At 30.6% G+C, this 63,205-nt stretch overlaps 3 protein-coding genes across 3 annotated transcripts; 2 read left to right on the forward strand and 1 right to left on the reverse strand.

The window, feature by feature from the left end:
* Positions 1-33,003: 33,003 nt before the first annotated feature.
* On the forward strand, positions 33,004-35,838 carry LOC125842022 (abscisic acid 8'-hydroxylase CYP707A2). The gene is made up of 7 exons (XM_049521215.1): positions 33,004-33,279; positions 33,386-33,704; positions 33,847-34,233; positions 34,402-34,576; positions 34,697-34,803; positions 34,888-35,006; positions 35,121-35,838. The coding sequence occupies exons 1-7, from the start codon at positions 33,080-33,082 to the stop codon at positions 35,221-35,223; spliced, it is 1,410 nt and encodes a 469-aa protein (XP_049377172.1). The 5' UTR covers positions 33,004-33,079; the 3' UTR covers positions 35,224-35,838.
* Positions 35,839-45,963: 10,125 nt separating this feature from the next.
* On the forward strand, positions 45,964-47,089 carry LOC125842036 (peamaclein-like). The gene is made up of 2 exons (XM_049521232.1): positions 45,964-46,103; positions 46,553-47,089. Exons 1-2 carry the CDS (start codon positions 46,019-46,021, stop codon positions 46,735-46,737), a joined length of 270 nt encoding a protein of 89 aa, XP_049377189.1. The 5' UTR covers positions 45,964-46,018; the 3' UTR covers positions 46,738-47,089.
* Positions 47,090-47,562: 473 nt separating this feature from the next.
* Positions 47,563-57,245, reverse strand: LOC125842017 (long-chain-alcohol oxidase FAO4A-like). The gene is made up of 4 exons (XM_049521207.1): positions 56,818-57,245; positions 56,047-56,316; positions 48,659-50,083; positions 47,563-47,967 (listed from the first exon to the last, which is right to left on the reverse strand). Exons 1-4 carry the CDS (start codon positions 57,034-57,036, stop codon positions 47,575-47,577), a joined length of 2,307 nt encoding a protein of 768 aa, XP_049377164.1. The 5' UTR covers positions 57,037-57,245; the 3' UTR covers positions 47,563-47,574.
* Between the last annotated feature and the right edge of the window lie 5,960 nt (positions 57,246-63,205).

Below are 63,205 nucleotides of genomic sequence, written 5' to 3' on the forward strand. Positions count from 1 at the left end.
CATATCGTGAACCAAAACTCTTGAATTCATAATTCACATTCAAGAGAGAGTTATGAGTAAAGTTCAAGTAAGCCTTTGAGTTCAATTGTGAATCATTTGAGATCAACTATCGATTTGAACTAAGTTTTGAGAAAGTAAGTAAGAGAATAAAAAGAGTCGTATACATGAGTCCATGTTGTTATGTAGATCATCGAGTCGAGTTGTTTCATGTGCATAATTCCTCATAAACTTCGTAAGTTGAGCATCTTTCAGAGAAGTGGTATCTTCAAGTTTTAAGCCTTTAAGTGTTGAGTTCCTAAGCCCTTTTGAGAAGTATCTTTGAGTTCTTGAGTTAAGAAGTTCATGCTTATAATTTCGCATGAACCCTTTGAGTTGAGCATTCTTTAAATGAGTAGTATCGTTGAAGTTCTTAAGTTCCAAGTATTGAGTTCTATCTATGGTTATTGAAAACCTTACATTGATTCATTTATGTCCCTAATTCGGCATGAATCATATTTTAAGGAGTCTTTTACAAATGTTTTAACTTTGTTTTAAGACTTGAGCTTTTAAGTTAAGTAAAGAGTAAGAGTAAAGTCTTTTATAAACGTTTTAACTTCGTTATAAGACTGAAAGGTTCAAGTTAAACAAAGAGTAAAGAGTTGAGTTCATTTATCAAAAGTTATAAGGGAACTAAGTATTCCCTAAGAGTTTATAAATGTTTTTACACATTTGAGCAAGAAAAGGGAACATGATTCCAAGAGAGCCTTTGGTCTAAGCTTTGAGTAATTATCTCAAACTAAAGAAAGAAGTTGCTTTAAAAGCATGAGCTAAAGTATATTTTGGGAGTAGTATTGAGCACCGATGTGGGGATGCGAGTTCATATTAACTCAAGTCTCCATGAAAACCATGTAGCCATCATGGGTATTAACGGGTCATACTTCTTAAATGATCACGTAAGTTAAGTTAGTGGATCCACTAAGTTAAGTAAGGTCTTATACCGATGGAAAGGTATAGGATGGTCCTTGGCAGCGCAAGGTAAAGTGTTGTATCATCACTATGGCTCTTAAGTGATGGTTGTCGGTTAGAGAAACTCCCACAAAAGTTATTGTATTTTTATATACACAGTTATTTGTATTTCTACATACATTTCAGAGTTATGTTGTATCCTTGCATACACATAGAGTTGACATCATGTTTTTAAATAACTTTTCTTTATATTGCATTTACTTTAAAAATTGCTTTATATTGAAATGAGTCCAGTTATGTTAAGTATTTCAAGTTGAGTACCTTAAGTTGAGTATTTTGAGTTGATTTGTGCTTCATTGAGTCGAGTATCATATCTTTGAAGTTGAGTATCTAATCCTTGAGTTGAGTATCTTATTCTTAAGTTGAGTTGACTTCAGTGAGTTTGAAAAGAGGTAAGTATGTTTCCTTTTTATCAAGTTCAAGCTTATGTTATGTTTTAGAATTCCCCTTACATGCTCGTACATTCCACGTACTGAGCCATTTGTCTGGCATCTTCTCATCATGCAGACACAGGTATTCAGGATCATCAACAGGAGCTTCGTTGATACATCTGAGAGTTCGAGTTAGCTATGGTGAGCCTTCTTGCTTTCGGAGGATTTCATTTACCTTTCAGTTATATCAATTGTTAGTATGTCGTAAGTCTTGTCCCGACTTCCGTCTTTATCAGTTAGAGGCTTTATAAATGGTCAGTATAGTTGAAAAGTCTGTATTATTCATTTATTTTGTTAAATGTTTTAAAGACTAAAGTTGCCTTTTTATGGCAAGTTGTATATATTTTGTTATACAGAGGTTTCTTTGGACTTAAAGTTTGTATTTAATTTTTATGAACTTTTATTTCAGTTTTAAGCTTTTGCATGCTTAAGTTAGTCTTCCGCTTGTAGTCAGCCAGGATGAGGGTTCGCTTAGGGACAAGCAATGGTTCTTGAGTGCTGGCCACGTCCAGGGTGTAGACTCGGGTCGTGACAAAAAGAATATATCGACCACAATGTACGAAGATAATGCTATATGTATAGCTCAATTGAAAGAAGGATATTTCAAAGGAGGTTGAACAAAACACATTTCACCAAAAAAAAAAATGCACACATGATCTTCAACAAAATGGTGAGATAGAACTTCAACAGATTCGTTCAAGTGATAATCTTGCCGATTTATTCACTAAGGCATTGCCAACATCAATGTTTGAGAAGTTGAGATACAAGATTGAAATGCGTCGTCTCCGAGATATCAAGTAAAGCTTTCATCAGGGGGAGTAAGATACGCGTTGTACTCTTTTTCTTAATCATGGTTTTGTCCAAAGTTGGATTTCCTGGTAAGGTTTCTAATGAGACAACATTTAAAGCGTATTATGAGATGTGTACTCTTTTTCCTTCACTAGACTTTTTCCCATTGGATTTTTCCTAGTAAGGTTTTAATGAGGTACATTATCTATGGACATCCAAGGGGAGTGTTATAAATCTATTGTATTGTCCATTGTATTGTGTGGATTATCCATTAGATTTATCTAACAATTAATTGAATTCATGTATGGGTGCTTCCAAAGTGATAAGTACATTTAGGGATAACTATGNCTTTAATATTTTTGGAATACATTTTTAATGTAAATTTAATTCAGTTTGCAATTTATTATGTCTCTTCATTTGTTACGATTAGATTACTTGCCTAATTAATACAAATTTTATTTAGTCTACGAATCATTAACTACTCTACAAAAGAAAATAGAGAAAGAAAAAAGGAAAAAAAGTAAGAGAAAGAGCAACAAAAAAAAAGCAGCAAAAAGAAAAAGAAAAACAAAAGAGAAAGAACAACATAAAGAAAAAAAAGGGAGAAAGAGCGAGAGAGAAAAGGGAGAAAGAGGCAAGAGAGAGAGACAAATCTAATAAAATATATAGTATTGTTATATATTGCTATAAATGGTAATAATTAAAGAGTATATTTAAAATAAGTAATTATTTTTTAAAAGGGATCCACTCAAGTAATTATCTTTTATATAAATTGAGATAAAAACGGTAGAAATTACTCAAAGAAAAAGTCTCTTTAGACAATAAAGTCACTAAATAATTTTTGGTTACCAAAGTTGATTGACTTTTTTTGTTTCACAAAGATTCGCTTAGTGTGATTTTAAAGAAAAATTTCATGATTCTGTTGGAGAATTTTCAGTAAAGTACAAATTTCTAACTTACATTTCAAAAATATAGTCCAAGACTCACCTTACAAATCTTTAACCTAAAACTTAATTCAATATATAATAATATACATCCAATATTCAATAACACACAAAATTTTATATGTTATTTTTTATGAAAATATTTTAAAATTTGATATACAATATGATATACTCAATATACAGTATTATACAAAATTATAAGAGATATTAATGCACTCATATACAATAATTTAGAATCTTCTACACTATTATACAAAAATCTGATTACTTCATCTTTTTTCTTGAATCCAAGCACCAAATTCATCCAAGAATATCTCCAAAAACCACATCAAATCATCCAAAATTTAGATTTCGGCTCCTCGATATGTGATCAATCTTTTGTATCAATATCCACTTGAAACAAAGCTTATTTGCATAAATTTAATTGTCAAACTTTGAAACTTAGAACTTTAGCAATAATTGAACACCAATCCTTTGTTGGATTTATGAATATGAAAAAAAAATAAGAAGAAAATATTGTTAGCAATAGTGGAGTTACATTATTAAGTAAGGCGAAAATAAATATTTTTGGTAAGTCAATTGCGATGAAGATCGAAGATAAATTTTGAGATAATTCAAAAAGAAATTTAGTATAACACCCCAGATTAAGATTAGAAGTCTCATATTGACAAAATATAGGAGAAATGTTAGGTATATATGTAGACCTTACCAACTAGTGACATGTTTTAAAGTCGTGCAAGCCTAGGCTCAGAACATATAATATCACTAGCAGATTGGACCGTTATAAATGGTATCAGACTTCTATTATTAAAAAAAAAAAAGTCAACTTTCCATAAATATTGCAGAAAATCATCATAAGAAAGCAAAAAAGACATTATATATATGATACTCATGCAAAGTTGGCGGACTTTTTTTGTTTCAAATAAATTTGCTTAGTGACTTCTTGTGATTCTTAGACAAAATTAAATTATGTATTTTGCTATATAAAATAGTTTAACCATTTTTTTGTGATACTTAAGCAAAATTAATTATTTTTTGTGTCAAAGAAAATAATGCAATGACTTTGATGCAATAAAATAAAAAATTATGAATGATCATTAAATCAACCCAAAAGGTCAAGAAAGTAGTCAAACTTATTTAATAACAAAATCTGATTAATTAATATCTTGTTAGTTTAGCATTACATTACTTATCCAAATTAAATTCATACTTCAATGCCAAATATATATATATATATAAGGTGAGGAAACCAACTTTATTTTTTTATTCTTAAAATGGTTTATTATCCTTATACCAAAGTTCAACTTTCATTACTAATTTCATTTGTCATCAACATTGTGATGATGACATATGCTGTGGAGTTCAATCCAACCATTACTGAAATTTTTATCAATGGTCTCCCAAATGATACTCCACTACTCGATGTTGGTTGTAAATCTAAAGATGACGATCTTGGAGTTCACACACTTAAAGTGGGTGAAAGATTTGATTTCTCATTTCATCAAAATTTTTGGGGAAATACTCATTTTTATTGTAACTTTACGTGGGGTCCAAAACATAATGATTTTGATGTTTTCTATAAAGGTAAGAGTCCTTGTCGGTTTCAGTTTTTCAAGTCTGATATCTTTTGTTATTGGTTGATGAAGGATTCTGGTATATATTTTGCTCGTACTAAAACTCCAAATCCTTCACCTGATAACTTCAGATTTGTCTATCCATGGTTGTAAATGATAGGAATTTAATAAATTTAAGTGTTAAATTCCAATATCTTCATAAATTATAAGTAATGTATTACTTAATTTATGTTATATTTGTTTTCAATTTTTTTTTTAATCTAGTCAAGAGATGCGCACACACTTTCTATTGGGATTCTAAGAAAAAATGTATATTATTATTTAATGTGAAATTGAGATTGATGAATTGGTCTTTTCACCTTATTGCAAATATTAATAGGTGAAAAGACCAATTCTATTTTTGAAAGATTAATGACAGAAAATTGGTAGTTTAATATCAAGGTGGCTACCCAAGTGGTTTGGTCAGTATGAACGATTTTTAAAAAAATAAAACTAAACCACCAAGTATGATATTTTGCGTTTTGACTAATCGAATTGAAACTCGAATTAAACTGCAAATTTAATCAAATAAAAAAGTAATTCTAATAAATTTCAAATTAAAATCAAATCAATATTAATACTAATAAAAGAAAATTTCTAACACTAAGAATGACAATAATGTTGAAAATATTTGTTTGTTTAATATTGATTTAGATATTTAAAATACATAGCCTAATTTTTTTCTTTAATGTTTAATCATGTAACTAATACTCATTTTAGCATGATTTAATACTTAAATTATGATCATTTTCATTATGCCTTATTAATTTGCTATATTTATTTTATGTGATTTAATTATGATTTTTTGTTGAATATTTTAGCATCATCACTCATACCATATTATGTGCTATTTTCCTAAGAAACACCTTAGATAGTTATATTTTGGTAGGACTAAAAAATATTTGAAACACAAATTAATTATTTGTTTGTTTAAATACTTCACCAAAAGAAATTGAAAAAATCCAAGAATCAAAAAATTTAAATTTTATTAGTTTGATTTGATTCATAAATCTCTAAAAGAAAAATTGTCAAAATAAATTCCTTTCTTGAATTACAAAATGAAATTCAAGTCATTCATTTTACTAGTCAAAGTAGCCTTACATTGCACTTATCTTTCTTTATGAATGGAAGGATGCAAATTAACTCAACTTTCGAAAGGATCCAAAATAAATTCAATGGCAAAGAAAATTAACTTCAATGCAAAACCATTTTATTATCATCTTATAAATTGAAAATTTGTTCTCTCGTGAAATATTATAATTTCTCAAAATGGCTTATTATCCTTACACCAAAATTCACTATTCGTTATTTATTTTATCACTCATCAATATGATGCAAATAACAAATGCCTTCGATTTAAATCCAAAAGTCATCCTTACTTTTAGGAGTGACCTCCCAAAAGATTCAAATTTATTCAAAGTTCACTGTCAATCTAAAGATGATGATATTGGAGTTCGTACACTTAAACCGGATGACCAATTTGGTTTCTCATTTCGTATGAATATATTTGGAACCACTCTTTTTCACTATAACTTATTATGGGGTTCAAAGCATAATCATTTTGATGTCTTTAATCAAAAAAGTTCCTATTGCAGTGGTCGTAAGCTTTTCAAGAATATTTATTGCACGTGGTTGATGAAGGATTCTGGTATTTTCTTGGCTCTTGGGCCTAATCCTTCACCGAGTGATTTCTATTTTCTCTATCCTTGGTTGTACAAAAAACAAGAGATGTATTACATTTTGTTTGTTATTACATCTTTATATATGAGAAGTAATTTATTTTATAGTATACTTGTTCACCATGTAAAATCAAGGTATGGGTCTTATTCGCATTTCAAAAGCAAACTCAAAGAAGTGAGGTCGCTCGTATCTTATAAAAATTCAAGATTCCCTTCATTCATCGATATGTACATTCCATTTATTACCCCCACACAACGTAAAAGAAATGAAAAAAGTTATCGAGATTAAATGAGTCTCCATGAAAAGCTAACATATGCTTTATAATAAATATACATAGAACATACAAATATACATACATAATTACATATACATTCAAAGTGTATAGATAGTATACACTTCGGTCACATTGGTAAACTAGATGACGATGAGTACATTTACATTAGTTCCCCTTGTTTTAATTTATAGGAGTTGAAATTTTGTTTTTTTTTTTCATCCCAATAAGTTTGTATTATGATTGCATGTTGGGCCAAGGTTGATTTTGAAAAACTCAATTTTGGGCCAATATCAAAGAAGGCTCAAAGCTTCTGATTTCAATTTTGATTATCAACAGTGCATAAATTGCCTAATTGTCTTATTATTAGTCCTTATGAAAGTCACACCAATGTTCTTACCCTTGTGTATTTTTGGGAAAATTGTATGAAATAACAAACTATTAATTCAAATTAAATGTTATAGACATAGTTTATTTTAATTGTAATTCGCAGCAAACATTCCCTTTTAATTGCGCAATTATACAAACTATAGCTATAACATACAAATATGAATTTTATGTTTACTATATGTGAAAGTTGCTCTATTAAAAATGTGTGGGGGGGGCAGACGTGGGGGGAGCGTTTAAATTTATGAATTATATTTTGATGTTGTGTTTGATGTTTACACATTCCCTTTTCTTTCTTTCTTCTTCTTTTTTATACATTTTTCGGTCGATGTTTGGTATTTATATTAGGGCTCTAATAAGCCAGATTTACAATAAGTAAAATTATTAAGGAAAAAATACATTTTAAGGAAAAAAAAATTTCATACTCAAGATTTGAATGAAAAATATGTAGTTAAAAATATAGAGAGAGATTATATTCATTCCACAATTTATATCATAATTTTTTTATACTTAGAATTTGTACCCGAGAAAACCTCTAGTAAAAAATGTAGAAATCATATTCATCCCACAGTTTCTACCATTACTGTTTTATATATAGTATTTGAATTCCACAAACTTGTAATTCTAACACAATATTCATTGTACCAGAAGGTTTAATTAAGGCCTTTGACCTATATTGAGAAAGGACCTACCTACATAATGTATGTTCCCAAATATAAGAAAAAGTTTATTATTAGAAAATTTATTTAATTTATGTTATCCTATAAGTCAATGCTTAAATTAATTGATAAGTAAATTAATTATTCATAAAAAAAATAAAAGTTGAATTTTTTTTATGATATCTCTGCAATGAATTTTAATGCGATAGAAAATGAATTGTAATCACAAATAAAATATAAAGAAACATAGCTTTATTATTAAATATTGTGGGTACAAATTTATTTATTCATTGATTTTTTTCTCCTAAGATTTCTTCGTGATTCGAAGGTCATTAGTAGTGTATTTCTCGAATTAGGATGATGTGAACCATCTTGTGATTTATTTGATCTTTATTTATTAATCTTTGTAAATATTTCACGAATTTATGAAATTTTCGAGATGTCTCTTCAAAGGAATATATTATCCTTTATATATGTATAAAGTAGGGTTTAGAATGAAATGACGTTCAAGAACCATAACTGGCATTGAACGCGAATTGTAAAATCTAAAATGAAATTGAACATATCGTGTAGAGTCCCATCAAATTTGGATGTGTTCAATGTGGCACCTGATCCCATTAAACTCTTCATTGACTACCAAATAAGTAACATAAATTTAGTTGTTAAGCAATCACATTAATAACCTCATGGATCAAGAATTTTTAAAATAATTTCTACATTTGAATAAATTTGACTCTTTAAATTAATTATATATAAAAAAAAACACTCTAGCTTCTCAACTCCTCTATAGCCACATTAGATCTCTAATTGACTTTAATTGAGTCAAATTGAACACTGAGCATGTTTAGAATCAATTAATGTTTAGTGATATATTGAATATTATTGAAAATTAATTATTAATTAATTAAATTAATAAGCATGGTTAGCTATGACTTCATTAAGTCATTAGCCAACACCAAGTGGCATTTGTTGGCTTTGACTCATCTCCAATAATAATTTACTAACTTATTTGTTGTTTATTGGCAACTTATAACAACAACAACAACAATAATAATAATATCAATAATAGTAATAATAATAATGATTTTTATTTTTATTATTATTATTATTATTTTGTTTTATTATACTATGTTGTAGACGTGTACAAGTGGCTTTTGTTGGTTAAATTAAGAGTTTGACCCTAAGGTTCTTTAATATGTATTTTTAATCTATTTATTTTAAGCTGTCCCCCCCACCCACCCACCCCCACCTTTTTTTTTTTTGGTTTTGACTTTTCAAGAATAGACAAATCTAGTTAAGGAGATTACTACTAACACGCAATATTGTATTAAGTATGATATTATATTATAATCTTTACTCAAATTACAAATAAGCTAGTTGGCATTAATTGATTAATCGTATACGTATTACGTACATGCATGAGTACTCGAAACACGAGCACGTGTCCACGGGTGAATTAATTCAGCAGCCTAATTAAATAATTAAATTGACTAATCCATGTACTAATCATATATTTTAAAATAAACAACCTCAAGCATGACAGAATTAACATAAATAAGTTAGATTAGACATTGTAGAGTTCAATGAGACACTATAAAACAGCCACACCTTATCTGTAAAGTATACAAATGACTTGTTTTGAAAGTGATGGGCATAAATATATGACCCTAACCTCCAACTNCCCCCCCCCAAACAAACAAACCACCCACCCACCACCAAAGCATATATATACATATATGATTATTTATGCTAATATATAGCTAGAGTCAAAAGTATAGAAAAGTGGACTCTTGAGAGTCACTTATGGACAAGTTCCTAGTAAACTCAATTATGAAAGAATATAAAAATCACTCTGTTTAATTGGATTTGATAAACATCATATTAATGAGTGGTTTCCACTTCACAAGTTGTAGGAAGAAAAAAATAGTACAAAAAGGGAGAAAAAAAGTATATAATTATGTCAATGTGGGACCTCTAGGATAAAAGAAACTTTTATTTGGTTTTTGCTTTTATTTATTTTCTTTATACATGGTGCATGGAATTTTCAAATCACATCCCATCTTTCATTGTCTGATTTTTCAATGGTTTAAAAATATCAAATTCTTGTATATAAAATCAATAAATGGTTTTTGCTTTTATTTATTTTCTTTATATTGATGCAAACTAGACAACCATTAAAATTATCAAAGATGTGTGTAAATTTCTAAATATTACCTTCACTAAAATATTTTTAAAAAAATTCCTTTCACTTCGTATTATTTTGTTTTTTTTTTTTTATAATTCTAGTTCAAAACAAAGGTGTTTACCTGATCAAGAATATATTACTAATTTTGTTTTTTCCAAATTTAACCTTATTTACACCTCAAATCCGTATTGTCTTTATATAATTATCATCTTTTAAAAAAATACAAATTTAATTGTGGAATATTTAATAAAAAATCACTTTTATTTGATTTTTGGGGTGTATAGGGGGGTGAGGGGGGGGGGGGGGGGGGGATTAATGATTGTTAAGTAGTTGAGGTACAAATTTATAAACGTGTGAGGTGACTAAGTTGTGGCAAGGTGAGGACCACCACCCTCCTATTTTATTTTCATTTGGTTCAAAATTATTTTATGGACCCATACCATATGAAAACAACAAAAAGAAGGAAAAATATTGCATCATAACTTTTAATCAACTTGCAAATAATTAAGAATGGTTTTCTAAGAAAACAAGGACACAACCCTGGTTTTGTGTCTAGCACATTGATTAAAATATACATAGTTTTGAGGGGGCATATTCCTAATTCTACATATGCATATACATGGAATTGAATTCCAATCTTGATTTTTCTTAATAATAGGGTTAAGTACATCTGAATTGGTTAATTAATTAATTAATTAATTATCTCAACATGCATCAAAGCAATTTGATTTGCCACATTCATCCATAGGCTCTCCCATTTTATAATACCAAATTAAATTAGTTTATATAAGCTTTTGCATTTAACTTATTAAAGCAAAATGGATTTGACTACACACTTGTTATGCTCAATATATCATAAAACAGGCTTAGATAATATTCTTATAACTCAATAATACCATGTTATAGTCATGAGAAAATATATCATAGAGTAATAGCTCAAAATACGCATTCTCCCCCATAACATATAAGGTAGTTTCAAAGAAATCATCAAGTTTCCAAATCATGCTTCTAAAAAAATATACGCAAGTTTTATGAAGGTTAAAGTCTTCATTACCTTGAAATCGACAAGCTTCCTAAACTCGAAATGTGCAAGACTTTACTAAATTAATAAAGGAGGCTTGTGTGTCAGGTGTTCACTTTTTTTGACCGTAGGATTTGGGTGACTTGCTGGGTGAGAATGATAGAAAGAAAGGGTGGGAGACAACCATGCATGGTACTTCTTGATCATGTCTCCAATGGGACAGTTGAGTTAGCGACTCAAGAATATTGTTGAGTTGGACGAGTCAATAACTTGAAGGCGTTCAGTCTGTTTCTTGAACAAGAATCACAACCTGATCACGTTACCTTCACCATGTTATAGACTCCAAGTTTTTATGACTGAGCATGTAGAGATTTATCATCAATATGATGATTGAAATGGAAACCAAAAGCATGATTGGGATCATTGTTGTTCAAGATAATCAAATCATCAATAATAGTAACGTAAGCATGAGAATATTTGGTAGTATCGATAAACCAGATGGCCGCAATGATGAAATCTGGAATAGAGGACTTGTAGTATTTCTCTAAATCTGGCAAAAGCAAAATACCCCATAACATAATTCGAATGGAGGTTGAATGTTGAGCCCACGATGGCTTCGCGGAGGAGGGGGGGTTGTGGTTGCGAGATGGATTTGCCATAGCTTACGGCTATATAGCAATGAGAGGGTCCCAACAAAGAGAAAAGTAAGGATAACAAGCACTCTACAGATAATGAGCGCTCCACCTACCAAACAGGTGGCAAGAGCATTAGGAAAGTTCTTGGTAAGCCAACAACCCAGTGTACCGGGCGGCACACTCAAAGAAAGGGAGCATTTGAGCAAGTACAAGAAATTGGTCCCACTCCGCTTTTTTACTACGAGAGGTCAAATCAATAATCAATGGAAGTGGGGGTTCTTCTCTGGTCAATATTAGATTAAACAATATGAGGTCATAGCACAAACCTCTTATTTTTATTAATTTGATATAACAAAGGAAAAGATTGTATATATAGTTCCCTACCAAGACAAACTGTCACGACCCAAGTCTACACCCTGGACGTGGCCGGCACTCAAGAACCATTGCTGGTCCCCAAGCGAACCCTCATCCTGGCTGACTACAAGCGGAAGACTTACTTAAGCATTCAAAAGCTTAAAACTGAAATAAAAGTTCATAAAACTTAAATCCAAACTTTAAATCCAAAGAAAACTCTGTATAATAAAATATATACAACTCGCCATAAAAAGGCAACTTTAGTCTTTAAAACATTTAATAAAATAAATAAATAATACAGACTTCTCAACTATATTGACTATCTATGAAGCCTCTAACTGATAAAGATGGAAGTCGGGACAAGACCCATAACATCCTGACTAAACTGAAAGGTAAATGAAATCCTCCGAAAGCAAGGAGGCTCACCATAGCTAACTTGAACTCTCGGATGTATCAACGAAGCTCCTGTTGATGATCCTGAATACCTGTGTTTGTATCATGAGAAGATGCAGGCCAAATGGCTCAGTACGTGGAATGTACGAGCATGTAAGGGAAATTCTAAAGCATAACTTAAGCTTGAAACTTGATAAAAAGGAAACATACTTACCTCTTCTCAAACTTACTCAACTCAAGGAATACTCAAGGATATTCAAAACTACTCAAACTTACTAAACTCAGAAGTACTCAAGGATAAGATACTCAACTCAGAGATTAGATACTCAACTCAAAGATATGGTATTCAACTCTAGGTACTCAACTCAATATAAAGAAACAATACACATGCAATATATGGAAAGCTTTATAAAACAGTAAAAACAACTTAGTTCGTTAAAGAAAATGCAATAACAAACTCAACTTTACTTATATAATAAAGTAATATAGTTTCTGTGGGAGATTCTCTAACCGACAACCACCACTATGAGCCTAAGGGGTGATACATCGTCTTGCTCACGCTACCAGAACTGTCCTATACTTTGCCGTCATATAGAACATTTTAACTTAGTGGATCCACTAGCTTAACTTATGTGATCATCTAAAAAGTATGACCCATTAATACCCATGATGCAGTGGCGGATTCAGGATTTAAGATCATGGGTGCTCACTTTTTAATATAAATGTATAATTATTTTAATTATCGTGAAAATAAAAGGCTTATTATTAGAAATAAGACTTTTAGTCATAAGTTACCGAGCGAACTATGATTAGTATACATTTAAAAAAAAGAAAAAAGCTTCTAGTAGTACGATTCTCGACGAACTTTCATATTTTGACGATATTGAATAATTGTATCATATCATTGCATGTTGACGACTACAAATATTTACACTCTTGAGTTTTAAAAAACTTAAGTATTTTGTTGTAATAAATGAGATATAGGAAATTCAAAAAGTGAAAAAATAAACTAAAAAAAAGAAGTTAAGATTGAAATGTTAGCGGAAAAATGGGCGAAGATTGAAAAAAAGAAAAAAGAAGAGAAAATGTTTAGTAATATATGAAAGGAGTTAAGTAACAAACCTAAAAAGAATTGCTTCCCCCGAGATTCGAACTCTCGTTATCTCGAGTGCTGAGCACTGTATATTCAGCTTCAGAACTAAAGCGGCTAAAGCACTTTAGTGTTTGTGGGTGCTCAACTGTTTAATATATTAATTTTTAAATATTTTATGTATAACTTTATACATTACGCGTTGAGATTAGTGGGTGCTCGAGCACCCAAAACCTACAACGTAGGTCCGCCCCTGCCATGATGGCTACATGGTTTATGGAGACTTGAGTTATCTGAATTTGTATCCCCATATCAGTGCTCAATACTACTCCCAAAATGTACTTAGCTCATATGTTTGTAAAAACAAAACTCTTTCTTTGGTTTGAGATAAATACTCAAAACTTAGCTTAAAAGCTCTCTTGGAAATCATTGTTTCCTCTTTACTGAAAAACTAGCTCAAAGGTTCTTTTGAAATCTCAGTTTCCTTTCTTGTTTAAATGTGAAAACATTTACTCTTTGGGAATACATAGTCCCGATGTACTCTTTTGAAGAAATGAACTCAACTCTTTACTCTTTACTCTTTGCTTAACTCAAAACTTAAGTCTTAAAACAAAGTTAAAACGTTTGTAAAAGACTTCTTAAAATATGGTTCACACCGAATTATGGACGTGAACGACTCAATGCAAGGTTTTCAATAACCATAGATAGAACTCAANTGTAATCTCAAATGGGTTAGAAACTCAATACTTAAGACTTAGGATCTGAAGATATTTCTCTTCTCATAGATACTCAGCTTCTGGAGTTCATGCGGAATTTAATGGCATGAACGACCTGACTCGTAGGTCTACATAACATTATGGAACTCATGATACAACTCTTCTCATTCTCTGAATTACTTCCTCAAAACCTAGTTCAAATCGATAGTTAATCTCAAAGGATTCACAATTGAACTCAAAGGCTTTCTTAAACTTTACTCTTAACTCTCTCTTGAATGTGAATTATGAATTCAAGGTTATGATCATGTTAGGAATGGTTTTAGGTGTTTAGAAGTAGCTTAGAGTAGTTAGAATCGAAAAGGAGTGAAGGTGCACTTTAAACGAACTCAAACGAGGCAACCGACGACAAACTGGGTGGGGCAGGCGACCCTGGCGCTATGGGTGGCGTGGGGCGCCAGCCCCTAAAATTCAGAGGTGGGCTTGGGGTTCTCTGGCAGACGCATCACGCCAGGCCCCAACCTAGAAAATTCAGCAAGTTTATTTTCTCATTTTCTCACCCTATTTCGCCTAGAATCGAATGGTTTCTTCCCCAATCACTTAGAATTGATTACTTAACATAAATACACTCTAATCTACTCAGTACATCCCTTAAAACACTCACTTTGATCTCAAGAAATCATCCAAAACCCAACACAACAAGATTTAGAATGAACTTCAAGAACACCTATCAAGAACTCAAATCTTTCAACTTCAAGAATGAAATTTGCGCTGAAAATAACATGTTTGGCGTGTGGGTGAACAAAACCAACACTATGGAAGCTTACATACCTCTTAGGGATTAAACCCATGGTGAAAATCCGCAACAAGAAGCAAGAAGCTCGACGAACGCTTGACCCTTTCCTCTTTTCTCCTCTTTTCTCTTCTTTTCTCTTCTTGAACTCTCAACTAAAACCCTAGGCTAATTTTAGAATTATAAAACTGAACCTAATAGGATTAGACCCTTAAAATATTACTAAAAACGAATTAAATTTGATTGGGTAAGGAAAAGACCAAACTACCCCTCACTATTTCCGGCTAACTTTCCTTAACTGGACAACCTAACTTCAAAAGGCCATATCTCACTCATACAAACTCAAAAACTTAGAAAACTTGGCGGCGTTGGAAAGATAATTCAAAGATCTTTGCTACGGTATCTGGTAGCACACCTAAATCATCCTGAGCAAGGAGTTATGGTCGTTTGAAGTCGACCCAAAACTCATACTTAATCATAACTTGCAAAATTTCAGATTTTGCTATTTCTAATTTAATTCTTTTTGAAACTCAAGGTGCTACATAGTGACCTTAACACTAAAGAAATTTTAAATTCCTTCGTAAAATCTCACTCACTACGAAGAACGGTTCGAGTCTTGGTTCGAAAATTTTTCTGGGGTGTGTCACAAACTCTCAGCAGATCCTCCGCGTGCTTGGAATACCTCCAGGAGTTCAGAGATAAATTGTGTGTGCTAGATTAGAATTACGTGTATACCTAGTGTATAATCTCATCATTATCTTCCACCAAAATCCAAAATCGACAACAAATATGTCCTTTAGACTTTGCTAGAAATGACCGAACACTAAAAAAAGTCAGTTGTAACACCCCAGAAATTTTTTTTGAACTAAGACTCGAACCGTTCATCGTAGTGAGTGAGATTTTACCGAGGAATTAAAATTTCTTAAGTGTTAAGGTCATTAGATGTAGCACCTTGAGTTCCAAAAAGAATTAAATTGGAATTTTGCAAGTTAAGCTAAGTATGAGTTTTGGGTCGACTTCAAATGACCATAATTCCTATATCAAGATGAATTAGGTGTGCTACCACATACCGTAGCGAAGATATTTAAATTATCTTTCCAACGCCGCTGAGTTTGCTAAGTTTAGAGGTCGGATGAGTGAGATATGACCTTTTGAAGATAGGCTGACCAGTTAAGGAAGGTTAGCCGAAAATAGAGAGGGGTATTTTGGTCTTTTCCTTACCAAATCAGGTTTAATTCATTTTTAGTAAGTCTTAAGGGTCTAATCCTATTAGGTTCAGTTTTATAATCCTATTTTACACCTAGGGTTTTAGTTGAGAGTTCAAGAAGAGAAAAGAAGAAGAGAAAAGAGGAGAAAAGAGAAAGGATCGAAGCGTTCGTCAAGATGCTTGAGAGTTGTTGCGGATTGTCACCATGGGATTAAGCCCTAAGAGGTATGTAAGCTTCCATAGTGTTGGGTTCTTTCACCCACACGCCAATCATGATTTATTCAGCGTAATTTCGTTCTTGAAATTTATGGATTTAAGTTCTTGATGAGTTCTTGAAGTTTATTAAGTTTTGAAGTAAGATTCTGCTTAGGTCAACTTTAAACGACCATATCTCTTAGAATATTAAGAGTTACGTGAGCCATAACCTATCCAATTAAAGGTAATTGAATCTACTTTCCAACCCCACCANGTCTTCGAGTGCCGGCCACGTCCAGGGTGTAGGCTCGGGTCGTGACATCAGTGAACAACCAACTTAAGTGGGTTGTGCTTTTAAGTTCATTCAACTTCAATCAAAAGGAGATTCGAGTATCAGAGTTGAGCAATTCACACAAGTAGGGTGATTGAGGTGTGTGCTTCAATAGCTAGGTTTTACACAAGGAACCTCCTACTCTTAAGGATAAACTACGATATTTGATGGATTGGCGGCTCAACCATGTAATTTATCTCTCAAGCTGAATGAACTTGACCCGCTCCTTTAGTTTAGAGTTATAGAATTACTTGCTTCTTATTAACGACGGAATCATTAGTTTCATCGTTCGACTCTAAACCAAATTAAAAGCACCCAACTATAGGTTGACAATCCTTCAGAAGGGTAGGTTAATTGTCATATTTATACCTAACAACTAACTCAACGCGATTACGCCCACTTACATTGATCGACATAATTCATTATGTGATAGCGCTAGCCTCAATTAGTTTGAAACACAAATATACTAAAAAGTGTAATGTAATAATATACATGCATTAAACTTGAGTGTGTTCTTTTTTATGATTTATTATTTATATGCTATATGTATTTATAGCATAAGGGACGCGCAAGAATGCACTAGAATTTAGATTAAAAAAAGAAGACCTTTTGGTCATAGAAAAAGGAAAAAATTCATAAAGATGTAGTCAAATTGATATACACTATCAAATTGACATTCTTTAATTAGAAAGCAATGATTATCTTATACCTATGTGCCTCATCTTCTAGGAAACTTTGTTGCTCTTTAATAAATATGGGGTATGGGGCTATGGGCTTTGAAATTTTGTCCAAAAAATATATATTATATGATTGGATATACTAAAGCCATCCCTATCAAAATAAATAAAAATAAAATAAAATTGCAGATGAGGACAATTATATTGCTTATTTTGTTTTATAAGACATAAAAGTGACCAAGTATCTCCTTCCAATAAAAGGAATTGCCTTTCTGTTGTTTGAAAGAAAGAATCTTGAAATAATATTTACTAAATCCTCTAAAAGGGATTGCCTTGTCATTTCCAATATGGAATAGGAAGGATCTTGTTTGTTTCTATCACAAATCCTTCACTCCATTTAGTTCCAAAAAATACTATATAATATACTTTGCAAATTGATAATGTCCCTTTCAACATCACTCTAAATAAATTACCTGCACATGGAGGTGGTGCAGCGGATGAGACTGTTTTCTTAATCAGATATCTTGTATTTGAATCTAAATATGGAAAAGTCTTTGGTAAGGAGCGCTTCCCCCCGAATGGGGTCTACACGGTGCGAATTTGAAATAATCGAACTCCAATATGGACACTAAACATCGAGGAGAAAATAAAAAAAAAATCACTCTAAATAAATTGCTTTAACCATAGTTTAATGAAAAGGCGGTTGAAACATTTGGCTCCACTAGACTCTACTTCACTAGTACTACAATATGTGTTCATTGTTTTCATCCTTGTTGTATCTCTTATACTCTATTAGCTACTAATTAAATAATTAGCATTGCATAAAGCTAGAGTTAATAGCCATCTAATTAAGTAAGTATGTTAATTGCTAACAACTAATCAACTTGCTATTATATTATAAACTAAAGTATTAAGTCAGAGGGGGACCTAGAACTTGAGCAGTATGATATTATAATCTACGTGTACACCTTTAGCCTCCAAATATCTTCATAAGAATAAAAATTAGCGATAAATTATCAAAAAATTATATTAATTACAAGCAAATTAGCGACAAATTTCATGAAAATTCCAATGTAGTGAACTTTATAAATGACCCCACACAACCATACCCCTAGCATTGAAAGACAAAAGCTACTTTTAGGTGTAGGGTCTTCACGCGTGATTGAATATTAAGAGTGTGAAGTGAATGATTGAGTAAACAAATAAAGTTAAAACTATAGAATTAACATGCATGCACTTATGTTTTCAAGTTGTAGCAAGCTAACTGTTTCAATTTTTTAATTATTATTTATAGTATGACTTTTGTGATAAAAGGATATGGTTTTGTATTGAAGGAGTTTATTTTATTATTATAGCTATTGTCAAATTTATTATTGAATAAAATTATGGAGTCCTCCAAAAATAATTTGTTTTACTAAATAACTAAATAGTATTACTAAAGAGGAGAAGGTAGAAGGAGGCTAGTCCTCTGACTCTTTCATATAAAGTGCACTAATCTTCTATCTTATACCTTCACCTTCATATATATCTTTCTATCGAAGATCATGTTTTCATTCAATAGAAGTTATATCTTGTCTTGTCTTGTCTAATCATTTTTTTGTAAATTATGGCTTTAGTCAACTGAAATTACGTCATATCCTATTTAATCACGTCTTTTAAATTATGTCCTCAATTAGTTGAAATTATGTCATATTCTATTTAATCATCTTTTTCAAATTTATCCTTAATCAATTGAAATTATGTCATACCATGTTCAATCATCTTTTCAATTTTTTCGTGCCAAATTACTGATAGCAAATGTAACCCAAATAATAGATCTAATTTTTAGATTTTCTAATAAAATTTGCGTTGAATTACTATTCATCAATTGACGGTTGTATAATTTAATACTACTAATATTTAATTGTTTCATGCAATACCTATCTAAAGGATTTGTGGGGCGCAATTGAAAACTAGAAAGTTGTTTGTTGACTCTTACAACAATTTATGAACTTTTGATTGAGATGTATTGTACCATGGACCATGTTTGTAACTTTTCAATAGTTTGACTTCATATAAATCTATCTATACATTATATCAATTTTAAACAATATGGTTATGGAGGCCCCTTGATTTTATTATCATTGACTTTTTCCCAATAGAATATTAATTAATATTTGTTGTTGTTGACTTCAACAAGACAAATACTTTTTTTTGGTGTGCCAAGCACATATAGGAGATATACAAAAAGTGATCTAAGTTCTAAAAAAAGCTCTAGGACCAAGTCAAATTCGAAACTAACGATAAATTAAAGTTTCAAACAAGCGATACATAATTTAACTTCAAAGAGTCCAAATTTCTAAATGAATTAGGCTATGGATAATTTATTAGATTACATATCTTTTGAGTTTGATTTCAAAACACAAGATACTATGTTCATTTAGATATTCAGACTAAAGTTATGAACATTTTACTGAACAATGTGTTAGAGCAAAGCATGTGGCCAAGAACATTTCACAACTCACTAACAAGAATTATTCCTATCGATGTACTTTATATATTCCACAACTTCGACATATCGCATCTATGTATAAACGAGATATCCAACAACAAGAAAAATTGAATAGAGGAATTTCTTAGTATTGACTTTTCTTTATTTATTTATTTTATTTGCATTCTTTAAATTGTGGAATTATTTGACGTAATCAAAAGAAGGGATGATGCTATAAATATTTTATTTCAAATGTGTCCTAGACGTGTGTATTTATGACAAATAATTAATGAAACAAATTGGTTTGCAGACACGTATCTTTCTCACATCAAAACTTTATGAGTAGTACTATTTTCTTTAACTTCCTAGAACCACTTATGACCCTCAAGTTGATGCTAGATTGGGAAATGAATTATGGGGTTTTGTTGTTTTTTTGTCAAGGGCCAGAAAACCCACTTTTAGCCGTGTGGAATAATGGTATATAGTGACTTCTTTTAAAGTTCAAGTTGACAATCCAACGTGTGATTTTATCTCGTGATTTAAAATTATGAGATGAAATTAATGTTTGTAATTTCATATCATGAGATAAAATTTCAATTTTTAAGAAACTTGATTTAGAAATTTTATATCATGATTTCATATATTTCAAATATAAGAATTAACTCACAAGTTTATATTTTGTAAAAACAAATCATCATACTAATTACTATATCTACATATTTTTTGTAAGAATATCATAGGAGTGATGAAATATTTACGACATATGTACATGATGATATAATTACTAATGATTTGACCAACAAACGGCTCAATCAATATAGTAAAATGCAACTCAATACTTGAGCTAGGAAAGTTATGGCAATGGAGGATTGGAGAAGCAGACAACATGTGAGATGACACAACTAAGCAGACTAATAACAAAACTTATAAGGCGGCGAAGGCAAAGGTTGATTTAGTGGTTACGATAGAAAATATGATTGTTTTTTAATTAACGATTGTATATGAACATGGGACAAAGGACGAGTTAAGAAATTGTACAGGCATGTGAAGAGGAGAAAAAAGGAAGCCTCGAGACCTAAATTAGGTGAAGTGCATCAATAGTGAGGAAGACAAGATATTGGTGGAAAATACGTTCACTAAGCAAATTAGATGACAAACATACTTCCACAAACTCTTAAACGCAAAACGGAATATAGACAATGTGTTAGGTGATTTGGAGCGCGCTATTAGTAGGATGAGTAGGAAAAAGAATCGAAGACTAGACCAAATGAGATTCTAAAGGCGTTTTGCAAGAGAACTAATAGAAAATATATGGAGTGGCTAGTTGGACTGTTTAATGTCATTTTAAGACGGTACTTGAAGAATAGATATGGAGTATAATGATTTGTTGTACAAGAACAAGAGTGATATTTAAATTGTATCAATCATATGGTTATCAAATTTCTAAGACACAATAAAAGTTTGAGAGAGATGGTGGAGATAAAGGCCAGAATAGGTTTGTCTATTTTTGAGAATCAGTTCAAATTCATGCGGGACGATCAACTATAGAAGTCATCCATCTTTTGAAGGGATCACTGGAGAAATATATATAAGAATGAAAGAGGTATATATGTATGAAGTTCATTGACCTTGAATAGGCCTATAACAAAGTCCTGATGGAAGTCCTCTGGGGATGCCTAGAAGCAAGAGGTGTGCCAGTGACTTACATTAGGGCGATAAAGTACATGTATGTGAAGACAAGATTTAAGTTAGAATGGTCGACGGAGACTTGAAGCACTTTTCATTTGAGATGAAGTTGCACTAGGGATTAGTTCTTAGCCCATTTCTATTTTTCTTAGTAATGAATGAATTAACGTGGTATTTTCAAGATGAGGTGTCATGGTGTGTGTTATTTATGTATGATATAATAATGATTGATGAGACACGCTAAAAATATATTGGAATGTAAATTTAGTGATGCAATGCATTAGGAAGGAGTGGAAGTGAGGATGGTGTCCAATCAAGAACTCTCATGTTGATCAAAAAATGCAAGTTGTGGACATGAGGATGCTAAGATGGATGTGAGGGCATATTAAGATAAATACGATTAGGAATGAGGATATCCGAGAAAAGGTGGCACTGACCTTTGTGGTGGATAAGATGAGAGAAGCAAGACTAATGTGGTTTGGACATGTGAAGTAGAGATGTACAAATGCCTCTATGCATAAATGCGAGAGGTTGGATATAGTGGGTGCGATAAGAGGTAGTCGTAGGTAAAAAAATATTGGACAGAGGTGATTAGACAGTACATGGCGCAACTTCAGATTATCGAGGATATGACCTTACATGGAAAGGTGTGGAGGTTGTGTATTAAAGTAAAAGGTTAGTAGGTAAGGAAATGTTGATCGCTTGCAATATCTAGTTATCCTCATCTATTATTGTTTATTGTGTTTTGGTTATTTTACTATTTTGTTGTTATTATTATTCTTTTCTTGTAGACATTAACGATGAATTTTATTATCTAGTGACGACTTTAATCCATAGCTAGTTTATGTCTTTTTAGTATATAGTAATTTATCTACAATTATGAAGGAAGAGAACTATTTTGATGATCATAGGGGTCTTTACTTCATTCAACAACCATAAAGATAATGATCCATGTATATCTCAACTAACTACACTGTTGAATAAATTATTCAAACAAAAGAAGAGAAAAGTTATTGCAGTTTTTTATAGTATTTTACTGTACTTCGACTTAGTCTAGGATAGTTGTTATTTGGTCCTTAAGTTTCTTTTTTTAGTTGAAATCACTACTGAGTTAGTGCCCTTTTTAATTCTGCATTTTAGTTGAGTTGTAAGCCTATTTAAAAGGTATCATTGATGCTGAAGATAATATGAAACAGAAGCTTACAACTTACAGTTCAAGAACACTTCTTGACTTGCTAGCTATTTTTTTTTCTTTTCAATATTTTGGTTCTTGAGTGAGCTTGAGATCTGTGTTTCCCAACATTTGTGGTATCAGAGCATACTTAGATTTAGGCGACCTATTAACAGAAAAACACCATGACTTCCAATGGAAGTTCTCTGAACATATCTTAGTCAGCCATACCCATTTTTACGGGACAAAGCTATCAACTATGGAGCATCAAGATGAAGACTTTATTTAAGTCTCAAGATCTTTGGGACTTGATAGAGACTGGGTATGCAGATTCGGATGAAGAGTAGCGACTAAAGGAAAATCGAAAGAAGGACGCAAAGGCATTGTTCTTCCTTCAACAAGCAGTCCATGAGACAATGTTTTCCCGAATTGCAACAGCCACCACTTCGAGGCAAACATGGAGAATTTTGCAAACAGAATTCCAAGGCTCATCAAAGGTAGTAGTTGTAAAACTCCAAACTCTTCGGCATGAGTTTGAAACTTTAATGATGAAAGGGAATGAACTTGTGCAAGATTTTTTGTCTAGAGCAATGGCTATTATTAGTCAAATGAGGTCATAGGGAGACCAAATAACTGATCAAACTATTGTTGATTTTTTTTTTAAGGAGTTTAACTCCTAAGTTTGAACATGTTGTGGCTGCAATTGAGGAGTCCAAATATTTGTCAAAATTTTCATTCGATGAATTGATGGGTTCTTTACAAGAACATGAGGCAAGGATAAACAGGGTAGCAGAAAAATAGGAAGAAAAGGCATTTCAATCTAAGGTGGAGGCACCAAATTCAAGAGATCATGAAAAGGCACCAACAGAAAGAGGACGGGGCAGAGGTGCATTTCATGGAAATAGTCGAGGTCAAGGCCGAGTCAAAGGCTTCGAACAAAGACATTTCAATGAGCAAAGATGCAATATAAGCAACAAACAATGTCATAACTGCAAAAAGTACGGGCATGCGCAAGCAAATTGTTGGTACAAGGAGAAACAAACAAATTATGCAGAGACAACTAATGAAGAAAGTAAGTTGTTCATGGCTTGTCATAATACTAATGAAGTTGCAGGTGATATGTGGTCTGTAGATAGTGGCTGCTCCAATCATATGTCAAGTATAAAGTCAATCTTCAAATAACTTGATGAGACACTAAGATCGACTGGCAGGCTTGGTGATTCTTCAAGCTGAAGGAAAAGGAACAGTAGCAATAAGAAACATCCATGGTAAAGTAAAGCTTTTTCATGATGTTCAATTTGTTCCTAATTTGGCCCATAATTTATTGAGTGCTGACAACTCATGACTAGTGGATATTCACTTCTGCTTGATGATGGAGCATGTGTTATTAAAGATAAAAAAAAAATTAGGACAAACAATGGTTAATGTTCTCATGGCTGAAAATAGAATGTTTCCTCTAGAAGTTTCAAATATGGAAAACTTTGCTTTGGTAACTGGTGCAAAAATGACTCTGAATTGTGGCATTTAAGGTATGGGCATCTTAATTTCAAGGGGCTAAATTTGCTAGACCAAAAAGGTATGGTCTTTGTCTTACCAGAAATTAGTTCTTTTGATTTATGCAAAGGTTGCATTTTATGGGAAGCAAAGTAGAAAGTCGTTTCTTGTTGGAAAGGCTTGGAGAGCATCTACTTGCTTAGAATTAGTTCATGCAGATTTGTGTGGTCCAATGAATACTGAATCTTTTGGTGGAAGTCAATATTTTCTACTCATCACAGATGATTTCAGTTGCATGAGTTGGGTGTAATTTCTAAAATACAAATCAGAAACTTTTGAGAATTTTAGAAAATACAGGCACTAGTGGAGAATCAAAGTGGGTTGCGCATAAAAACTCTCCGAACGGACAGAGGTGGTGAGTTCTTATCTAATGAATTTGTCCATTTTTGTGAAGAATCTGAAATTCACAAGGAACTTACTACACCCTACACACCGAAGCAAAATAGTGTAGCTGAACGTAAGAATCGTACCGTTGTAGAGATGGCAAGAAGTTTGCTGAAAGGTAAAGGACTTCCAAATCAATATTGGGCAGAAGCAGTTACAATCTCAGTGTACCTACTGAATCTATCGCCTACAAAGGCTGTGATGAATCAAACTCCATATGAAGCTTGGAAAGGTAGAAGTCCTTCGGTAAGCCATTTAAATATTTTTGGTTGTATTGCTTAACTTTGGTAAACTCTAAAACTCGTCAAAAACTAGATGAAAAGTCACAAAAATGTATTTTCATTGATTATTGTCTTGAATATAAAGCATACAGGTTATATAACCCTCTTATTGGTATAGTGATAATTAGCAGAAATGTTGTATTTGATGAAAATTCAAGTTGGAATTGGAGTGAAAAATAAATACAATAGGAGATTTCAATACCCATTGAAGACTCTCCAGATGAAGGATAAGGGTCTAATCTAAATTCACTTGAAGAAGCGATTGAACCAGAGACATTCGCAACATTTGAAGAACCTTCATCTAAGCCAATTCCAATGAGTAGATCAACAAGAGTCAGAAAAGAGAATCCTAGATATTCTAATCAATCTGTCAATTTGCTTTTATTGTTTCAGATCCTATATTTTATGAATAAGCAATTGAAAAAGATGAGTGGAAGAATGCGATGAAGGAAGAATTGATGGCAATACAAAGAAATGAAACTTGACAGCTCACTGACTTTCCAAATGGAAAGAATGTAGTTGGATTAAAGTGGATATTTAAAACAAAGTATCACGTAGATGGAAGTGTACGAAAACACAAGGCTAGACTTGTTGCAAAGGGATACTCGCAGCAGCAGGGTATTGATTTTGAAGAGACATTTTCTCCTATTGCTCGATTTGAGACGGTAAGAACAATTTAGCATTGGCTGCTCAATTGAAATGGTTTTCTTTATCAACTTGATGTTAAGTCAGCCTTCTTGAATGGTGAACTGGAAGAGGAGGCTTATGTTTCTCAACCTCAAGGTTTTGAAATAAGTGGCCAAGAGGAAAAGGTGTACCATCTGAGGAAGGCACTTTATGGGCTGAAACAAGCGCCATGCGCTTGGTATAGCAAAATCAGTTCCTATTTTATTCAAAATGGATTTGAAATGAGTGAAAGTAAGCCTACTTTATACTTAAGGAAGCGAAGTAACAATGATCTTCTTGTTGTATGCCTCTATGTTGATGATATAATTTATATGGGTTCATCTCACTCTATTGTAGCTGAATTTAAATCTAGTATGATGAGTAAATTTGAGATGACTGATTTGGGTTTGTTGCATTACTTCCTTGGGCTTGAGGTGAAACAAGGAGAAGGGGAAGTATTTGTTTCTCAAAAGAAATATGCATCAAACCTTCTTAAAAGATTTGGCCTTGTCAATTGTAAATCTACCGCAACACCCATGAATATGAATGAAAAATTGCAGTAGGAAGATGGTACTGGGCAAGCCAATGCAAGAAGTTTTAGAAGTCTAGTTAGAGGTTTGATTTATTTGGCACATACTTGTCCATATATCTCATATTTTGTTGGTGTTGTTTCAAGGTTTATGAGCAATTCATCAAAGCATCATTTTGGAGCTGTATAAAGAATTTTACACTATGTTGTTGGAACGTTAGAATATGGTATTTCGTATTCTCATGTTTCAAATTTCAGATTGTTAGGCTTTACTGACAATGATTGGGGAGGCTCGGTGGATGATAGGAAGAGTACATCAGGCAATGTGTTCAGCCTTGGATCAGGCGCAAAACATGGAGTTCGAAGAAACAAGTAACGACAACATTGTCGTCTTTAGAGGCAGAGTACATTGCATCAACTACTTCAGCTTGTCAATGCATTTGGCTTAGGAGAATTTTGGTTGATCTAAACCAAAAGCAATAGAAAACAACGAAAATTTATTGCGACAACAAATCCACAATTTCAATGGCTAACAATCCTGCATTTCATGGAAGGACAAAGCACATTGACATTCGCCTCCATTTTATTCGTGAGTTGGTGGAAAAAGAAGAGATCATATTGAAGTTTTGCAACACTAATGAACAAGTAGCAGATATATTCACAAAGGCACTGCCATATCAGAAGCATGTCTATTTTAGATCATTGCTTGGTGTTAGCGATTTTGAATAAAGGGAGAATGTTGAATAAATAATTCAAACAAAAGAAGAGAAAAGTTAATGCAGTTTTTTATAGTATTTTACTGCACTTTGACTTAATTTAGGATAGATGTTATTTGGTCCTTAAATTTCTCTTTTTAGTTGAAAGCACTACTGAGTTAGTGTCCTTTTTAATTCTGCATTTTAGTTGAGTTGTAAACCTATTTAAAAGGCATCATTGATGCTGAAGATAATATGAAACAGAAGCTTACAACTTACAATTCAAGAACACTTCTTGCTTGCTAGTTATTTTTTTCCTTTCTAATATTTTGATTCTTGAGTGAGCTTGAGATCTGTGTTCTCCAACCTACATAACCTCCAAAAAAGATTTGGTCAGCAAAATTCATTAAAATTGAAAAGTAAAATAGAAGTGAATCTTGACCAAATGCTAATGAACCCACACATAACTAAAAGATTATGATCAAAATTTCTGGAGCCACGTGTACCCTCTAACAGTTTGCCTCTTTTAATGTTTGTCCAATTTTTGTACTTGTACGGCTCCTATTGTTTTTCCCACAACATGTCTGGTTACATTACATATAACTTGAAGATCGTACGCAGGATTTTACGTAACAATGTTGTTATATATGTGTCTATGGATGGAGATAGCCGGAAGGGGTATATTCGCGAGCCCCCTTCGTCGAAAGTTACAATATAATGTTGAAAAATTATCTTTAACATATATATAATAGGTATTGAATTACTTAACTTTTATATATGTCTGATAGATTCAATTTTCATATTTTTTAGGAAGATGAATCTTTCGAATTTGGTCAATCATTAACGAATAGTTCCACCACAGACACAAACAAATAGACGGATTTGGTCAAGGCAAAAATTGTCATGGCACTATGACATTGTGGCCAATCTGCCTTTACAATGTAAAGTTTAATAATTCCATGCATGAATAGAGGCAGCATTTAAGTATTTTTGACTTTATTTTTGGTTTTGTCTACCTCATACTTCATTTTAGATTATTTGGTGGTTGGGGTGGGCATGAGGGGTATGGCTAAATTCATGGCATTGCATTTGTCACCTAATTTGTTGTCTTCCCCTTTAGAAAGTTTGGTTATGGCATGACATTTATGATTGAAAAAGGTGATCCTTGTTTGATATTGTGTATTATGTCATCAAGAAAAGGCCTTGGTAGTATATTGTACACCTTAAGGCACTAATTGGGTGTCTTTTCTTGTATTATAACAAATATTAATTAATGTAACTCTTAGGAGTTCATGATTTGGTTTAGGGGCTATATGTATTTATGCAACAATTAGTAATATGTGAAATATTATATGATGAATAATAATATGTGGGTATTGATTATCTTAAGGGTCTTTCTTTTATTTGTAATTACTTATTATACAATATTTTTCCATAATTTAAGTATATGTTACTTCCTTCTTGCTTTCTTGCTTTTGAGTCGGAGTTTACTGAATAGTGATAAAATTTGTCTTGGGTAGACGAGGGACTGAAGGAGAAGGGGGGGGGGGAAGCAATTTTCATTTGATCTATAGAATTAATCATATTTTCACTATTGTTGATTGATTATAGCCAAATATTCCCTTAAGATACTTATTCAAGATTGAACCTTACTATAACATGATAGAAGAAAGAGAGGCCACTTAAATAGTTATCTCAGTTTATTTGTTATGTTAGAAATTTAAAATAAAGATATTTTTTTTATTTTGTTCTTAATAATAATTATTTTTTAAGACTATAAACATCTCAATAGAGTAATTATTTAATGAAGGAAGATTATATATTTAATTGCATGATCTATCCATTAATAGGCTGGTCTTTAATTTTTGGACTTAGCCACCAAACTTATAGCTAGAGGAGAATACGTTTTTTTAAAGATGTAGTGAATAACTTGTAGAATATTATATAATGCGAAAACCTATAAACTAATTCCCCCGAAAAAATAGAGGCAGAAATGCAAAATAATCAGAGATTATAGTTTAAGATATTTTTTTTAAAAAAAAGCATAAAAGGGAAACAATATCAATAATAATTTGAGAGGGAAGAAGTAAATAAGACAATATATTTTCAATTTTAAATTTTTACCCCATCATGTAAAAACAATAAACCTCTCGAACCAATATATAGATAGTATTCTTTTCATCTCATATTAATTGATTGTTTTTCTTTTTACACGCATATTAAGAAATCATAAATAAGAAGATAATTTTACTTATTAACTTTTAAAAAAATTCATCTGAATTTTACAAACAAATGTGAACACTTTTAAAAAAAATTAATTGCAAGTGTAATATAGGAAAATTTTAATCATTGTTTTTTAAATTTAGTAAGGTGGACAACTAATATGGGACAATTATTTTTTGTAAAATGATCAATTAATATAAGACCAAGGGAGGATTATTTTTCAAAAGATTTGTAGAATTTTTGCTGAGAAGACATTTTTTTTATGTGTGTTTTTAATGAATTTAATAAATGGTGATTTTTGAGTTTTGACTGCCTTTTTGTATTGAATGCAAAATGGCATTAGCTTTTTTTTTTTTTCACTTCATATTTGATACATTTTTAATTATTGAAGATACTTTAGTGTACTTTTAGTTGTTAGTTCACGAGACTTGTTAAGTAATGAAAACAGTAATTACATGTGATAAGCACATACTACTAGTAGTCAAAATTGTTATCAGTAAATTCATAAATATAAAAAAATAAATACATCAAGAAATCAAGGAAATTTAACGTACATCTTTATATATACATAAAAATAATTTAATCTTATATATATAATGTTATCTTTTACTGAATAAAATTTGGATGAACCTCCTTATTCCTACGTAGCTTTTCTACTTATTACTTAATCCAAAAATATATTACAACTATCAGAAGCAGATTCAAAATTTAAAAGTACATGTGAGATTTTAGTTTGCTCTTTTTAAGAATTAGATGTTCTAAATTAATAATTGCACATATTAAATAGATTTCTTAAGACAAGTACAATATTTAGTTCAGATCAAAATTATTGAATTCATAGAATTTGTAATTTACACACTAAATCCACCCCCGACAATGATCAACCAAAATCTTAAAGCAAAATTGTTATTTTTACGAATAGTGATTATTCTCAAAGATAAAACTGACTCTATTTTCTTAGTACCGAATATATTCTTACTCTATTTTAATAAGTAAAAAACAAAGAAGTTTAGGTGAAACAAGAAGTTATAGAAAAATCAAAGTTGTTAGCTCATGCTTATAAGATTGAAAAGTGAGAAATTTTATTAAGTATAATTGTAAATTTACAAAGTAAGCAGTTAAAGAAACACTTTATTCATGATGGTTCTTCTTGTTTTCTAAAGGACGTAATTAATCTTGATTTTTCAATATTAATTCTCACCATCAGTTCATATTGTATGGTGTTTTATGTAAAAGCAGTGTCTTTCTTTGGAATTATATACTTAAAGTAGTTGTCCACGTACAAAATAATTGTCCATAAACACCATAACAAAATGGTATTATGAACCTAGCCTATATATATATATATATATATATTTGTTTTTAGGGCGTATCCCCTTTGATCCTCTTCGGTTTCTATATTTTGTATTGAATTGTCCTTTTTTTTTTTGTATTTCTTGATTCATTTAATCAGATTCTTTTGAGCTGGTTGAAAATTCTTCATAGAAGTCATCATTTTTTTTATTGACGTTATAGATTCTAGATCTGAATCAATTTCTTGTCTATCAATTTTTGATATTTTAACTTTTTTTTTGTTACATTCGTAATTTTTGTGTCCTTCTTCGCCACAGTTGTAGCATTTACAAGAGTCATGCATATTTTTAAAGTAATAATAAAGTTTCAAAGTTCAATTCCAAATTTGCCCCTTTTGCTATATAATACAATAATACTCCTTCCGTTTCAAAAAGAATGGCCTCCTTTTTTTAGTCTGTTTCAAAAAGGATGACCTCTTTCTTTTTCTTGGTAACATTTTAATTTCACTTTTCCACGTGACATGTTTAAGGCCACAAGATTAAAGGGCAATTTTGTACATTTGACATAACTTTAATTTAGGACCACAAGATTCAAAAATCTTCTTTATTTTCTTAAATTCCATGTCAAGTCAAACTAGGTCATTCTTTGTGAAACGGAGGGAGTACTACATATACAATAAGATAGAATTAATAGTGCAAGATTTTTTTAGTAATATTAAGGTAGTTCCTTGTTGAGGTCACTTTATGACTTTACTGTATTGAATTCAACAAATATTGGATAATTCTTTCTATTTATAGTAATTAAAATTAAATATATGATTTCAGCAACACATTGGATGGGATTTTGTCAAGTTCCAAAATCAATCCATGTACTCCCTCCGTCCACAATTGTTTGACAGATATATTAAAAATAGATGTCCAAGATTAATTGTCAATTTAAACAATCAAGAAATAATTAGTCACTTTTTTCCAATTCTGCCCTTAATGATAGTGTAGTTCAATTGAAAAGTTATGTGGACTTTTGGTATTCTTGATATAGTAGGGTTATATTAGTCAAATTACACATTGTATTAAATTTTTCCTGAGGGATGTGCATGACCTTACCCTGACAAACAATTGTGGACGGAGGGAATAGAAGATAGTGAGGTCAAACTTTAATTTGATAAATTTTTAACCCAACACTTGGCAACATAAAACAAAAACAAGTTTTATTTTCATATTAAGTATTTAATATTAAAATCAAATTAATATGTTTAAACTTTACTTAAATCAAAATGAATTAGATAACGACTCATAATCTAGTTCATCTAATATGATCCAACTCAATTTTTTTATTAATTAGACTATTCAGCCTTTACTTTTATCTTCCATGATACTATTCTTTTTTCAATAAATACTCTCTATCAATGCTAAGGATTAAATGGTTTTAAAAAATCTAATTAATTCCTTGTTGATTTTCTAAAACAACAAAATATTTTGAATAACTATTTTTAGTAAGTATAACAAATAATTAAACTCACCTAAGAAAAAGAGGTTCAAACCCCCTCATATAAAATAGTCTCTAGGTGTATTCTTCCTTTTAATTTTATTTTAAAATAAAATAATATACTAATTTTATTTTTTTAAAATTTATTGATTCCCTTCACTAATCATTGTTTTAAATTCCTATACGATGGTACGGATTGTAAGTTCATCCCCTCTATACCCTTTCCCCCTCTCTGCCCTTTCTTAATATGTCAATTGAAGTCCATGAAGTCAACCAACTACTCCCCTACTCCCAACTTGTACTTCTATACCCCACCCAACCCCACTTAATCTTATATCGAAGCGTGAAGTCAGAATTTGAAATTTATAAATTTAAATTTTAGTTTTTACTATTTCGGTGGTGAATTTATAGGTTATAAAGAACATATAAACATGTTGTCTTTTTTTTTTTTTTCGTAAAACTAGATATTTTATGTCTATTATTTTAAAAATTGATTTCATATTACTTGTTGCGTTATTTAACTAACGAACTAGTGGGATCAATTTCACTCAATACTTTGTTTCCATTTTCTTTTAGTAGTGCGTCCATGTTTTAGAAATCCTAAATTCGTCTCCGACATATTCAATTGATATACTTAAGATAAATATAATATAAGAAGTTGGATCAAAACTACTGAATATTGTTGAACTCATAAGAGAAATTTTAGCTCTACACCTGCCCTATTTTACTCACACTCTTTTACATATATCCAAAACAATTTTTTCCCATTCGGTATTCAGAGTCTGCATTGGAGCTTCGACTAAATTCGAATCACGCACTGCATGACTCTTTCGAAGGTAACGCTCTCAATAGAATTTTCTTCACACTCATGGCTCGAATCCGAGACCGCTAATTAGAGGTGAAGTAGTGCCACCACGACACCACAACTTATATTTTTTGGTACATATATCCAAAACTTACACGTGCCCCACACACCCTCTACTTTCCTCTCTCTTTCTCTTCTGTTTCTGTTTATTAGTGTATATATAAACAAAAACATGAGCTGGAGGGAGATTCCGTGTGTTGATTCAAGCTGTATGTTAAAGGACCCCCCACCCCTACCCTACTCCCATCCCCACCCTATGATATTATTATTTTATTGCCTCTACTTTACCTATATATATACACCCTTTGTGTTTTATTTCATTCATCAAACCATCTTAAGTTTAAAACTAGGTACACCTTACTAGCAACAAACAACACTTGAAGTACCTACTTTTGGTTCTAAACATGGAATTTGTTTCTATGTTGTGTTTGTTTACTTTCATTTCTTTCACTCTTCTTCTAATCCATTCAATCTTCAAGTTCTTGGCTTTTGCTTCCAAGAAATTGCCACTTCCTCCTGGTACTTTAGGTTTACCTTATATTGGAGAAACCTTCCAACTCTACTCACAAAATCCCAATGTTTTCTTTGCTTCCAAAGTCAAAAAGTAAGTATAAAACTCCTTCACTTTCTTGACTTTTCTCTTTGTTTTCTTGATTTCAAGTTACTAATGAAAAATGGGGTTTGTTTTTTTTTTTTGTGTTTTTGTTTAGGTATGGTTCAATTTTCAAGACTTACATATTGGGTTGTCCTTGTGTAATGATATCAAGTCCAGAGGCAGCTAAACAAGTTTTGGTCACAAGGGCTAATTTGTTTAAGCCTACATTTCCTGCTAGCAAAGAAAGAATGTTAGGAAAACAAGCAATTTTCTTTCATCAAGGTGATTACCATGCCAAATTGAGAAAATTAGTCCTCCAGGCTTTCAAGCCCGATTCGATCAGAAACATCATCCCCGATATTGAATCCATCGCGATAACATCACTCGAATCATTCGAAGGAAGATTGATCAACACTTATCAAGAAATGAAAACAGTATGTTCTCGAATTTCCAACTTACCAAAAAAAAAAAACACAAAAACAGGGGAAAACAGAGTCCCCTGTTTTCACTAAAAAAAAAGAGTCCCCTGTTTTTGATCCTCTGTTTTACTAAACTCTTTTTTCGACTTTTTTGCAGTATACATTCAATGTGGCATTGATTTCAATATTTGGCAAAGATGAATTTCTTTATAGAGAGGAACTCAAGAAGTGTTACTACATTCTCGAAAAAGGATACAATTCGATGCCAATTAATCTCCCCGGTACACTCTTCAACAAAGCAATGAAAGCGAGGAAAGAACTAGCAAAAATTGTTGCCAAAATCATCTCTACTAGACGAGAAATGAAGATTGATCATAGCGATTTGCTCGGGTCATTCATGGGAGATAAAGAAGGACTCACTGACGAACAAATTGCAGATAATGTAATCGGAGTCATTTTTGCAGCTCGAGACACTACTGCTAGTGTACTTACATGGATCCTCAAATACCTTGGAGAGAATCCTAGTGTCCTACAAGCTGTCACAGTAAGATCTCATACACTTGCTAAAAACAACAAGAAAATTCCCAATTTCTGTTGCTCAGACTCTTCAAAAATGTCGCATGTCTGACATGACTGCAACAACATTTTTGAAAAGTCCGACCAACATACGACTTCAGAATGAAATCTAATTATATTTGTGTAAATTTTACAGGAAGAGCAAGAGAACATAATGAGAACAAAAGAGGTGAATGATGAAGAAAAAGTTCTAAATTGGCAAGATACAAGACAAATGCCAATGACAACAAGAGTTATTCAAGAAACACTTAGAGTTGCTTCAATTTTATCATTCACATTTAGAGAAGCAGTTGAAGATGTTGAATTTGAAGGTGAATTTTGATAGATTTATTTTTTTTAACAAAAAAAAGTCAAAACTATCATATTCCAATTTAGATGTTTTAAATATTTTATTAATTTTTTTTTGTAATTTTGTGATGATTTTTTTTCAGGATATTTAATACCTAAAGGATGGAAAGTATTACCACTCTTTAGGAATATTCATCATAGTCCAGACAATTTTCCTGAACCAGAGAAATTTGATCCTTCAAGATTTGAGGTAAGAAAAAATTGTAATCTTTAATTTTAAAAAAATGTTTATTAATTATTTTAGTTTTTTCTAATCTTTTTTGTAATATGATAGGTGTCACCAAAACCCAATACTTTCATGCCATTTGGCAATGGGGTCCACTCATGTCCAGGGAATGAATTAGCCAAGCTGGAGATTTTGATCCTTGTACATCATCTGACCACAAAGTACAGGTCAGTAACAGAACTGAAAAAATCTCAAGAATCTAAAAAAAAAAAGTAAAAAAAAAATAGTTTGTCAAATATTATTATTCTAATTTTTCTTTTTTTTTGTTCATTTTATGATAGGTGGTCTATGGTGGGCCCACAAAATGGAATTCAATATGGGCCATTTGCTCTTCCCCAAAATGGTTTACCCATTAAACTTTCTCTCAAAACATCATCAACATAAGCCTAACAACGATTTGAGATTAAAAAAAATTACAAAATTGTGGTTTTTCCTCAAAAAAAAAATACAAATATTATACAAAAATAAATTTGGGATCTCACATAGAGGCATCACATTAGCTTTGACCAGTCTAAAAGACAGGACAAACTAAGACAGACACCATACAAGCTTGATCAGTCTGAAAGACACAATCAACATCAAGACAATAAGCATCGCACGAGCTTGATCAGTCCAAAAGGCATGATCAAGGACAAAACAAGCATCATACGAGGTTGATCAGTCCAAAAAGCACGACCAGACATTACACGAGCTTGATCAGTCCAAAAGGCACGACCAAGACCTAGACAAGCATCATAAGTTGAGGACCTAAAATTGTAAAATACAAAGAGTTCCCATATTACTTAAGAGATATTACACCACAAAGGGTATGATTCATTTTTTTGTCCTTAAAGAAAAGGAGAAAAATAAGGAGAAGGTAATTTATTAGTGTATAACATATAGTAAGAGGAATTTTTTTTATTTTTTTTGTAATTTTATTTTAATATTTTAGTTTTTAAAATTTTCTGACATGTAAAAGAAGTCCGCAAGGCAATTAATGAAAGGTTGATTAAGACAACACATTATTCTGTCAATTTTTTAAGATTATTGTTGTTTATTTGCTATTGCTGTGAAGATTCATATTCAGATGATAGATACATATGCATCCTCATCCTTTGGATGCAGCTGCCTCCTCTTCCTCATAAAAATAAATAAATAAAGGAAAAAAAAACTACTATATAATTAAAAAAAAGTGTACACTTTGTACAGTACAACTTGTACTGAATTCTTATAATTAATTCTTGAATCATAAAGAATCCAACAACATTTTGTTTGTCCTCCTCTGTCCTCAAAATACTTTTGTGGTGTTGTTGTTTTTTTTTTTTTCATTTACATGTCTCTTAAAATAGAATTTTATTATTAGGAGGCGTGTTTAACTATTTTATCTTTATTTATATTTTAAGATATATTTTTTAATTGAATATTTATTTTATTTATGTATTATGATTAAGTGTTTGTGGTCTTTAAAAACAAATAATACTAAGATAAAATATTAGTTTTTTCAAGCTTTTAAAATGGAAAATATCTTTGATAAGTACAATAATCATTTTGAGATGGATGGAGTTTTTAAGTGTCTTTTTTTTCTCGTGTAAAGTTCTTCATTTGCTTTGAAGAGGAGGTGCACGGATATGGAGGTGTGTGAAATGTTGGTTGTAGCACGAATTAGGAGATGTAAGGTAGGTCGAAAGTGAATGGAGGGATTAGACGGGGCATGAACTTAGATTGGAAGGTTTAAAAGTGTAGGATTAGGATAGACGATTAGTAGATAATTGAGTGTTGTCGCACTTTATACGGGATAGGTAGGGGGTTAGCCTCCTCCTCTCCTCTTATTATTATTATTATTATTATTATTATTATTTAGTTGACTCTTATTCTTCAATGAATATTACTATATGTTACTTTATTTGCTTTATATCTTGCCATTTTGTTGTCATATTTTTCTTGCTATCCTTCTTCAGGTACTTTTCTTTTGAATCGAAAGTGTACCAGAAATAACATCTCTATCCATAAAGATAGGAATAAAATCTAAATATATTCTACCCTCACTCAAACCTCATTTGAAGGATTACATTATACACAATTTTGTTTTCTTCAGAGGGGATTCATCGGGTGTTCGATACCCACAATCCCGCATTAAAGTCCGATTAATTTAAATTGGCCCTAGGTAGGGCCTCATTGGGGGTAGTCCTCCCTGTCAATTTTTTTTCCTTATCCAAGGCTCAAATTCGAATTTCACCATTTACACCATCACATCATTCAATTTAGTGGCGTATACGATGTTGTTGTTAGTTCTACATTTGCTTGCAATGTCGTATACAATATTTTTATACAACTAAATTTGATTAAAATTGGATAAAATGAGTCATTCTGAAAAAAAAAAATTACAATAGCATGAATTAATTTCTAAATAATAGAAATAATTTAACTAACCAAATAATTGATTTCCCAAATTTTTATAAGTGAACTCTAATTAATTCTGACCATCAGGCAAATTGAATTATTATATAGTTTTCAAATTGAATTTATATATTTTACTTTTATAATTAATTGATATGTATACCAAGTATTACCAACTTAACAATTACATATCTATTTATTTTTAAAACAATAAACACAAATGATGAACCAATCTAACCTTCACCCAGAAACAAACTAAAAAGGGGAAGGAAAAGAAAGAGCAACCCTACCTATTAGTATTTTTTTTTAATACGTATGATAAATCTTTACTGAATGTGACATTGGATTTATATAAAAAAAATTAATATTATAATTAATTTTTGGTCTAGTAGGCTCTTTTTGATATATTATCTGATATTCGAAGCTTCACTGACTCAATTAACTTTTAAATTTGTATTGTGTATAAGATTCATTTAAGATGTAGTTGTTTCTTATAATTTGATACGAGTATTGCTATTTACAAGGATCAAAACCTAAATCTCTAATTAATAGTAAAAAAATCCCAATCATCCACTCTCGGTGAATGGCAAGTAATGAAAATTTTACATAATTTTAAACTCAATTGTCGAAAAAGTTCACGATAGGAATGTTATTATATATTTTGGCCAAAATCATTATGTAAACTCAATTGAACTTTACAAACTCCTTGGGATATTATTTCGATTTGACACAAAATTTTAATAAAATTTGTAATCTAAAACAAATAATAAATATCTATATAGTTATAAATAGAATATAATAAACATTTCATCTTAACGAAGAACCAACCATGTTCTAAATTTTGAAATTTTGAAGATGTACATAAGCACTGTTAATAGTGTTTATAACATCTATGTTTTATATATTTCATGTTAAAAATATTAAATTCAATTCAACTTCCATCTTCTATATCTTCCCATTTGAATAACTATTAATTTGACATTAATGAAGATAGGGATATATAGCAAACTGTTGCATTTTAGAATTTTGACTTAAATGCATATATTTGACTTGACTTTCACAAACATGATGAATCACGTTATGTTTTATGAATAAGTCATGTCCTATACTTTTGTAACTTTAATTTTTTGAGAAGAAAAAAGTGCATATATATGTATGACAGGTGAACAACCTTATGTCTAATTAATTAAGAGGCAATAGTTTTCAATAGCACAAATTTGAATCATACTACTGGTCAGTATTGACTTGACTTGATCATATAGTTGGGTATAAATTTGATGAATCACGATTCAAATTTATAGCACGTGCTATTCGATATAACTAGCTCTCGTTCTGATCAATATTGACTTAGACTTTATCATATTGTTAGGTATAAATTTGACGAATCACAACTCAAATTCATAACACGTGTTATTCAATTTAATTAGCTTTTGTCAACCAACTCTCCATCATAGGCATCACATATACCTTCCTCTTAAGGACTCACCATTCTCGTTGAGGTTTGCCCCGCCATTGTACTAACGAAATGCCAAATTCTGATATAATATTTATCGCGATCTAAGCCCGTGACATGTATTATCGCATTGGCTTTACAAATTTCATGGATTGACTTCTTGGACTATGCCATCACCGAGTTCAAAAGTGCACGTTATGAACTTGTGTTATGTTTTGTAAAGCGCGTATCAGATAGATAAAGACTAAATTTATTAAATTAACTATCTCTAAAATAACTGATAATACCATTAAAGGACAGATAGACCGTTTACTTACTGCTCTTCACTTTACTCCCCTAATCTGATGTAAATTTATCTAAAATGTCACATGCACCTTTCTTTAAAATCTTATCAACATAAATATCTATCGATCTTTCTCTTTGATCCGTCCTCATCCGCCTATCCTTCACATATGAGGTTATAATTTGAACAACAATGTTACAATTCTGTATCACCATGACATCTCTATCTCCTAGTTGACTTTGATATATTCTTGTTAATAACTTATTTAAAAAATAAAATAAAATTGTACAACTACCTAGTGTCCAACTGCACATGTCATCACTTAATTATCACCAGTGGTCCAATGCTAATTAATTAATTTGACTTTTTGATGGATTAAATTGCTTAATAAAGTAGATGACTTTAATTCATGAAAACTTTTTTTATTATATTTATGAATTTTGGAACACTTGTCTATTGTTCCTGCATTCATGTCCTCTTTTTTCTTCCCTTATTATCACGTGAAAATCTATCATATTTTCATTTTTCTATGAGATTTTTTTAAATAAATATTTATACGCACTACAACAAATTCGATTATCAGGGACAAATAATTTCATCATTTACAAATCATATTTCGTCACTAAAAATCTTGTGAGACGAAAAATAATTCGTCACTAAATGTGTGTCTCTAAAAGTATACAAAGACGATTTAGTGCTTCGTCACTAAAAGTATTATATTAACTACAAAAAGAAAAATCGTCCCCATATGCCTAAACATTTGTGACAAATTTATTTGTCGTAAAAAGTATATTTTTTGTAGATATAGTATATTTTGTCACTAAAAAAGTTATTACTACCGACAAAATTATATCATCACTAATTATTTTACTTCAATCAGTGACGATATCAGTTGTCTCTAAAGTTATATGCATTTCATAGTTGAACAAAATCTAATTTCGTCACTAATGACTATTTTATATACCAAAAATTATTTTGTTATTAAATATACGGAAAAGGGTCAAAATTGCCCCTAAACTATGCGAAATAGACCACTTATACCCTCCATTACATTTTGGGATCAAAAATACCCCTGCAGTTATCCCAGGAGACCACAAATTAGGGGTGTGCATTCGGTTTTTTGGTTTGGTTTTACACTATTCGGTTTGGATTTTCGGTTTTTGGTTTTGTAAAAGTGTAACCCAATCCGATCCAAAATAAATTTGGTTTGGTTTGGTTTTTCTCTATTCGGTTTGGCTTTTTTCGGTTTGGTTATTCGGTTATGTCAATAATTAATAACATATATAACCAAAGTAATAATATTTAGTCCCTTAAATATACTTTCTAATATAAATCATAAGTAAAACTTAAAACACAATACTTACAAGTATACCTATTGTAGATGTAATTCAAACATAAAAGGGAGAAGACACAAGTACCCCCTAGATTATGACCGAAATCTCAGAGACACGCCTTAACTAAATTAAGGTCCTATTACCCCCTTGAACTCATTTTTTTTTGTAATTTTTTGTACACCTTTTGACTTATGTGGCACACCACGCGACTCCACGCAGTATATATATATATAAAATTCGGTTTTTTTCGGTTTTTATCTTTTAAAATCCAAAACCAAACCAAAAAATCAAACAAAGTAATTTATTAATCCAAAACCAATCCGGAAAACCAAAAAACCAATCCAAATAAAATTTCGGTTTGATTTGGTGTGGTTATTCGGTTTAATCCGAATAGTACACACTCCTACCACAAATACCCTCAAGAGTTAACACCCCAATTTTTTAGTGACATGGCAAGCCACATGGGACTAATCCCTCCACCTAAGCATTGCCAACTAAGATTCACTACAAAAGAACTTGACTTGTCGCCACAAAATCCCAAAATATTGCCACTAAAGGTTATGAGTGATTTTTAGTGACGACTAAGGCTCCAACAACCATTCGNTTAGTCGGTAGTTTGAAATAACCCTTTGAGGGTTAAGTTGTCAAGATTGATTTGGCAATCCTTTTTATGGATTTTTGGGATAAGGTTTAAGAATGGGTTCGTTTGGAATAGTAATTATTGAGTTCGGAAATTTCACCTCGGGGTTGATAGCATCGAGTATTTTTGCCTTCTTCTACTTTATGTTCGAGGACGAACATGATTTTTAGTGGTGAATAATGTAATGACCCTAAGGTCATTTTTGGAAATTTTCATAAAATGACCGTTTTACCCCTCCCGATAGTTGCCTCGAGTCCTAATTGTTGTATTTTCGAAGTTGGTTTGAAGGAAAATTGATGAAAAGTTGAGTTTTTAAGAGTTAAAGTTTGGTTAAAAGTGCTATTTCGAGTCATTTGGAGTTTCGAGATTCGAATCAGATTTCTGTCAATTCCAGTAGTTTTAGAATGTCGAAATGGGTCTATGAGAATTTACGGAGTCGAATTTGGAGTTAAAATGAAGATTTGAGGTCCTAAGTTGCTAAAATTGTGAAATTTTGATCAAGAGTTGACTTTGGTCAACAAACGAGGATCCGGTGCTCGAAATAGAATTCCGAGGGCACTGTTGGATTCAGGGGGTGATACTAAGTCTAGAATGAGTCTTGGTTGAATTTTTAGAGGCCCCGAGTGCGTTTTGAGTTTTTGAGCCTAAAGTTAGTTTCTTGAAGCCTTATCGGATACCGGGTCAAGGAAACCTCGAATTCAAATTCCGACGATTTCATTGAGTCCAAAATGTCATTTTCAAGCTAGTAGCATATTTGGTTTGTGTTCGGGAAGTGCCAAATGAGTTTTGGGTGAGCTTTTAAGCTTCTTGGATGTTTTGACACTATTTCAGCAAATTGTGGCAACTAAGGGTTCATTATTAGTTTTAAAGGTCGAAAAATTATTCCGAAGGTTCTAAAATTTTGAGCATGAATTATAGGACTTATCTACAAATTTTGGTGCATTTTCGCTAACCCGAGATTGGACTTTTATCGCAAATAAGAAATAATTGTTTATCGAGTAGGAATGATATTTGACTGGGTAAACGAGCATGAAATTAAGCTCCGATTGAACGATCAGGTCCGTATCATTATTTAAGACATTTACAAAACGAATCGGGTCATTTCACTATCGTATGAGGAAATTACGGTCTTTTTAGTGAAAGATTAACTGCTGTTTTTCTGGTGCATAACAGCCATGCACTGTTATAAAAATCTCAGACTGTGTTCATTTGGTATTTTGAGCATACTAGGAGTTCTAGAGATCGGAATGGAGTGATTCTTACGGGTTTCTTCTTGAATTAATATGAGGGTTAGTATTCAATCTTCAATTCGACATTTTCTCATACTTTCTTTATCTGATTTTTTTTCCTATCCGTAAATCTCTTGGGAAAAATTGGGGTTTTATCGATTTGGACTCCCTTTTTTATGAAAAAAGTATATTTACGATCCTTATGTTATGGGTAAACTGATTTTAACATAAAATTATTGATTCATCGATTATTTTCATCATATTAACCGCGTACAATTTGGACTTTCCCGATAAAGTTAAAGTTTGATAAATTGAGAATTTCAAGGTCGATCTTAACTCCATTTTTGATGAAATTTCATATTTGAACTTATCTAAGCATGGGTAAGATNGCAAAAAACATTTGTATTTAGCTATGAATTTTTTTCATAGCAAATAGTTCAATTATTCACTACAAATTTTAAGTCGTCGCTATTTAATACCTTACATATTTTGTGACAATTTTTTTGTTGTCACTAAATCACAGATTAATTAGAGACAATAAAATCTTTGTCACCAATTATTTATACTATTAGTGACGAAAATAAATATCATAATTAAAGCTAAATTTGTATAGCTAAAACTTATAATATTTAACTACAAACTCTAATTTGTCGATATTGTAACAACGTATTTTTTTAGATGAAATTTTTTTGGGTCCAAAAATCAATAAATTTTAAGACAAAATAATTTGTCATGAATTAGATACATTATTAGTGACGAAATAATGTGTCACCGATAACTTTAAATTCGTGACTAACACTACTTAACAAATTGCGCCAATTAATTTTTGGTGGGAAACTTTAGTAGACGAAACTTTGCTACAGATTTTTATGTTTCGTTACTAAAAGTATGTGTCTCATATATTTAAGCACGAAAAGTAAATTTTGTCATTAAAAGTGAACAATTAGTGACGAATTTGATGTCGTAGCTAATAATTTCGTAGCTATATATCATATTTGTTGTAGTGACGCATAGAATATTTACATTAAATTTTTTCTTAATATCATGATTAAATGATTTATTAATCATAAATATCATACAATTGTACAAATATCTCATAATAATTTTAATTTTTATAAAATTATACCACATAAATTTATGTTCTTGAATCATTCCAATACTCTACTGATTATTTGATACAATTATTCAATAGGGATAAAGGTTTTCCTATTTTCTTGGGCATGTGTACTGAATTATTACACTCTTATCATGTCCCTATCTTGGAAATTGGGGCTAGAACATTCATATAAGATTGTTACCTAGTATTCAGAGAAAAAGAATTCTATAAAAAAGATATTTTTTTTTATAAAGTTTTTACATAATATAAAATCAGAATAGTAATGTAGTTAGAGAGAAGTATTAAAAACACTTCTGACTTTGGCTCAAATTATTAGTTTTATCTTCAAACTATTGACAGTCTTAAAAACACACATCTACTTGACTTATTAAACTTCGATACACCCCCGATCTTCCACATGACATAGTAAGTGATCAAACTCTTGTAGGAGATTGGAGCCTTAATAAATAGCCAAAAGAAGTATTGAAAATACCCCTGAATTTGGCGAGAATTTAGATGTATATTTCACTCATGTTGTGTGATCGGAAGCTTATTTAAGTTAAATTAGTCAAGTAAAGGGGTGTTTTTAAGGTTGTCAATAGTTCGGTGATGAAACTTATAATAATTCACGCTACAAAATGTTTTCAATACTTCTCTCTTATTAAATTTAGGGCTTTTTTTTNTAATTTCAGTTTTTAATCCCTTTTTTAACGCCTTAAACTGATAACAATAACTTACTAATTTAAGTATCAGCGCGTTAGAAATTAAAGTATCAACGCTCCTTTATTAAGTATCCGGAAAACACTAAATAAGGGATTTTTGGTAATTAATGAAAGAGTAGGGAAAGGAAGTAATTTCTTTCCTATACTATGTCATTTGCCTAATTTTTACAAATTTAAATGACTCAATTTTGAACTATATGTCCCTAAATATATTTTACCCCTAAATCTAAAAGAACATTCTCTTTATGGGTTTTAGTTGGTTAGGCCCATTGCATAGCATAACCTTAAGAACTTGGGCTGCAGCCCAAGAAGCTAACTCATGAGCCTATACATATTACTGAAATAACACACACTCATACTAGGTGAAATTTTCACTAATTGATTCTTTTTGGGTAACTGTTTAGTAAATTATTCTTTTTAATATTTTATCGTAAATTGTGGACATTTATTCAGGTCTAAAGATCATTTTTAAGCAAACTAAAATGTTTGAGAAAACATTAAATTATGGTGTAAAACTTTACAAGTTATTGCTAATGTTAAACAATGTTTTGTCCATAATGTTGAGCAATTGAGCAAATATTTGCACAATGTTTGTGTAAATTAGCCTCACACCACCTTTCAACTTCTCTTCTTTCTTGCCTATGGTTAAAAACATATAAACTCTAGACTAAAACCCTACTTTACCACATAGAAGGCAACACTCAATTACCTACTAATTCTATACCCTAATACTCGATCTATACACGTTGCCCTATTTAGAACCANNNNCCCCCCCCCCCCCCCCCCCCCGGAAAATTGGAGGTAGAAAAGGAGAAATGAGAAGGAGATTACAAGGTGGGGAATCGAACTTTCACCAGTAGGGTGAAACTTCAGGTAGCCAATCAACTAAGCTATTAAGATTCACCATATTTTGGGGCCGACTTATCATGATAACATCCTTAATTTTCTATTTTTAATTTAACTCTTTTTTTATTAGACAAAAAAAAAAGAGGACTGAAGCCAGCCTGTTTGGTAATCATGTTATAGTAGTACGTGAAAATTCCCATGCTCCACATATAATTGCTTCTCTGTATATATAATATAAAAAAACAAGCAAATTAATTAAAACACCAACTTCTACTTTGGCAATTACAGTATGTACAATAATACAGCCTTTCGTAAACTTAAATAATTGTCAATTTACCCTTTAATTGAGACCAACTTGAATTCCTTTTGATGAATACTAAAAAAATAACAATAATATATTCAATATAATTTTATAAATGGAGTATGAAGAGCATGATATGTATACAAACGTCATCTCAATCTTATGAAGGCAGATAGATTGTTTATGACAGATCCTCAGTTTAATACTACAACAAAAATAACTTTCAGCGGCAATAAATAAAACATAATAATATAGAGTGTTAAAGTCTTTGCCAACATTAGTTAAGTGTCATTAGATCCAATGTCGCTAAAGGCTTTAGGGACATATACAAAGATTGCTAATTGCCGCTAAAAATACATATTTAGCGGCAATTGAGCTATTGCCGTTGATTAATTGCCGCTAAAAATAAAATTTTTTGATGTAGTGTAAGTATAACATTTCAGAACAAATTTGAAAAGAAAATACACTAATGAAGAAGTCATGTTGAAGATAATGAACAAAAAAACAATAATAACGATAAATAATATGATACTTGGAGTTAAAAAAAACAAATGATTATATAATATTGCGATAACCATGCTCCACATTTATATAATTGCTTCTCTATTTAAACAAAAAAGAAAAGACAAGAAAACTAATTAAAGCACCAACTCTCTACTTTGGCAACTACATTATGTACAATATAAAACAACTTTTGATAATAATTATCATCTTGTCTTTTACCTCTACCAACTTTAATTCCTTTTTTAACATATAAATTTAGAAATTAATAATAAAGCTACATTTCACATGTATAAATACTTGTGTAATTTCCTCTTTTCTTCTTCACTAATCTACACAAAGCTTCTTCGTATATATTTTTTCTCAATATTGTTTGGAATTTTTGTTTTCTAGAGAAAATGAAGACTTCATTTGCTGTTTTGTTCCTTGTTGTTATACTCTTTAGCTCCTCTTTCATTGAAAATGCAGCAATGGCTACTTCAAGTAAGACTCTTTTTCCACTATTTTCTTTTTTAAATTGCAAATAATATTTTTCAATTTTCACATATATGCTTTGTATTCTTCTTATAAACTACTCAGATTATATGATTTACTTTCTTTTTTTTGTTAGTTTTAAAGAAAAAGACATATGTCTATATTTAGTACTTAACAATTTAACTTCAAAATGATCATTTTAACCTTAATGAAATGATTTTATAGTCACACAAATATTTATGACTTATTTTTAACCACAAGTTTCAAAAGTTAATTTATTCTTAAACTACGTATACTCAACTCAAACTACATCACATAAATTAAATAGAGAGTAAGATTATTATTTTTTGTGGTCAATGATAGGTTATTGTGACCAAAAGTGCAGTATACTCAACTCAAACTACATCAAATAAATTAAACAGAGAGTAAGATTATTATTTTTTTGTGGTCAATGATAGGTTATTGTGACCAAAAGTGCAGTGCAAGATGTTGGAAGGCAGGACTAAAGAAACGTTGTTTGAAGTATTGTGGAATATGTTGTGTTGCATGCAATTGTGTTCCTTCTGGCACATATGGAAACAAGTCTGAATGTCCTTGTTATAGAGACAAGTTGAACTCTAAGGGAAAACCTAAATGTCCTTAAATATTAAAGAGCTAATAAACTTTCTCTTTTTAAAAAAATAAAGAGTTTATGTTTTATACGACGTTGATATAAAAATATATTTATATCATTAGGTCACTCAAATAATGATATCTATGGATCAAATAACACTTGGTGTGACCTGATAGTGTGAAAAATCTTTATAATTTGAACTCAGAAAATAAACTTGTTTTATTTTACTTTTAAGTTCTTTAATTTGTCTTTGTATTTAATTGGTTCTTGGCAATAAAATACTAGAAAAAGTGAGTGTATTTATGTGTATCTTAGTTCAAACATGGTTGTAATTGTGTTTCATAGTGAAAAAAAGAAGAGAGAAAATCTCTATGTTGCTTACAATTTCTCTTGGCATTTGTATTAGTGGATAACATCTTGATGCATTTGTATGAGATTTAGGTGTCGTAGGATGATTGAGATTCCTTCACCCTTAATTAGAGGTCTCAAATTCAAGCTTTTTGGAATGAAAAAACTCTTGTTGGGAGCACCGGCCATCTCCAAAAATGGACCCTGCAATGAGCGAATCCGAATTTACTCAGACCCCAATACAAATACTAAACACCGAGTGAAAAATAAAAATTAAAAAAATGAGTTTGAACCTTGGATTTTACCTTGACAAAAATCCGGTCTTATTAATTTATATACAAACTTAGGTATAATGAAGCGACCATCCAAACTATGGGAAACGTTGTGATCACACCAAATAAATCGTTACACAAAATAACATTTTTCATAGCTATATAATAACGATTCAACAATACGATACAACAAAATATAATATAGGTAACAATTCATCATCCTCAATCCATTAGCAATAATTTCCCATTAATTCATCTTCTTTGCCTTAAGTACTTGAAGCACATTTTGTGCAGTGCAATATGAAATTGCTTGAACAGTGACCATAGGGTTCACACCAAGGGCAGTTGGAAAAACACTTGTGTCACCAATAAACAAATCTTCAACTTCCCATGTTTCTCCTTTTGGATTTACAACTGATATTTTTGGATCAATTCCCATTCTACAACTTCCCATTTGATGTGCTGAACATATAGGTGTTGAGAGATTTTTAAATCCTCTTGAACTTTCTTCTTTCACAAAACGCTCAAATTCATCAACACTTGATTCTTTCACTTTCAATTTCTTTCCTTTTACATGGTGAGTTCCAATTTCTTCTGCTCCAGCAGCTGCCAAGATTCTTAATAGCTTCTCTATACCGACCTACATCAGTGGCGAAGTCAAAAATTTCATCAAGAGGTATTTAAGGGTAATATTTGACCTATATATAGTACACGGTAGAGGTTTCTCACGAAGAGTGTTCAACTGATCACCCTTCGACATACATATTAGTTATGCCCCTTGCCTTCATGTTAGAACTAAAATATCTAGAATAATTTGCACAACTAGAGTCTAGGGAGGGTAAGGTGGACGATGCATACCTTATTCCACTACATAAAAAATGATCATTAGCGGGAATTAATTCTTAATTGCCGCTTTTTAGCAGCAATTAGCACTCTTTGTTTATGTCCCTAAAGCCTTTAGCGACATTGGTTCTAATGGCACTTAACTAATGCCGGTAAAAACTTTAGTATTCTTTATTAATGTCAATATTTATTGCCGCTAAAAGTAGTTTTTGTTGTAGTGTTCCTACCTTTGTGGGGGTAGAGAGGTTGTTTAAGATAGACGACCCTTGGCTCTAGAAAATCATGAAAGAGTAAAAAGTTCTGATGAAAATATTGAAGAAAGAAAATACTATACAAATATTAAGGATAACAACATAAAAAAGATAAAATTAGAGTATAAGATAATGCTAGCATAATAGGATAATCAGAGTAAAAGAAATACCATTAGTAATGAAATAGAAGCATAAGATAATGCTAGCATAATACTACTAGTAATTAACTATCCATACCTTAAGATTTTGTTCATCAATTTGATCCAATTTGTATGATATTGAATTCGATGAAATTGCTTCTCCTGAGCCCTTATCTCTTGCCAAAGCAAATATATGTGCAGTTCTTGAATATTTGCACATTCTCATCTTGATATCAAGGCCTGAAATCCATGGCATTACTACTGAGAACATGCCAGGGTGCAATGCTGGTGTTTGTATAACCACACCGTAGCCCGATTCCTCGAAATTCGCGACAACTTTAGACATCACTGACATTATTCCCCCTTCATAGCTCTTTTTCTTTGACTCAGGCCAATTCTTTACGTTGTCATCACTATCTGGAAAGTGTCCCCACGCGAATACAACCGGATGGACATGTAGGTTTTTACCAATATTTGGATTTTTTAAACCACTTCTCTTGAGCAATGAAGGGGTACTAAGTGCACCACATGCTACAATTGTCACTTTGGATTTCACCATGAAAATTTCTTTCACCCCTTCATGTTGAACTTCACAAGCAACTCCAATAGCTTTACTTTTGTTGTTATTATTTTTGTGTTCATGAATTACCTCTAGAGCTTCACATTCTTGAATTATTGCACCATTGCCTGATTTCACTAAATCAACTAGCCATGTCTCATTTGTCCCTTTTTTACTACCATCTTTACATCCCATGCTACACCAACCACAATTATGATTTGAGGGTGCATTTCTTGGTATATTTTCCACTTGGTACCCTAATTCTTCACACCCTTTTCTCAAAATCATGTTTTGAAACCCTTCTTCATCAATCTTATCTTGAACTCCCATTTTTTTGCGAATTGTTTCTAATGCCTCCTTGTAGAATTCACTTTGGAACATTTCCAATTCATAGACGTCACACCATTCTTTTAGAACGTGTGATGGGGTGTCAATTGAGGCGGACCAATTTATCGTTGAGCCACCACCAACGGTGGAACCGGCTAGGAGAAAAACTTCCATGTCTTTGGTCATCATTAGTCCATTTCCAAGGAACATTTGATCCATTGAAGGTCCTTCAAGAAGGGAAAGATTTGTTCTAGCTAGGTAACTTCCTTTTTCTAAAACAACTACTTTGTGTCCCGCGTTTGCAAGAACACCAGCTATAACTCCACCCCCAGAGCCCGAACCAACTACCACTGCATCACATTCTATGATGAAAGAAGGACAATTTGATGATGAATTTGGTTTTGAGACATGAAACCCTAGTTTTTGGAGCTTTTTGAATAGGGCATTTTGTGGTTGTTTTAGAGTAATGATTCCCTTGTAAAGTGGTCCATATAAATGTTCGTCTCGTTTGTCTGAAAATTCTTCGTGTTTGCTTTGCTTACTATTCATTTTTTCTTGTTTTTGTTTCTTGAAATCCGGGTCTTGTCCACAATAGCCTAGTGCTTTCCATGATGGGTTCTGGCCTTTCTCATCCACCTGAAAAACTCACCAAGAAAGGATAAGATATAAAAATGTGTTTAACTACGACACATATTGATAGTATAAACTATCAAGATATATTTAAGATAATTATAGATACGTTTTCATGGAAAATGAAATTAGTAAACTAGAAAATAAGACGGATTCCCCCTAAGACAATTAACTAATAGCATAAAAGAATATTTTCTATACTGATTATATTCTAATTTATGTAATGTAATTTAATTCGCTATGAAATTTAAAAAGTAAATAAAAACTTTTAAAACTTATGAGTAAGATAAAATGAGAAGTTAAAACTTATAATTAATTTAAAATGTAGAAATATATCGTTACTTTTTTTAACGGATTAATAAGGAAACAATATCACACTCAGTTCAAGAGCACGCCTCATCAAGCTAATCCATCTTTGTTTTGCAGATAATGTATTTATTTTTTGCAAAGGGGAATTTCAATCTATCTTGATAATGCTAAGGGCATTGAAAAGTTTCTCTAATGTATTTGGGTTGGAAACAAATGCATCACAAAATCAAATATCTATGGAGCAATTATGATGAGTCAATGTGTAAATGATGTCTGTGAGTTAACTGAGTATCAAAAAAAGACTCTACTTTTCAAGTAATTAAATTTGAGAGTATGTTGCTTTGATGGTCAACTCCTTTAATCCTTTAAGGCTTAGTTAGTAGATCCATATTAAACAGTATCTACACTATGGCAAGGTATATGACAACTCATCCAATTGGAATTTTATGTACTTGTATCATTATTAAGATTTTGTAACATATATAATATCACACTCTGATTTTGAGATGCCTTTCGTTTATATTATATTGATTTATGATTATTTCCGGTTACATCTTACATACTCAGTACATTCCATATACTGACTGACTGCATACATTTCTCTTCCCTACATCCATTTATGATGTAGATTTAGACATTCACGCTCATGCAACCTTGTTGCTAGACAGGTTGCAACATTCCAATCAACTAGGCCTCATCATTCGAGGACTTTATGGAGAAGCTAGTAGTTAGACATTTGATTAGAGAAAATATTTATTTAAAGGTAGTTAGGTGTCATGTCCTAGAAAACTTTTTTATATAATATTTCAGTTAGTAGAGACTTATATTCAGATATAAATTGTTCAGTCTTGTGGATCTTTTGATTATTTTACTCTAGCTTATATTAAGTAAATGTTTCAGATAAACGAATTTTAATTTTCGCTTGCATTTTATAAAATGCCAGATCAGTTCATTAGCAACATGCTAATACTTAGCATCGTTTGAAGTTATTTGTGATTTTGAGTGCCGATCACACCTAGAATATAGACTCAAAAGGCTGATAATCTACATCAAGGGCACTGACCGGTGGCAATATGATATTCCACATGATTGTTATTGGTATTGAAAAAAAAACCTATCATATAAGGGGTAAATTTTGTTTGTGAATAATCATAAATATATAATTATTAATCATATCAATCACACCACATAATTATGTCATATGTTAAATGCATAATACATAAACATGATTTTTAACTTGGCTTCAACGGATAACTATGTCCTTTAACTTTGAGTGTGCACAAGTAGACACTTAAACTTGTATAAAATTGAACAAGTAGATACACGTGTCCTACATGGCATAATACACATAGAACGCCATGTAGGAAACAAAGTTGACATGTAGGACGAATGTGTCTATTTGCTCAATTTTATACAAGTTTAAGTGTTTACTTGTGCACACTCAAAGTTAAAGGTCATAATTGTCAGTTGACGTCAAGTTAAGGGTCATGTTTATATATTATGCCTATGTTAAATTTGTAATGCTTCCTTATAGTTGACAGTAATATAATTCTATAAATAGTGATATAACATATATTGTTTACATTACAGAATAGAAAATAGACATTTTCATTAATTAAAAAATAAATATATGTCAAGTCATAATATCATAAAGACAAAAATAATATTTACTACTAACTTAGGGACCACAAATTCTATTTTCCATTTATAAAAAGAAAAGTGTTTAGATATATTCCTCATTATAGCACCGAACTTGGAGGAATATCATAACTATCCTCCGACAGTAATATATTTAGTGTAATTTTATAGGTGAGATTTAAAAATGATAATACGCACGTTGCTTATCTCTATCTTATGAATATCAAAAGACTATTTCTATAAAATAACTATAATAATAAAAGTCATACCGAAAATAAAGAAAAATAGTAATAGCAATGATAAATAATATTATAAAACTATCCTTAGGACCAAAGATAATAATAATCATAACTACCCTCAAGAGTAGGATACAGAAATAACAGAAAATGGGACCAAAGAATGTCAAATGCACCTCATGACAGAACAAAGTGAGTTGGCAACTTTAATTTAAAGGAAGGAAAACAAAAATAACTAATTTCAGATCTACTTACCCACAAATGTACTGCCTATATTTAATAAATATAGGGAAAAGGCTCACATATGCCATTGAATTTTCAAAAAAGACTCATTTATGTTATCCGTTAAAAGTTTGGCTCATCTATGTCATTACCGTTTAAGAAAATACTCATTCATGCCATTATTTTTTAACTGTGGTTTTGCAAAACCATTTTTTAAAATGTTTGTTCAGAATTTTGATTTTTTATTATAAAAAAAATAATGACGTGGCCGAATTATAATTGGCCACGTGTAAAAAATGGTTTTGCAAAACCACCGTTAAAATGTTTGTTCAGAATTTTGATTTTTTATTATAAAAAAAATAACGATGTGGCCGAATTATAATTGGCCACGTGTAAAAAATGGTTTTGCAAAACCACTGTTAAAATGTTTGTTCAGAATTTTGAATTTTTATTATAAAAACAATAATGACGTGGCCGAATTATAATTGGCCACGTGTAAAAAATGGTTTTGCAAAACCACCGTTAAAAAATAATGGCATGAATGAGCCTTTTCTTAAACGGTAATGACATAGATGAGCCAAACTTTTAACAAATGATATAAATGAGCTTTTTTTGAAAGTTCGCTGACATATTTGAGCCTTTTCTATAAATATATATAGGCAGTACATTATATTTTTAAATTTTAATAAATATGTACATTAATTTATATACCCTCAAAAGAAGTTGTACTTCTTGTAACTACTATATTTGAGAAATAGCCACGTTGAACTTTGTAGCAAATATAACCATACCAGTTCATTTCTAAATAAATATAGCTATATATATATATATATATTTTTATTTTTTTTTTAATTCTATTTTTTTGGTGTAACCACCTATAATAAGAGCCTAGAGACATGCGTGATTACAACTTCACGTGAACTTAGTAGCATTTATTCATCAATTAAAACTTAGTCGGACAGTTATTATAAAAAAATAAAAAGAAGATTGTGGTCAATATCGGATTTAGAATTCATTAAAGGGGTTCAAAGAAAAAAACAGTGTCTAAGATTTGAACTTGGAACCCCAAGGTGAGGTTTGAACACTATCACTAAATCAATGTCTAATCTTACATTTAGGAGGTTCAAAATAAATATATAGACATCAAATTTTTTTTAAAAAAATATCTTATATATACAATGTAATTTTTTATCGAGGGAGTTCGGTGATCCCCTCAACTATCTCTAGGTCCGCCCCTGATTATGGCAGATTACTTCTTTTGTTGTTTAATTTGATTTTCAAATTTCTTTAGTACTCTAATTTAAAGTTATGTAAATGCTTACAATTTGATTTCTAGTTTTTGAAGGAGGTAAGTATGCTTCCCTAGTCATTTTGTTATTTCCTCTGTCAAACAGTAGTTATCCACTATATTATTTTGGAATATTTAACAATACTTATTCACTTTATGAAATTATTGATTAATTTACACTTAATTTCTAATTTATTCTTATCATTAGTTATAGTCATTTCTCTATTACATTTTTTAAAATATTATATTTATTATATTCAAAAGGTGATATAATAAATTACTCTTCTATTTATAGTTTTTTAAGAAATGTACAAAGTTAATAGTGGACATATAAATTAATGAGGAAGAAAATGAGGGACCATGCATGTGGAAAGGATGTCATAAAACTATATTTAATGAGTTGGTGTACAATGAATGCACTTTTAGTGAATAGGCACCAAAAAATGAAAGGAAAAAAGATATTGAGTGACAATCGACCTCAAATCTTTTAGGTAAAAAATTCAATATTAATTCGCCCCTACCTACAATAAATGTATTTTCATGTGTGTCATATAGCTCATACCTATAGAAAAATCCTTTTCGTCAGAAAATTTAATTAGAATTTGACCAAAAATAATATAAATATTATTTGTTACAACATTTTGTAAAAATTTGGATGAGGCTCTTGCTGATATTAATAAGAGCCCCCGTTTGGATTGGCTTAAAAAGTAACTTTTAAGTCAAAAATAAAAAGTTAAACTTGAATGACTTTTAAGTAAAAAAAAAAAAATAACAGGACTAGACCTACTTTTGATTTTTGACTTATTTTAAATTATTTTTTATATTGTCAAACACTTTCTAATTTATTTTAAGTCATTTTGAACTTATTTTAAGTTATTTTTTTATTTGCCAAACACTCCAAAAATTAAAAATTAACTTAAAAGTCTAATCTAATCTAAACACCCTCTAAGATAATTTATTCGATTAAAACACTTATTTTGAAATGAAGAAATTAGATGAGATTGAATGACTTTTTCATTTTTTCATAACAATTTTGTCAACCTTATTAATTGTGAATGACGAATGAATGGATTAATAAGACAAAAAAGATATTCCATATAAAAGGAAGAAATGGGCAAAACCAAAAAGTAAAAATACAATTATAGCATGCAGCCGTACGTCATGTGTAATTAAATGCAATTTGAAGGCACCTTCAAGGTCGTTGGTGCAAGTGGTACGTTCACCATTAAAGCACAAAGATAACCATCATAGATTCTTGTGGTTTGATTTTTTTTCTCAACTCTGTTAGGGTTTTATCCTGATTTTCTTACCATAATTTAAGATTTATTTTTCCTTAAAAAAAAGATAAAACATTACCATAAATATTTTTACTTTTCTTGAAAGGAAAATATAATATTCTTTCATATTTGGTTTATTCTCTCCTTTTAAGACTCTTTTCCTAGTAAGAAAAGGTTTTAGGACTCTATAAATATAGGTTTGTTTCTTCTAACACAAATACAATAGCATTCACAATGTAGTTGTTTAAGAGTTTAGTTTATGGGGAGATTTTCTCTCAACAATTTTAATATCCTTTTTATTAGTTTTTAATATGTAGGTTGTTTGACCAACCTCTAATAATATTATGTCTTTTAGAATAGTTTTGTTTGTCATCTAAGTTACCATCTCAATGATTTGCAATTGTAAGCTTCCGCATGACGCCCTAATCACCCTTCAGAACCCAACAAACTCAACGTATAGAAAGAGTTTAGTACATTGAACTGTCTTTTATTGGAATGAGTTTACCTTATATTTAAAGGTAGTGTAAGAGAATTTTTTAGCCATAAAAGATAACTATACTTAGAATTGAAGATTTCAACTTTTATACACTAACAAGGTAAAAAAATATTTTCACTATCAGATCACTTGAAAAGTACTAACTATAAGCATATAACAGTTCAATCTGCTGGTGATATTATCCGTTTTGGGCTTAGGTTCGCACGGCTTTAAAACGTGTCACTAGTGGGTAAGACCTGCTTATTTATATATTCAACATATTTCATGTGTTTTGTCGATGTATGACTTCTTATCTTAAGTTAAGGTGTCACATACACCTCCTCTATGGACTAGCGTCCTTGCTGAGGTTTGTCCCCACTGCATTAGAGTTTGTCTAGATTCAACACTGAGGTTTGCCCCCACTGTATTGGGATTTGCCTAAACTCACTTGAACTCTGGCCATGCCCCCGACAACACATAAATTTACACATTTATATTGTCAGTGCAGATAACTTAAATCGTACCTGAGTGAAGAATACAAGGAGAGTTAGAACTTTCAAGGCAACAAAGAGAAGCTTGATGAGTTTGAAGTTGCTGCATGACCATGATTGAACTATTTCTTCCCTCTTGTTTGGTGAAACTCTAGAGAAGTTTTGCAAGTATGGGAATTGGCTTGATAAGCTTGCCTTACCACAAAGTATGAAAGTTCCTATCCTTGTTGATAGTAACCATAGAGCTAATTTGCATAAGTTTAGCTTAGGGTGTTGTATTCTTTCACTTACCATCCATGCAAACTACAAATTATAATTTAAAAAAAAAACAATTTTAAAAGATTTATAGGGGAATTAGAAACATATACGGGAAAATTGTACCCAATAAAGGATGATAACAAGGAGATTAAAAAAAGGATGTGACACTAGGGATCAATAAATCAATTCTTGAAGAGGTTATTTTAATTATCCTGCTTGATCATTATAATTTTTTGAGTTCATCGATTAAAATCATGTAGCTCCGCCCTTCGTGTGTCAAATAATTTACTTTTCCTATGAATATATTTGGCTAAAAAAGGGTGGTCAAGTTAAATTACACTTCAAAAATGTCCGGAGAGCTATAAGGTCTTCGTAAGGTATAAATGTGTAGCTGGAAATTCGATTATTATGCCTTTTTTCCAACCAAAAAAATGAAACAATATGAGTGTTGTAAAACAAGTTTTGTTTTCTCTTCCCTATACTTTAATCCCCCAACCCCACCCCACCACACCAAAGAAAATAAAATGGAAATTTGAGAAGTCTTACATGTTGAGGAGTTCCATTCATGGAAGCAGAAGTGTGAAGGAATTTGATGACAGAATCATCCATATTTTCTTGATGAAGAGAATTAGTATCAATGGATGGCAAGAAAGTGTCACAAATAGCACTAAGTGAATCCATTTGACTAAAAGAAAGTGAGCCAAAGTGTCCATTTTTTGCAACATCCTTCCCTTTCTCCATATTTCCACCATTTTGATAAGCCATATTCTATAGTTTTATTTTTCTTCTATTTTATTTGATAAGAAAATTATGTGACTTTATGAATGAAAAAGAGTATACCTAACCTCAATTATCACCACGAGAATGGGCACCATATATAGGGAGAGGGTGTTATTTCTTGTGTTCTAGATAATATAGACGTGCCATATAGTGGTCCATGTAGAAAAATTGGTTTCTTAAAGAATTGGTACAAGTAAATCTTGATCTCCTTTATAAAACTTCTCTATTAGATATATCAAAATTATCGTTAACACACACTTTTATAAGCTAAAAACAATGATAATTGGAAGCGGGATCCGAAAAGGATGATGTGTACGCAGTCTTAACCTCATTTTGTGAAGGTGTAGGTTGTTTACGATAGATTCTTCGCTTAAGTAAGACCTATCAAAATCAGTAAGAAAAGAAAACGTTGTAGTAAAAAAACTATGTAAAAAATAATGGAGAAAGGGACTATAGCAATAACAAATAATATGACAACCAAAGTAAAGGAAACAACAAGTAATAAAAAAAGATATATAGCTAACCTTCTACTGTAATTTTTTACCTTCATACCCTTACCGCACTTTTATCAACTAATTACAATTAATTAATGTGTATTTTCACCTATTTCGGATTCGCGCCCTGCAGGGCCCATTCGGAGGGAAGCGCTCCCTACCAAGGATTTTTCCATACCCAGATCTCAGGGCTCAATCAAGACCTCTGGTTAAGGAAAGAACATCCCTATCTGATGCATCACATCTTTTGGTGGTGTGTATTTTCACCTAATTAATGTGATGAAAGAGGTGATTAGTGGTGATAATATGTCGTTTATAGACAACATGTTAGTGAGTCTTAAGATAAATAAGTGTTTGAGTTTCTTAATATAACTAAACATATTTAATGGCCTAATTAAGTATTGAAACAAACACATGCACGAGGCCTGAATCATCAAGATAATTTACTTAATTTCCTGTTTTAAAATTAATAAGACTAATCAAATTAATTAAAATACCAACTACTATTTTGGCAACTACAATAAATACAATAAACCAGCCTTTCATAATAAACTTAAATAATATCTCATTTAACTCTATCAACTTTGACTCCTGATAAATACAACAGAAATAATAACAACATTCGGTATAATTCAAAAGATAATATATATATATATATATATATATATAACTTTTATTTTATCTTATAAAGGTAAAGATTATTTTTAATAGATCTTTGACCTAAATATAATATTTCAAAGTGGGTCGGAAAAAAAAATACAATAATGCTAAAGTCATGTTAAAAATTAAAATTAGGAAAAAATACATATATACACAATTTAAGATATCATAATTTCTAAAGTCCCTACCGTTTTAAAAAAATACAAAAGTCTCCTGTCGGATACATCCGTATCTCCCCTCGGATACATCCATCTCCTCTCGGGTACATTCTTAGCCCCTCTCAGATACATCTCTATCTCCTTTCGGATACATCCCTCCCATTAAGTAATGTATTATTTGCAATGTATTGGACAACCAGAAATGTATCTAAGAGCAATGAAAAATCATGAATTTTGGTAATTGGGAAAAGTTTCGGGATAGGATATTGAGATTTCTGTACTTTATACTAAAAATTAATTGTGGGGTGTTGTAAGTGTACAAACTTAATCAAGTTAGCGATCTAAGAAAAAGAATTCGAGCAATGAAGAAATGAACAGCAATAATAAATATTAATCGAAAGAAAGAAAATAATAAATTGCCTCTATATATATAAAAGACTAATCAAAGTAATTAAAATACGTTTACCAAACAAAAATTTAATTAGAACGCCAATTTTTGCTTGGGTAACGTGAATTACAGTATATATGTACAAAACACGGACTTTCGTAAACTTAAATAATTATTATCTTGTCTTTTACCTCTACCAATTATTTTTTTTAAAAAAAAATTATACATATAATTTTAGAAATTAATAATAGAGCTAATTTTCACATGTATAAATACTTATGTAGTTTTTCTTTTCTTCTTCACTAATCTAAACAAAGCTTTTTCATTTTTTTTTTTACTCTCAATATTATTTGGATTTTTTGTTTTCTAGAGAAAATGAAAAAAATATTTGTTGTTTACCCCTTGTTACAAGTAATTATCTTGATCTCCTTTAAAACTTCTTTATCAGGTATATCAAAAAGGAAAAATCCTTTTGGCCAGAAAATTTTGTTAGAATGGTAAAATAACATATTTCACATTATGTTATTTTACCTTTTTGAACATTTTTACCCTTTTAACTTTAATACCTTTTAATTAAAAAATGGAAAAAATTAATTTATTTTAAAATAAAAAGAATATTATAGACTTTTTAAATTTCCGGCACACAATTTTGTCAACTAAAAACAAAATAACATACTCATATTCACGTCAGTATCAATGTGACTAGGAAGGATGATTTGTACTCAATTTTATTTTTACTTGGTAAAGGTTTAGGTTGTTTCCACTGCACCATCCACTCAAGTAAAAATATATTAAAATTAATAAGAAATATAGTAGTAAAAGAAGTATATAAAAAGTTAATGAAGAAAAAGACGATAACAACGGCAAATAATATAACAATCGAAGCAAAAAAAGCAACAAATAATAAAAAAATAATTGAAGAATAAAATGGTAAGAGAGTAATAAAAAAAAGTAAACAATGCTCTACTACCTATATATGGACCTTCTAACAAAAAGAAATAAATGATAACAATAATAAAAATAAACTTTTATTCTAATTTTAGACCTTCATACATTCCACACAACATATAAGCTAATTATGATTAATTAATGTGTATTTTTATCTAATTTATTACTTAATCATAGTAAAGTAAATTAGTTTAGTGTAGGGTATAGACAAACGTTTATCCCTTTTTATTCTGCTTCGGAAAAAATATCACGTTTCTAAAAAATAATTTAGCTTTAAAGTTTTTATATTCACATAAATATTGTTACAGTAAAATAAATCAATACGTAACTAATTATTACATTTGTAGACATTACAATTAAATTTTTGCACCACCCAATATGAAAGAAGAGTCATTTCAAAATATTTTGAATTAAAGATTCAAATTTGTACAATCAAATATTATATTTATAATTATTATATATATATTATTACTAAATTGTTAATAATATCAAATTCAATTAGAATAACTTTCCAAATAGGCCCTTATAATTAAGACTAGAAAATAAAATGTATCACCTAATTTATTACTAAATTATAGTAGTAAAGTAAATTGGTTTGGTATTGAGTGTAGGTCCAACTTAAATTTCGTTCAATTCATAAAAAACATCTTTGTATTTTGTTTTACAAAAGATATCATTTTTATAGAGAATAATTTAGATTTGAAATTTTTATATTTACATAGATGTCATTGCAGCAAAATAAATCAACACGCGACAAATTATTCCATTTATAGATATTACAATTATATTTTTGCACCACCCAATACACAAGAAGAGATATTTCAAAATAATTCGAATTAAAGATCAAAATATGGGTGTATATTAGTTTGTATCCGTTTTTATTCAGTTTCGAGAAAAATATCATCTTTCTATCGTTGCAACAAAATAACTCAACACGCAATAAATTATTTCATTTTTAGATATTACAATTATATCCTCGCATCATTCAATACGAAAGAAGAAACGTTTCAATATTTCAAATTTAAAAACAATTTAATTTAGTTTTCTACTCTAACTTTCATGAGAGCTTTTTTATAGTCAATTAAATGTTATGATATTTTAAAATTGCGAGTTTTAAAAGTATTATAATTACACAAATATTTATCATGTTTAAAATCACAAATTATAAAAATCTTTTTTATATCTTAAGTTTCGTGCTTACCTAAACAAATTTACTTAAATTAAAATTTAATTTTTTTTACGTAAAACTTTTTATATTAATATTTAATTTTAAATCACTAATTTTATTGACGCATCACGTATGCGGAGCAGAGGCATACACGTTGATATTCTCAAATACTTTCTTGTTGTCATCAAGTCTAACGATAGCGGCCAAGGGTCTAAGATTTAGGGTTTTAAAATATAAAAGTAATGTATTATTATTTTTTATTAATCAAGACGTCTGAATTTAAATAATTTTTTATATTAAAATGTGAATTTAGATGTAGCGGCCAAGGGTTTAAGATTACGTTTTTAAAACGTAAAAATCTAAGGCTTATTTTTTTTTTTTCATTAATTAAGACGTCTAGATTTAATTAATTTTTAAAATATTAAAATTTGAATTATGATATAACGGCTAAAAGGTCTAAGATTTTAGGTTGTCAAAACGTAAAAGTGTAAGGCCTAATTTATTCCTATTATTTAGGACTTTTGAATTTAAATTAATATTTAAATATTAAAATAAATATCTAAATTTAAATACACATTTAAATATTAAAATAGATATCTAAATTTAAATACACATTTAAATATTAAAATGATGTCTTAAGATATGAACATTAAATGATTAATTTTTTTTATTTTTAATAGCTGAATATGCATATAAATTTAAACACTATATCAACAAATTATATTATAAAAATAAAATTTCAACAAAATAATACTCTATTATCTTTTGAAATGCAAATAATTTTTTTATATAAAAATTATTGAAAGAAAGTAATTACATGATTTTCTTTTTCAAAGAATTCAACTTATACGGTAGCATTATAATTTATAGTTACGTGTTCAATTTTAAACCCATAACTTTGAACACACAAAATAAATTTTATATATATATAAAAATTATTAAAATAATAATATATATAAATTTATAACTTTAAAATATAATTGATTCAATTTTAATAATTTAAAACTAAACCTATAAAATTTAAATCTTCAAACTTTCCTACAACTAATATAAAGATATATTGTTGAAATTAGCAGCACTCTCTAGAACATAATAAATGCACGTTTAGAATTTTGGCTTCAAGAAAATATTAATAAAAAATTATATATAAAAAGAAATAAATAAGTTTGATGAGTTAAATTTAAACAATTAAGATTCAGTGCTACATACATAAACACACTTAATAAGTGAAATCTAAATAATTAAAATTCACATCACACTTAAAGTGCAAAGAAATGAGACTAATAATAAAGTTCATGCTATCTGATTATTTTCTTTTTGGCAAATTTACAAAGTGTCTAGCACCCTATAAAGTTCATGCTATCTGATTAACATTATACATTAAAAAAAAAAGGTCATCCTATAACCAGAAGAAGGAAATATCCTTTGCGATTTTAAAAATAAGTTATTTTAAACTTTTAATCCTCACTTGACTCGTAGGCAAATCTTCAAAATTGAAAGTCAACTTTTACTTGAAGTTTCTCTCATAACGCTAGTGAGTTTAATAAAGTTCAAGGTCACCCTCCTCGTTGGACATACTTGTAAATCATTCCAAAAAAAAAAAATTGAGATTGTCAATTTAGGAACTAGTAGTCTGTTTGACCAAACTTTTGAGAAGCCACAAGTGATTCTTTTCTTTCTTCAAAAAATACTTATGTTAAAAAATTGAACTATTTGATCAAGCTTTTTTAAAAAAAGTATTTTTGAGTAGTAATACAAATTGTTTATCAGATATCAAAAAAATTAATTTTCAAATATCAAATCAAAGCAATTGTGTCAGGTTTTTAAACATATAAAACAAATCAATGAAAGTTGGGTCTTTCAACGTCAAAATTTCACAAGTTTTGCAGATTTTTTTTTTTTTTTTGGTTAAACTCTTCAAACAAAACATGTTAGTTGTGCTTCGAATTTATCTTTAATTTAGATATAACTATGTAATGACCCTAAAGGTCATTTTTGGAAATTTTCATAAAATGACCGTTTTACCCCTCGCGATAATTGTCCCGAGTCCTAATTGTTGTATTTTCGAAGTTGGTTTGAAGGAAAATTGATGAAAAGTTGAGTTTTTGGAAAGTTTAGTTTTTGAGAGTTAAAGTTTGGTTAAAAGTGCTATTTCGAGTCATTTGGAGTTTCGAGACTTGAATCGGATTTCCATCGATTCCAGTAGTTTTAGAATGTCGAAACGGGTCTATGAGAATTTACAAAGTCATATTTGGAGTTAAAACGAAGATTTGAGGTCCTAAGTTGCTAAAATTGTGAAATTTTGATCAAGAGTTGACTTTGATCAACAAACGAGGTT

This window comes from Solanum stenotomum, chromosome 10 (assembly GCF_019186545.1).
Source record: "Solanum stenotomum isolate F172 chromosome 10, ASM1918654v1, whole genome shotgun sequence".
NCBI classification, from domain to species: domain Eukaryota; kingdom Viridiplantae; phylum Streptophyta; class Magnoliopsida; order Solanales; family Solanaceae; genus Solanum; species Solanum stenotomum.

What these genes read in the sequence shown, in the direction of transcription:
- LOC125842022 (XM_049521215.1), top strand. Translation starts at nt 33,080, where the DNA reads ATGGAATTTGTTTCTATGTTGTGTTTGTTTACTTTCATTTCTTTCACT. An exon ending in TTTGCTTCCAAAGTCAAAAA is followed by an intron (nt 33,280 to 33,385) that starts GTAAGTATAAAA and finishes GTTTTTGTTTAG; the next exon opens with GTATGGTTCAATTTTCAAGA. An exon ending in GTGTCCTACAAGCTGTCACA is followed by an intron (nt 34,234 to 34,401) that starts GTAAGATCTCAT and finishes TAAATTTTACAG; the next exon opens with GAAGAGCAAGAGAACATAAT.
- LOC125842036 (XM_049521232.1), top strand. Translation starts at nt 46,019, where the DNA reads ATGAAGACTTCATTTGCTGTTTTGTTCCTTGTTGTTATACTCTTTAGC. An exon ending in TGCAGCAATGGCTACTTCAA is followed by an intron (nt 46,104 to 46,552) that starts GTAAGACTCTTT and finishes GGTCAATGATAG; the next exon opens with GTTATTGTGACCAAAAGTGC.
- LOC125842017 (XM_049521207.1), bottom strand. Translation starts at nt 57,036, where the DNA reads ATGGCTTATCAAAATGGTGGAAATATGGAGAAAGGGAAGGATGTTGCA. An exon ending in TCCTTGTATTCTTCACTCAG is followed by an intron (nt 50,084 to 56,046) that starts GTACGATTTAAG and finishes TGAGTTTTTCAG; the next exon opens with GTGGATGAGAAAGGCCAGAA. An exon ending in TTGATGAACAAAATCTTAAG is followed by an intron (nt 47,968 to 48,658) that starts GTATGGATAGTT and finishes CCACTGATGTAG; the next exon opens with GTCGGTATAGAGAAGCTATT.